The sequence below is a fragment of the Magnolia sinica genome, chromosome 14, assembly GCF_029962835.1.
Source record: "Magnolia sinica isolate HGM2019 chromosome 14, MsV1, whole genome shotgun sequence".
NCBI lineage: Eukaryota > Viridiplantae > Streptophyta > Magnoliopsida > Magnoliales > Magnoliaceae > Magnolia > Magnolia sinica.
The window spans coordinates 7014630-7065194 of NC_080586.1; the positions used below are offsets into that span (position 1 = coordinate 7014630).

General features: G+C 41.1%; 1 protein-coding gene across 1 annotated transcript; it reads left to right on the forward strand.

Moving 5' to 3' along the window:
* The first annotated feature begins 34554 nt into the window (after positions 1-34554).
* LOC131226009 (UPF0481 protein At3g47200-like) lies at positions 34555-41447 on the forward strand. The gene is made up of 2 exons (XM_058221646.1): positions 34555-34798; positions 40057-41447. The coding sequence occupies exons 1-2, from the start codon at positions 34555-34557 to the stop codon at positions 41445-41447; spliced, it is 1635 nt and encodes a 544-aa protein (XP_058077629.1).
* Positions 41448-50565: the final 9118 nt, after the last annotated feature.

Genomic DNA, 50565 nt, shown 5'->3' on the forward strand with positions numbered 1-50565 from the left:
TCTCCCTGTTGAGCGGTTCACCATGTTGTTGAATGCAAACTCGGCTTGAGACAAGGCCAAATCTCACTGCTTCGGTTTTTCTCCTGAAATACAGCGAAGGAGGTTTCCCAACGTGCGATTCACAACTCGGTCTGCCCATCAGTCTGTGAGTGGTAAGCACTGCTGAATTGAAGTCGTGTATCGAATCGATTCCATAAAGTCCGCCAAAAGTGGCTAATGAACTTCGTGTCACGATCGGAAGTAATGGTCTTGGAGACCCCGTGTAGCCGTACGACCTCCCTGAAAAATAAATTCGCCACGTGTGTTGCATCGAGGGTCTTCTTACATGGGATAAAGTGCGCCATCTTGGAGAAAGGATCTACCACCACGAACACTGAATCCATACTGCATTGTGTTCGTGGGAGACCAAGCACGAAGTCCATTGATAAATCCTCCGAAGGACTGTTAGGCACGGGTAACGGGGTGTAGAGACCCGTATTCTAAGATTGTCCCTTGGAGGTCTGACAAACATAGCAATGTTGTACGGCTTTTCCCACATCGCGTACTAATTGCGGCCAGTAATACTGCTCTTCCACAAGAGCTCGCGTCTTGTCTCGCCCTAGGTGTCCACCGAGGCCACCTCCATGTAGCTCCTGAATAATCTGCTCCCTCAGAGAACTTTGGGGGGTGCACAATCAATTCCCTTTGAAGAGAAAATCGTCCTGTATATGAAGGTCACTAGGGTGACCTTCTTGACACTTCATCCAAGAATCTTTGAAGTCCTCATCCTCCACGTACAGCTCCTTGAGACAATCGAAACCGACCATCTCGTTGCTCATCGTAACAAGTAGGGATGCACGACGGCTAAGTGCATCAGCCACCTTGTTCTGTTGCCCTGACTTGTGCTTAAGAATGAATGTGAAGTCCTGTAAAAATACAACCCATCTAGCATGCACACGATTCACGTTAGTCTGACTATTAATAAACTTTAATGCTTGATGGTCAATGTACAAAACAAACTCTCTTTGAATCAGATAATGCCGCCAATGTCGCAGCGCCTGAACAACTGCGTATAACTCAAGCTCATAAGTCGACCACTTCTTTCGGGCTTCGCTGAGCTTCTCGCTGTAGAAGGCTACCGGCCTGCCTTCCTGTGATAATACTCCTTCAATTCCGACGTACGAAGCGTCACACTCAACCTCAAACAATTTGTCGAAATTAGGAAGCACCAAAACCGGTGTTGTAGACAAACAATGCTTGATCTCATGAAAGCTCTTGTCAGCTTTATCGGTCCACTGGAACGGTCCTTTTTTCATGCAATCTGTTATAGGCGTGACTATGGTACTAAAATCTCGCACAAATCGACGATAGAAAGTCATCAACCCGTGAAAACTCCTCACCTCATGAATATTTGTCGGGATCGGCCATTCCCTAATAGCTCGCACCTTTTCATCGTCCACACGAATGCCTGTGGACGTTACAACAAATCCTAGAAACAATAGGCTGTCAGTTAAAAAACTACACTTCTTCAAGTTGAGGTATAACTTGTTAATTTGTAGGACCTGCAGCACCTGCCTGAGATGTTTCCTGTGCTCCGCCTCATCCTGGCTATATATCAATATGTCATCAAAATATACTACCACAAATCGGCCAGTGAACGATTTTAGAACTTGATTCATCAAAGGCATAAAAGTACTTGGTGCGTTCGATAGGCCAAAGGGCATGATCAGCCACTCATACAACCCTTCCTTGGTCTTGAATGCCGTCTTCCACTCATCACCAGGTCGAATACGAATTTGATGGTACCCGCTCCTTAGATCTAGTTTAGAGAACACCTTGGCCCCCTTCTAACATATCGAGCATGTCGTCCAACTGTGGTATTGTGAACCGATATTTGATGGTAATTTTGTTGATTGCTCGGCTGTCGACACACATGCGCCAACTTTCATCTTTTTTTTGTGTTAATAATGCTGATACGGCACATGGGCTCATGCTCTCTCTCAAAAGACCCTTACGGATCAATTCCTCCACTTGCCCCTGAAGTATCTCACACTCCTTCGGATTCATCCGATAATGAGGGCGGTTAGGCAGGCTAGCCCCAGAGACGAGGTCTATGTGATGTTGGATGTCCCTCATGGGGGGCAATCTATCAGGTAAATCCTCAGGCCAGACTTCTTTGAATTCGTTTAACAACAGTCTTAAACTTAGAGGGATGTTTGAGGGTTCCTCTTCCTCGCCCTTCACCACTACAGCGTATACCTCGTCGGTTTCTTTGAATTCCTCCATAAAATCCCGAATGGTCAAGAGGGAACTCCCCTCCACTTTAAAGGCTTCAGGGTGGTTCTCCGGTGCCATAGGGGCAAGGATTATTTTTCGAGTATCATTGACGAATACGTAAACATTATCTCGTCCCCTATGGGTCGCATCACGGTCCGACTGCCAGGGTGGACCGAGTAACACATGACAAGCTTCCATATCGACCACGTCACAAAGTATTTGATCTTTATATTTTTTGCCAATTGAAAACGAGATAGTGCATTGTTCAGTTACCTTGGTCTCATTCACTTTTTTTATCCAACCGATAGAGTACGGAGAAGAATGTTTCATCGTTGGTAGCCACAACTTGTCCACCATCACTCTCGAGACGATATTCTCGCTACTACCACTGTCTATGATCACATCACAGACCTTCCGTTGACGGTGCACCGAGTATAAAATATATTGTGTCGTTGTGGATGTAATTCCTTTCGTGGGGCATACAGTAATCGCCTCACAACTAAAAATTCGCCACGATCCTCGCCCGTCATTTCATCACCACCTGCTATTTCTTCAGTGATTTGTTCATGTTCATCAAAGCGATGGTCTTCTTCTACGGCATCATCTTCAGTGCCCCCTTCGTTTATAGTCAAGTGTGCTGCGAGACGTTGAGGACAAGTGTTTGATAAGTGGCCTGGTTGGCCACAGCGATAACAATTGTTCGACCTTGGCCGAGCATAAGGATTTGGAATCCTACTCGGACCCGCTATTGTGGGTGCTGCACGTTGAGGTCTGGATGAGCCGTTCCCCGTATCACGGTTTGCGGTTGTAGGAAGCTGAGGTGCTAGGTCTTTTCCTCGTGGCACCACTGGATCCTGCGTGGGACCCGTCGTGAGGGGTCGAGTTAAAGGATATGGACGAGCAGGAGCTCTTGCAAGTTGTGTTTCTGCCCTACCCGCCAATTGAACTGATTCATCCACAGTCCCGACTGGGTACATCTGAACTCGGTCCTGAATTGTCGGTCGCAACCCACCTATAAATCGTGTCACCTTCTGTGACTCAGATTCAGACAGATCGTTTCATGTAGCCACCCGTTGGAATTCTTCAGTGTAATCTGTGACTGTTCGATTTCCTTGTCTGCAATTTTGATATTGCTGGAATAATATCTGCTCATAATCACTGGGGAGAAATCGAGATCGAAGAAGACGTCTCATCCGTGGCCATGATGAGATGGGCGCCTTGTTCTAGCGGGCTCGTGAGAGTTGTAATTGTTCCCACCATGCAGAAGCACCAGATTTTAATTTAAACGCTACTAATTTTACCCTTTTATGATCTGGCACGTCCATGTAATCAAAATATCTCTCTACTTCGGCTAGCCAATCGAGAAAATCTTCTATACGTAATAAACCGTTAAAACCAGGAAGTTCAGCCTTACCTTGATAGTCTCTTCAGCATGATCTAGATGATCACCTCCATGGATTGGTCGTCGAGCAAAACCCTCATTAAGGTCCTCATCGCTAGAACTTGAATCATCTAGTGTAGCCCTACGGTTTGCCACTGGTAGTCCTCTACGAAAATCGGGGTTGTGTCATACAGCAACCATGGGTGGTGGAGCCAACATGGGTGGTAGAGCACCGCCTAGGGCTCGGGGCGGAAGTAGCGCATCCGCAAGACGGTCGAGAGTTGCCTGCAGCCCTTGCATGGTCAACTGACTCTCCGGTGGAAAACTTTCATTCTTTCCGAAAGATAACGAATCTCTGGATCACCGTCCACAGGATTTTGATTCATACCTTCGTTGTTTGCCATCGGCCCGAGGGGAATCCTCGCTTTGAAACCAATTGACGCAGGGATGAACGTGATGAGGATAACTATTCCGAATCCACGGAGCTTCTCTGGACTCCTCACAGAGACTTCTCGAATCCACGAGGAAAGAAAGCAGAAAATAGAAATAAATTCTAATAAATTCAAAATTGATTAATTGATAAATAAAAATGAGTTCACAACCCTTTAAATAAGGGTAACAAGCAATGGGAAAGAAATCAGAATCAAACTACAACTCAAACTCCTAGAATCCGCGACTTACTATAAATAGTAAACTTACTATTTATAGACGGTTGTGATGTCTACTAGTGCGCAAGGTTTTCGGCCAAAAATAGTAAGTGTCCTATTTGGCTTCACCAAACTGTTCTCCTGATTATTCTAAGCTTTTTTCACGTTGGGCGCAACTCCTAAAGCCCGACGGATGAAGAGTTATAATCAAACTAAAACTTACTATTTATAGTAAAAACGAAATTAAAACAGGAAAACGACCGTCGATCCAGGGGGTTTTCGCAATTCCGGGCTGCGCAACCTGGCATAGCTGGGTTGGTTGGCTTCAGTAGCTCGTTCTACCCCAAAATCATATATTTTACGGCAGATAACTCATTCCGGATTGCAAGATACGCCCGATTTAAGGTTCGATGGTCTGGATCACTTCTGTCGTCGACCAGGCCTTTTCTGATCCATCTTGGCCATGTAACTGTCCGCGACCCGCTCTACATCAAGGTAGATGCGTACACATCACAGTGATAAGTTCCTCTCAGATCACTTTAACTTTCTCATAATTTTGGACTGTAGTCAGCTTTCAATTTGCATTTTCATTTTCTAGAAGTTCCAAACAGTTCATATTATAGACCCATTGTTCATCCCAGCCATCCAATCAGTGGCCTTCACAATCCATGGCCAGGATTGTATGGTCCAATTAAGCTTTGTAAATGCTTCAATTTTGGGCTCATGCCCTCTATGAAAATTGAAATTGTGTCATATAGCAACCACAGGCGGTAGAGCATCGCTTAGGGCTCGGGACGGAAGTAATGCATCCGCAAGACGGTCAAGGGCTGCCTACAGCCTTACATGTTCAATTGAATCTCTATTGAGGGTCCAATTTTGCATATTAGACCCCATTGATTGCATGGATTTATGATTATGATATTGCTTAATGGCCTGAATTAATCGTGTTTGTAATGCAGGGTGTGTTTACGAGCTTGAATGAGAAATGAGGTTAAAAGCACGGATTTAACGTTCAAAATGCACCTAGGCAAGGGACGGACTCCAGGGGACTAAGATCAACAGAATTATAAGCCAGAGATCCGAGAAAATCAAGCCATTCACCCATTCACGTTAAAGAGGCCCGAAATTGATGAATAATGCAAGTTCACATGGTTCCCACCATATGATTGGCTCAAAACTTCATACATGGCTTGAAGACCACAAATGAACCATACACGTCGAATTTCAGCTCCTGGATCACTGTAAAAATGACCGAACTAACAGATCAGTCACTAAAACAGTGATATGGGGCCACCTGATCTCTGGATACGCTTCAGTTTTGGACTCAACGTCTTAAATTAAAAGGGGAAGAAGATGGACGAAGACGATTATACAGATACATAACGAGTGGACCCCATTGGCATCGCCAGTGCACAGTGCACAAGTGCACTCGATGTGCGCTGGAACGAGATAATCGGTCAGCACAGCTGACCCGATCGATCTCACACACGGAGACAGCGGACGGACGCTGTCCGTCCGTTTTTGTGTAGTGGGCCCCACTCATCACCCGTATCAGCGATCTGGACCATCCATTTGTCCCGTGGGGCGAAAACATTTCATTCCTAGGTGGTATAATTTCAAAATATGGCGTAGATCGATTTTTCATCTTTCAAACGCAGCTCGGAGGGTGGAATAAGAACTCTGGTGGGCCACATCAAATACAATCCAAAAGCATCCATCTCTGAACGTTTTTTCGTGGGGAATCGAATGGACGGACTGGATTTCGAAACCGAAATCGATCATGGACCCCACCACTCAATCAGTGCAAGGCAAAATACGCAGTCCCTATTTTCGCATCCAGGCGCAGGCCGACTTTTGCGGGCTGTTGTATGATTTCAGTGTTGATCAAAACGCTGATCCAAACCGTCCAGATGATGCCCAAGCCAGGATTGACCCTAACCATGAAGATATTTGCAAAATCTGGGATGGTCAGCGTCCTGATCATTCATCCAAACGCAAGTGGTTTGGAGCTTTCACTGCATAACGTGCGTACGCCTTACGCACGATTTCCTTCCGAGCTGTGTTGCGTAAAGAGGAGTGCGTAATTCCCTCTCCAGGGCGCTGGATGACTATAAGAAAGAGGGAGAGATTGAAGGGAAGGCTGTCATTTTTTTGGTACGACTGAAGGGAAGCTTGGCTAGAGGCGGCTGTGGAGCAGACAGAGAGACAGAGAGTAGTATTTAAATTTTGTATTTATTTATTTCTAGAACTTCTTTTGATTATTTCCTAGAGGATGTTTAGCCTAATTATGTCAGGCTAAAACCTCTTAGCTAGGGCTAAGAGGCGAAGCCTGTAGCGTGATGGGAAACTTTTGCCATGCCTTTTGTTTAGACTGAATTGATTTTTGAATTAATTTTATTATGGGAATATTTGTAGTTTTTAATGGCCTGTTGTGACTGACATTACAATGGGTTTGCAATGGCTTTGAGTATTTCTTTTACCTTACTTTGATTATGACGTCAGGAAGCCCTGTTGTTCGCCATCGTCTCCTTGGCATGGTTGGATGGCGGTATCCTTCCTAACCTTCATAAACATTTAATTGGTTGGTAACTAGTTTAATTCTGTTGTTGACTTTGTCTCCTGGGCATGGTTTGGTGATGGAATCCGTTATAATTCATATAACTTTCATCTCGTGAAGACTAGTTCAAGTAAGTTCAGTCTGATTTCCATGATTCTTGATGCATGCATAAGATCTCCCTGATCTCTACAAGTGGATCCTCTGAATCCCTAGTTTCTTATCTCTGATTTCTCTTAAGTTTTAGATTAATCTCTCACCATTATTTATCACTTTATATTGGATTTAGATTTCATCTTAGGCTAGTTCTATTTCTACCTAGTTTCAGGTAACGTACAAGTATCAGTCCCTTGGGATTCGACCTCGGTCTCACCGAGTTTATTACTACATCACAACCCTATACTTGGGGAGTGAACACTCTCCTGGTGGAAAGCTTTCATTCTTTTCAAAAGATCATGAATCCCTAGATCACCATCCATAGGATTTTGGTTCATACTTTCGTTGTTTACCATCGGTCCGAGGGGAATCCTCGCTCTGATACCAATTGACGTAAGGATGAACGTGATGAGGTCGATCACCGTCTTCCTTCAGAATAACTAATCTGAATCAACGGAGCTTCTCTGGACTCCTCACAGAGACTTCTCAAATCCACAAGGAAAAAAGAAGCAAAATAAAAATAAATTCTATAAAATTCGTAATTTGATAGATGAATGAAATAAAAGAGTTCACAACCCTTTAAATAGGGATACTAAGCAATGGGAGAGATTTCAAAATCAAACTACAACTAAAACTCCTAGAATTCGCACCTTACTATTTATAAACGGTCGTAATTTCCACTAGTGCGCAAGGTTTTCAGCCAAAAATAGTAAGTATCATATTTGGCTTCACCATGCTATTCTCCTAATTATTCTAAGCACTTTTCACATTGGGCGCAACTCCTAAAGCCCAACGGATGAAGAGTTATAATCAAACTAAAACTTGCTATTTATAGGAAAAAAGGAATTAAAATAGAGAAACGATTGTTGATCTGATGGTATTTCGCAAATCCAGCTTGCGCAACCTGGAATAGCAAGGTTGGGTGGCTAAAGTAGCTCGTTGTACTCCAAAATCATATATTTTACGTTTAATAAGTCATTCTGTATTGCAAGATATGCCCGATTTAAGGTCTGACAGTCTGGATCACTTCTGTCATCGACCGAGCTTTTTCTGATCCATCTTGGCCATGAAACTGTCCATGACCCACTCTACATCAATCTACATGCAAGCACGTGTGTGAGATCTGAGCTTTTCATAGGGTTTGAAATAATGCTTATATCTTTCATGAATAATCAGATAATTACATGCTTAAAGTGGGCCATTACATACCAGGTAGAGTGACCATTTAAGTTTTTTTTTTTTTTTTTACTAGTCATTTATTTATTTTGATACGCTGTCACACACCACCCAAGGTGTAAGATAACTTGATTTTTATGCTAGAGGATCTAAATAGCAAAGCTCACCTAACCCTAAACTGATCAGCTACAAGTGCCTGCACGCTATTTGTGGTGCAGGCCATTTTCAGCCACAGGATTCTAAAAAAGGGTAGATAAACACAATTATCTTTCTCCGTCTTCTGGCTGAAAACCCACTCTAGCTGGCTGTGATTTGTGATTAGTTCTCTTCACATATTACTTAACCAGCCATCTGCCGATCAGACCATTTGTCTGGACCATTTAAGACCAACCTTCAACAGAAACTAGCCAGGGTCCAACCCAGGTTTTAGTACATTAGTCTCTACATATCGCTCCAACGGTAGGATCGTTAATTGTCGCGGATATAGATTTGCTATATTTGGTGCATAGACAGACAACATATCAACCACATGGGCCTGTGAACTATAATTGATAGTTGAAGAAATGAGACAAAACCTAGGTTTGTAATATAATGTGAATATGCCATTTTGTTTAGTGAGTCTCAGAAAAATACAAATTCAGGCCTTATTTTATTGAACCTATGAAAATTAAATACTCTATTGCAGAATGAAGCAAGTCGATTTGCTTGCAAATATCAAATGGGTGGGCCCAAACGGATCGTAGCTATCGAAATTGGGTGACAGATTCTGTGTGTTTCTTTTTATTTTTTTCGCCCACCACTGATTTGGGTTGTTTGCTTTTGGATCCACCAAGTTTTGTTGTGTATGGATAGGATGATGCCATGTGGCAATGGTGGGACAGTAACGGCTAATGGCGCTTTCATGTGACGTGGCATTTTTTAATGTTATAAAAAAAATTAATTGTATTTTAGAAAATGAAGAGATGACTAATTTTATATTTGTATTGTTTTAAACTGGGTGCAAAGCGGGTCCTTACTCGGTCCTTACTCTTACTCCGGTGGTAGACTCTTAGGAGTTTCAACACCTGGTTGAGGGTTCCAGTACCCCACAGTTGGTGAAATCCCACCATGGCTGGGTGCAAAGCATGATAAAAAGTAGTCATGATGAAGATAAATCAGATTGGTTGAACAATCCTAACCTCTGATTTGTCAACGCTTGTTTGTTGAAACAGAACCATCGGATATTTCATTTTTGGCCGTCCAGTAATTATATATAAATCCGGTTATCAGTTAATCATATAAACGTATTTTTAGGTCCGTGAAACACCTCAACACAGGCCCATAAGTTGTTGAATTACAAGTACTCCAAACATGTGATCTTGTAAGTAATTTCGAAGTGCCTGCGTATCATCTTTCATGCTCTGCCAGAGTATCAAAATATAGTTAGGACTCCCGTTCTGAAAAGTGGGCCCATGGTTCAGTAATCTAGACCGTTGGTCTGTTTCATTCGACGGTCTATGCAGCCATGCTCCAAGAATCTTGTTGACAAGACAATCAAAACATTTGATTGGTGCCCTACAAATATCCGTAATTGTTCAAATAAAAAAAGATAACTACGATTGGTTTCTACTATCTTCTTTTCTAAGAGATTTTCTTAGGCATGATCCATCCACCACAGGAGGCAACGGACCAACGGTTCGGATTACCAAACAATAGGCCCCACTTTCAGGTGTATGCAAGGCCCCCCGTCGCCCCCGACTTTAGAGAGCTCCATGCCCGACCGTAGGGAGCGGATTGCCCGTGACATCGGGCACCCGGAACTGTGTGGATACAATACAGATGTTTTTGATGAATCTACTCCATTCATCTGTTTTGAAAGATCACAGTAGGACAGGATTCAAAAACTCATGCAGATCCAAAACTCGTATGGGCCATACCACACGAAACAGTGGGGATTGAAAACCTGCTGATGACAAAAGTTGTATCAGGATGATACTTGTTCTTACAGTTTATCTGAGTGGTAATAATTCTAGGAACCGTTTAGATGACAGATAAACATCATAGTCAGCTCTACTAATGTTCCACTGGCGGATGTTATTGTTCCCACTGTTTTGTTGCTGTGGGCCACCTAAGTTTTGGATATGACTACTTTGTAGTATCCAATCCTAATGTGGTCTTTCAAAACAGATGGACGGAGGGATTTTTAACGGACATTTCCGTGGACCCCACACAGCCTCTGTGCCCGGGTCACACCATCCGCTCCCCGTACGCTAAAACCGTCGTTACACGCCAAAACACGAAAGCATGAAAACGACAAGCGTCGAAACTGACTTCGCTAGCCGTTATAGCGTCTGTGCTGACGGTGTTAAGACGGACGTTGGTCTTTGGCGGAGACAAATCGACTGATAAAAACGAGACAATTTTCAACCTTGAGATTTGATAGGATATTATAAGGAATTTTCAGCACAGGTGATGTTATTTAGGGCGCATTTGGATTGGTGGAATAAAAAAATAGAAATATTTTTTGTATATGATTTTTTTTTCAATAATTAAGAGGTCCAATAAATAGTTTTATTTTCTATGGTTTCCCGTAAAAATTGGCACGTTTTCTTCCCTCCAAAGAATTTAATAGTCCAAACTTTTAATATTTTGAGAAATGAATTCCTTCTATCATCTTTGGGTTCGACGGAGATCAGTCGTTTTAGAATTCTTTTTCACCATTTTTTATTCATTTTTTCTTATATGAATTTTTAATTTATTTATTTTATCTTCTTCTTTTTACATTTAACCCATTCAATTGTACCTGAAGACTTTTAAAAGCTAGCGTGCTTATTAACTTGCACCTACCCAATTCGTGCAGATGACTTAAGAGCATTCACATGGGAAATTGAGGTTTTTGGTCAGATTCTGGGACAGGAGTTGGGCTCAAGTCAAACCAATTTTGTTAACGATGGAGTTCTGGCCTACCGTGTGGGGTCCACTCCATATCCTACCAGGATATATATATAAAATTTGAATGAAAATCTATGTCCAAAGATATTGCCAAGATAATCCCGGCTAGCATGATCTTCGGACATGGTTGTGTGCGATTGTTCCTCTCTTGGCATGGGATGGGATTCTCTCTGGAGATCCTGCTTCATATGATGACCTTGATCTTTGGACGAGGTGTTTTTTTTTGGTTGGATTATTCTTTGACTTGGGGACGTGGCTGGCTTCGACACGGTCTTCTTTTTATTTTCCTAGCTTGGTCGTCGATTTCTTCTTCTTGACCGTAAGTTTCTTTATTATTCTCACCGATGGAAAGAGCCGGTCGATGATAAACTCGATGGGATTGGTAACCAATCGCTTGTAATAACTCATCCACCATTCACAGAAAGTGCACATTCTGTGAGGATAGCTCAAAAAGATGAGAGCATTGAAAGTTACGCACATTACATCAAAATTGTTATCGAGTGTTCAAAAATGTTGGGGTTTGGGCCTGCAGAATCACATAGATATGGATATATGATAGCAATCCAATGGCGCCAAGCAATCACAAGAAACACAGATATTTAACGTGAAAAATCCTTCTGGAAAAAAACTACAGCACAAAGCGACACAAATCCACTATGAAAGGAAGAAATTACAAAGAGATAGGACGTACCGAATACGAACAACCTCGAATCTTACCCTTGCCACACCCCTTTTAAACCCTGGAGTCCTTTTAAAAACCCTAGAATGCCTTAGAATCTCTCTCCCATATCTCTTATTCATGTATCCACTCATATTTATAGTTTTAGAAACAAGTAGAACCGGAATAGGAAACACCTTTTACAAATCCTGCGGATTCGCAAAAGATCTGCGTAATTCTACGTAACTCGTTTGATGTCATCGAACTACCTTTGATGTCATTGAACAGAATCCAAAAGAGTCCAGTGACAAAACATGGATTTTAAGAAAATCCTCGATTACTCGACCCAGCTTTGATGTCATCGAACATGTCTTCGTTGTCATTGAAAGCCCTTCGATGTCATCGAAAAATGACACTAATCTATCCAGTGACCAACGGAAGAAATCCTGAATAAATTCGATAGATCAAACTTTGTTCGATGTCACAGACTCTATATCAAATTAGATTTAAGACATCAAATACAACAATATCTACCATGTCTTCAATCTTCAATCGTATAACTTCTTGTCCTCTTCACTTATCTTTGCCTTCCATCATAGCTCCCTCAATACTTCTCGTGCACACTCCGTCCTTCTTTTACGCCATCGTCAAGCACAGAGAAGTCACACAAAACTTGAACTTCTCTTAAGGAATGCCTTTAGTGAGCATGACTGTCGGATCTAAATCCATGTGCCCAACAACATTTGCTCCTGTCTTCTCAAAAGGTAAGACGTAGTCTTCTTTACCTCGAATGTATCGAAGTAACCATCTCACTACCACCTAATGTTGCTTGCTGAGGTATTTGCTCACAACACTGATTGCCCGTGAAATCACCTGTCTAACACAGACTATGGCATGCACTTCCAACTGCATTCGAATAAGGCTCATGAGACATAACCTTCTTTTCCTCATCTATTTTGAGATATGTCCTGAGGAAAGCCTTGAATTGAGCTGCGTAGAGAACACTTACCAGCTTTACCTGGTCCATCACATCCTTGATCAATACCTACATAAGGTATTCTACCTGTAATTACCAAAACCTATTCATCTTCCGGTCTCTATAAATATCACCGCCGAGAACCTTTTTTGCGGCCCCCCGATCCTTCATCTTCAATGTCTCACTTAACCGAGTCTTCAGTACATTGATCTCAGATATGTTATGATTGGCTTTACATGTCATCAATATACAATTCTTGACTCACCATGAAGGAATCAAATTTCATACCACTGCTTAGGCGACAGGTAGTGCAACGACCTCCTACAAACTTTTTTTTCAGCCCCTTTAAACTTCAAACCGATCTGGTTGCTTCATGTAGATCTGCTCTTCCAATTTTTCTTTCAGAAGTGCAAACTCCACATCCATCATATCCAGCTCAAGATCGCATTGGCCAACCAATGCCAATACGAATCTTATAGACACCTGCTATACCATCATCACGAATATATCTGAGAAGCTGATCCCTTCTCTCAGAGCATGATCCTTCGCTACTAACCTCGCTCTATATATATGTTGTATCCCTTGAAGATCCACCTATATCTAACCACTTTCCGACCTATTGGAAGCTCCACCGGCTCCCATGTGTCAATCTGGTATAACGAGTCCATTACATCGTCCATAGTCACCTTCCACTTCTCAGCATCAAGCTCACCTAGAGCTATCTAAATAGTAGACGGATCCTCCTCGCCTGTAACGAGAGCATATGTGATATTAAAGTCGTCCATGTACCTCGCCACTATCCTGCAATTATGTTGTATGATTCTTCGCATAGGTGGTTGCTCCATCTACTCTATATCTCTGTTCGCGCGTCTCAGCCTTCATGCCCTGCCCGCTCATGTGGCCATGCCCAGCATGCCACACACGTCAGAAGTGGAATCCACTACAGCCACTGCAGCTCTACCTATTAAAGTGCTCCCAATCAACCTGTACATGTTACCGAGTTGTTGCGATTTCATGATGACCCGTGCCCCCTTAGATACTTTAAGGACACCAATAGTCCGGTGAACTTACATCCTTTTGCCTCAAGTACATCGAGAGAAATCAAGCTCCTCTTCATGTGGGGAACGTGTCTCACCTCAGTCAGGGTACGCTCTGTCCCATCAAACATCTTGATATGCAGCATACCAATAGCCACAACATTACAAGCACTATCATTACCCATAAATACTTGTCCACCATCATACTCCCTGTAGCTAGTGAACCAAATCCGATGAGGAGTCATGTGAAAAGATATCCCTGTGTCTAGAATCCACTCGTCCTCACGATTATCGTAAAAGTATTTAATCGTAGACACAGACAAAACATTACCATCACATCCACTTGATCCATCTGACGTGACAGAGTTGGCCTCCATATATGAAGCCTCGGAGTATTCTCTCTTAGGTTTAGGATTTGTACAATCCTTCTTCACATGTCCTCCCATCCCACAATTCCAGTACTTTAACTTTCCTTTGTTCTTGCCCTTAAAATTAGATCTTGACCCTAAAGATCTTGTACCTTGCTCAGAATTCTTACCCCTCGTAATCAGTGCACCAGAAGATATCTCCATGTCGCCGTTAAGCTTTCTCATGGCCTTCCCTTGAAGAGCTGAGATAACGGCGTCGACACTTAGAGCTTTACTTACGGTGCACATCGTGACTCATACGATGACGGTAGAGAATTCAACAATATACATGCTTGTTCTTCATCCTTGATCACTTCCTTCATATCCAGCAGTTTGCAAACCAATATATTAAAGTTGCTGATGTGGGCCTCCATATCTCCACCCTGTGCCATATTAAAGGTATGCCACTGTAACTTCAAGTGTAGGCGATTTTCAGAGAATTTTTTTACATAGACATCCTCTAACTTCGCCCACAACTTAGCTGCAGTTTTGTCCCTCAAGACATTGTAGAAAACCTCATCAGTGAGACATAACAGATAGAGGCTAAAGCATTACTATCAATGGTCTCCCATTCTTCATCTTTCATAATTGGTTTTCGCTCTTCAAGAGCCTTAACTTCGCCTTGCTTGGTTAATAAACTAATCATCTTAATCCATAACTCAAAATTATTTTTGCCTGAGTACTTCTCAATATCAAACTTAGTGTTTTCCATTATTGTTAATCTTACAGATTCAGATCTGTGCCCCAACGATAACTTTGATACAACTTGTTGGGGTTTGGGCCTAATGAATCACACAGATATGGATCTAGGATAGCAATCCATTGGCGCTAAGCAATCACAAGAAACACAGAAATTTAACGTGGAAAATCCTTGCGGGAAAAAACCACGGCATAAAGCAACACAAATCTACTATGAAAAGAAGAAATTGCAAAGAGATAGTACTTACCCGATTTAAACAACCTCGAATCTCACCCTTGTTATACCCCTTTGAAACCCTAGAACCCTTTTAGAAACCCTAAAATGCCTTAGAATCCCTCTCTCATACCTTCTAGTTCCATATCCGCTCCTATTTACAGTTTTAGAAACAAGTAGAACTGGAATAGGAAACACCTTTCGCAAATCCCATGGATCCGCAAAAGATCTGCGTAACTCGTTCAATGTTATCAAACATAATCCAAAAGAGTCCGGCGACAAAACATGGATTTTACCAAAATCCTCGATTACTCGACTCAGCTTTGATGTCATCGAACATGTCTTCGATGTCATCGAAAAATGACACCAATATGTTTAGCAACTAAAAGAAGAAATCTCAAATAAATTCGATGGATCGAACTCTTTTCAATGTCATCAAAGATGACATCGAACAGTCAATCGATGGCATCGACAGAGTCTGTATCAGACTAGATTTAAGACATCTAATACAACAACAAAAATCCTGACCAAATCTACAAGTGTATGCTCTTAGGGAGGTCATATGAGTGAATGGATAAAGGAGGAATTGATCAAGGTCATATTGGCGAGCCAAGAGATTGGGGTAGTATTGATCAACCCCTGCTTTAGCATTAATACTTATATCTACGGTACTGCCATAAGAAAGATCTCTATAGATAAGGTAGCTCTCCCAAGCCTTGTCTCGAAGCTTGGCCATCACTACATTGTCTGTTTTATATTCTTTCGTGAATCAAGCTTGGTCATCCTCCAAGATCTCTATTGACCGAACTCTTTATTGTTGAAGGGATAGAAAGAATGGTTAGATTTATTTGGGTCGAGAGAGAGGAAGAATTTCATATAATCTATGAATGAATGGACAGTACTAAAATAGAAGATGTTCCAGTGGCCGAAAGAAGGAAAAAAATCTGGAGAGAGAATAAGATTTACAAGAGTAGAGCGAAAGTATTCATACGACCACATTTTGAGAACCCATAGAGGTCCTCCACTATAGTAAAAACCATGGGTTGTTGCATCAAACATGCCGCGATACAAGTGAGCAAGCACGAATGGAGTGAGAGCTAACTTTCGTCCTCTAGCTAGCACATTGACAAGATACACGAGCACCTTTGTGATATGTATAACATTTACACAAAGCAAGAAACAACAAATCCACATCAATAAGAATGACGTATGCCCTTAGTCATCAACAATGTCATGACATTTACACTTAAACATGAAAGTAGAATAAGCCCGCCCATTTTTGTTTGGAAGGTCGAAGTAGTGCTCCTCAACTTGGGCAAAGTTGGGATAAACTGAATCTTCGAAAGGAAGAAGATGGGTGAGACCGCAAATATCCATCATTGTAAGACTCTTAGGACTACATCCAAAATGAAAGGTGTTAGTTAATCAACCTCAAAAGGCTAGAGTAGCCACAAGGAGAGAAGTGTTTGCTGCTGTATACTTGTGTAAGGATGGACTGATACCTTCATAGATGCCAACATGTTGCCATGTATCACCATGCTGACTAGATGCACGATTGAACCATGTTGACCATCCTTTTATGGATCTCAGCCAGGATCACAAAGTCCTAAAAGCATTAACAAGGTTCGAAAGGGAATAAGACTAAAAAAGAAGCTTTTCACCACAATGGTCAGGAAAGAACGGGTCTATGGATTAAATCTATTCAGGAATGGTTTTAAGATGAAAAGGCAGATCGAGAGTAAGAAATGATCTGTCTAGTTCAATTGGAGTATTGAAAATGATGTCATTAAACACCCATGTCGAAAGGGAAAGCATCCAGTTCTCTAATGAAATCTTCCTGATGGTAAGCTGGAGCAAAGGATGAGGAAGCAGCCAAGGTAGCAATTCAAGGTTTTCAAAAGAGGAAGAAGAAGAGGAATAAGAACGAAGGATTGCAAAATATTAGGATCAATTTTAAAAGCATATATATATTTATATATATATATATATATATATATATATATATATACATACAAATATATATATATATATATATATATATATCAGGAACATGCACATTAATGTGAAGATAAGCATGACTCCTCGTACGAAATAATTGTGTAACATGTCGCAATAATGGCCGTAGAAAAGTTGTCAAACCATCATTCAATTTTAGTCTCAGTCGAGCAAAAGCAATGGGGAGTTGACACGTGGAAAACGAAGGTGGTTGTATTTAATGCATCTAACAATGAGCTAAACATCGCTCTCACTTTTTTGACCAAAGGCAAGGCGATGTAGGGGCCAATGTTGTACCATATTTCGGACCATTCTTGGAATAGCCAATTAGAAGAGTTCACATATTTTTTTAACACACACACACACGATACACACACCCATGCACCCCGTAGTGGGATTTCACCACCTATGGGTTTCGAACCCAAGACCTCGTGTTGAAACTCCTCAGAGTCTACCACTGAGGCAAGGACTGAAACCCTAGAAAAGTACACGTGTTATTGCACAGGAAATATATATAGTGAGTGTAAGATCTTTAAAGATATTTAGAGCGCTTTTTACGAAATCACAGCTAGCGTTAATTCCGAATTACATGTCTTCTGATGACGGGGTGTAGCCAAGAAACCCAGAGGCTAAGAGTGATTGAGCAGAAAGAACGGTTAAAGGAACATGTGTCAAGAAGAAAATGAATGATCTAAAATGCCAACAAGGCAATGCATCAACTGCCATAGTCGTCGAAATAAAGAAAGAAATGTTTAAAGAATAGTCGCAAGAGAGATCTATAAATAGTAAAAAGTTTTATAAAGCAAATTGTCTCACACCAACCTAATCAAACCAATTCAATTTATCTTTATATTTCCTAAGCACAATCAGTAGCTCTATCCTAAGAATAGCGATAATCCAATAGCGGCAATCCTTAACTGTAATTAATCCTATAGTAGTAAATCTTTAGTTGTAATATGAATCTACGCTTATACCCTGGATTAGTTCTTCTTTTAGAAAGGCACCTTACAGTTGCTCCCTATAACCAATTGTAAGTATTTCCTTTTTGTCTAAGTTAATATTGTATATGAAAGTTTTTTTTGTACAAAAGGTGAGGTGCAACCCATCTTCGGAGAAAACATTTCACCCTCTAATAATTGTTTGATCACTTAAAAATAATTTGCAGACCGATCTTCTCAGATCTCGGTGATATACTGTGAATTTTAATGTATTTTGCCTATCTTGATGCTTAGGATTGAGTTATTCGGTTGGAATCAAGCCACACGGTCAATTCTAGCACATTCACACGCACTGCACGTGACCAAAGCAAACCAAAATCCAACAAGATGACACCCATCCTGGCCCATGGCTAAAATTACAAACGCCTCCAAAATACACGGATAAAGTGCTGCTACGGTCTGGACCAAGCTGCTTCTGCTTTAGATTGCTGGAAAAATGAAAAGATGTCACAGGTAAAACGTATATATATCATGGTGGGGCCACAGAGCACCGTGCTACAGGAAGCTGGAAAAATGAAAAGATGCCACAGGTTTCATCATGGTGGGCCCCACAGAGCTCCAACCAGGAAACTGATTCCGTAGTGTAACACACACCGTCCATTTCCTTGGTGTGTTGAGGTCAGCAAGTTCTGTGGATCTATCATAAGGTATGTGTTATATCCAAACCGTCCATACTATTGGAGAGCTCGTCATAAGGCTTGAGCCGAAAAATAAGAAAGATCTAAAGACCAACTGGACCACACTGCAAAAATCAGTGGGAGAGTGAACGTCTAGCATTGAAACCCTTTTGGGACTCACATAAGTTTTGGATCAATAAGATATTTGTTTTATCTTATTCATCCAGGTATTTGTGACCTTATGAACAGATTTAATGGAAAATAAACGTTACGGTTGGCCCTATGAATGTTTTAACGGTGAAAATCATTATCCCGCTGCTATTCGTGGTGTGCTCCAGTTAAGCTTTAGATATGATTCATTTTTTGGCTCATGATCTAAAATGATCTCAAAAAAAGGATGAATCGGTGTGGATACAATAAATACATCATTTTGGCGCCGATGAACTTTGATCTCCTTTGTTCGTACAGCGCTCCTCCTCGCAGAACGCGTACCTCCGCTTGCTATATCGCTGGTGTGTGGTACATCAGCCAATCCGCTTTCCACGTGTAACGGTCCCTACTAACGCTTTACACCAACGCGTCGGTGCCCAATCCGCGTCCACGCGTTTTGCATCGGGTGTGGATCACTGAGTGTCAGCGAACTGGTCCGTGCCATGTGCAGGATCCTTATGGAAATGGATTGGCTACTCCCCCTTACACCACCCCGGGGCTGGTGGTTGGTTCTTTGTGGGCCCCACCATGATGTATATGTTTCATCCATTTTTAAAGATCATTTTAGGGCTTGATCATGAGAGGTATATAAATCTTAGGTGGATCACAGCACATGAAAACAATAGTGATTGGATATCTACCATTAAAATCCTCCTAAGACCCACTGTACTGTTTATTTGACATCCAATCTGTTGATTAGGTCATACAGGCCAAGATGAAGGGAAAAAACAAAAATCAGCTTGATCCAAAACTTTTATGGCCCCCAAAATGTTTTTAATGGTCGATGCTTATTCAACACTGTTTCCTATACTGTGATCCACTTGAGATTGGGATATACCTCATTTTTGGTTTCACATCATAAAATAATCTTTAAAAATAGATGGACAGCATGGATGAAACACATATATCATGGTGGGCCCCACAGAGCACTAATGGCTGGTGTCTGGGGGAGTAGCCAATCAGTTTCCGATCATTATTTCCTACGCCTGACTGCAGTGGATAAGGTGTTACCTGGGTAAGGTAACGCCTTGAAATCTGTTACCCTCGTTGTGGGCCAACCTTGATGATGTGCAGTATATCCACGCCGTCCATCCGTTTTCCAGCCCATTTTAGGACGTGAACACAAAAATTAAGTAAATCCAAATTTAAGTAGACGGTACCTGATGCAGGGCAGGCTCGTGAGGTCGAGCACCATCTAAGGATAGCAATTCTGAATTCACGGAACTTCTCTGGACTTGTTACAGAGAATTCTCAAATCTATAAGGAAAAATAATAAAAATAATTAAAAAAATTCTAATAAATTTAAAATTAATTAGTAAATGAAAAAAATGAGTTCACAGCCCTTTAAATAAACATACTAAGCAATAGAGAGAAATCAAAATTAAACTACAACTAAAACTCCTAAAATTCGTGACTTACTATTTAACTTAATATAGATAGACGTCATGATGTCTACTTATTTCCTTAAGTTTGGGTCCCTTGAGCTTTACAACTGCTCATTTTTGTGCTCATGCCCCCTAATGTTAAACTAAAATGGATGGGCGGTGTGGATATACCACATGTATACTATAATTGGGCCCTCCAATTTAAGTCGATTCATTCTTACCAATTTTCAAGGCAAAATTATACAATCACATTTTCAGAGTAATAATTACTTAGTTAACATGATGTGAAAAATTAAACAACCCCTAAATGCTTAGTTAACATGATGTGAAAATATGGCCCACGGGAGACCAAAAGCTGCCAAAGGTGGATTCCCATGTTTATCCGTTAATTTGATACTAAGGCCGAATGTGAGGCTTGATCCGCAGGCAGTCACTCAAGACACCTATTTATGACGGTTTGGATCACTACACCATGGCGCGCCCTCACATGGATTGGGTGCGTCATGACGTGTTAAAGGAAAGAAAATGAAGTGGTGGTTGTAGGCGTCAAGAAGGTATGCTACATGGGCCTCTTTGGCCTCAACAAGGTAGAAATAGAATCTGATTTAGCTTTTTTCCGACTCTCCCCTTTGCACTTGGGCGCTATTGTATTGGAGGGCCTGCTTCGATCACCTTAAGAATGGCAGAGAAGTCCGTCTATTCCACTCTCATAGGGAAACTAATTCAGCGGCAGATGGGTTAGCTAGATTGGGGAGCACCAACCAATCTCATCAAACATTCGATCTCCTCCGAGATCTTCCTCCCACAATCCGTGGTTCGCTCTTCTTAGACAAGGTAGGCTTAGGTTGCCTTAGCGAGTCTTGATTCCTTTCCACGTGATAGGTGGGTCAGCAGCTTTTTGTGTTCGCCCCGTCCGAATCCGGCCCTGTACAGTTCTGATGTGCTTTACATCTTATGAATATAAATCTCAATTTTGAAAAAAAAAAAAAGTATGCTACATGCTCATGATGGTGCAACACAGTGACACGGATTTAGAACCCTTCTTCTTGTGCAGGACGCTGTGATAGGTTTTCAGCAATGGAAGTCAGCAATGAGGATTTTCAGCTAAACCCTTTTCCCTTCTCCCTTTGCTTTCCTCATACCATCAGGGCTGAGCAGGCTCAGAGTTGTACCAGTAAGACTGATCCTTATATGTTAATTTCTTTCTATATTTCCCCTTTTCCCTTCTCCCATCACGATCTCTATATTTGCTTTGTTTTTCAACGATGACAATTAACCTATTTTTATAGCCTTTATTTGTATGCAATTTTAAGTTTTTGTCCGTTACAATCCAAAGAAAGCTTCTCCTATTCAAACGCGGTTCATCGCAGGATCGGGTCTCTCCTATTAAGAGGACTTTTAAAACTGTGCAAAAGGCGACACGTGTGACTGTTTGGTTCGGTGTATTAGGTTGTATTAGAGGGATTGAAATAAAAATACCAGTGAACTACTCCATGTTCCATTTATTTTCTTCATTGGCTATAAGCTTGACATGTTTTGGAAAATGAGTCCTAGTACCATCAAATTAGGAACGGTAAAAAGAAACCTTCCAAATCTGTCGGAGTCCATCCATGCCAGGTTTTTGCAAATCCAGCAAATGTGGGTATCTTGACGTTGGCAAGATCTATGGCTCCCACCATGATTTATGGTATATCCACACCATTCATCCATTTTTCAAAATCATTTTAAGCCATTGATCCAAAAATCAGGCAGATCCAAAGCTCAAATGGACCACACCACTAAAAGAAGTGGGGATTGAATGCCTACAATTGAAAACTTTACGGAGGCCACAAAAGTTTTGGATCATGTTGATATTTGTGTTTTCCCTTCATCCGGGTCTGTCTGACCGTTTGAATAGGTTTGATGGAAAATAGACATCAAGGTGGGCCTTAGGAAGGTTTCAACGGTGGGTGTCACTATACCCACTGATTTTTGTGGTGTGGTCCATGTAAGTTTTGGATTTGTCTCATTTTTGGGCTCATCACATAAAATGATGTTGCAAAATGGATGGACGGTGTAGATATAACACATACATCATAGTGGGGTCTGCATAACATGGTGACACCAACGTGCTTTAAAGGGCGATGGTGGTTTGTGGCATTTCCAAACATGCTACAAAGGATAGATGAATCTCCGCAACTTCCACAATTCAATCCAAACACATTTGGAGGTAAAATTAAAGATCTACATTTTCATGGCTTATCTTCCAAACATGAAGTAGAATGCTCTTTAAGCCATGGGATTCCACGACAAACCTGACACCACATAATCATTACATTGTGTCAATTCCATCCCACCTAAACCTATTTAATCCTATGCACCAAACACTCCCTTAGATTGATCTAATGCATGTCACCTATACAACCTTGAGAGTGTTTGTGTGTCAAACGACATATGTTATTGATGTCTTACATTTGTCAGTAACAAGGTTTGTCGATGGCTCAACAGATGCTCCATCCCATCGAAAAAATTCAAAAAATCCATATTGGTTGTTGGAACATTTTGGTGTTACTACTCGATGACATCGAAGTTCGATGTCATCGACAGATCCTCGATGGGGTGTCAATCCCATCGAAGGTCCTATCGAAGATGTGCGCAGAATTGCATAAGTGCATAAGTTTTTTCCTATTTTGATTGTAGCATTATGTATAATGGGTGCAATTGAGATTTGGGGGAGAGAGAGAGAGAGAGAGAGAGAGAGAGAGAGAGAGGTGTATTGGGGCTTTCTAAATTGCTCATAAGGGTTCAAGGGCATAGCTAGGGCTTGTGAAGTAAATTGAAGGCTTGTTCGAATCGGTAAGCTACTATCTCTTGTAATGTCTACTTTCATAGTGTATTGCTCGTCGCTTTGTGCAGTGGTTTTTACTGAAAGAATTTTTCCTCGTAAAAATTCGGATTGTTCTTGTTTAGGCTTGGTTGTGTGATTGCGTGTACTTCACTTGATTCATCTCTGAATGTTTCCATGGTTTTCAATAAGTGGTATTAGAGATAACGTAGGGAAGCGGATCGAATCTAAAAGCAACGTATCAATGGCATCTAACCCAAAGTTAAATGTAGAAAAATATTCTGGTAAAAATAATTTTGAATTATGAAAAGTTAAAATGAACGGTTTTCTAGTTCAGAAAGGATTCAACGAAGCTCTCCTTGAAAAGCGACTGAAATTTATGACAGAGGAATAATAGAACAAGATAGATAAGAAAGCTAGAACCCATATCCAATTGTGCTTAATGGATGAGGTCCTTTATAATGTTCTGAGAGAGAAAATTAAAGCAAGTAAATTGGTGAAATTAGAGAATATTTATGTGAGGAAATCTCTTGAGAATCCCTTGTAGTTAAAGTTACAATTGTTTAATCTGAAGATGGTGGAGGAGGCTGACATTAAGGCCCATATTAGTAACTTCAATATATTGATTTCCAAATTGTTGGATGTGGAAGAGATGATGAAAGATGAGGATCAGGCATGTATACTGTTAAATTCTTTCACAGTTTTGTTTGAGTCATTTAAGGACTCTTTGTGTACCGGTAAAACAATCATTAGTGTTGAGACTGTTATTCCAACTCTTCAGTCAAAGGTGATGAAAAAGAAAAATGGTAACGTGGGTGCTTCAACAAATGCACTGGTTATGAGGGGGATAAATTCTAAGCAGGGCAGTGGATCTTCGCGATCGAGGTCCAAATCCAAGGGCAAAGGCAAACACAAGTTGAAGTGTTGGAATTGTGGCATGTCATGGCACATGAAGAAGGATTGTCAAAAATTAAGTCAAAAAAGGAGAATTCAGATAGTTCTTCCAGGGAAACCAACATTGAGAAATCTAGTGAGAAAACGAATGGTAGTGACATACTGACTGCATCAAAATATGGGTACTTCGACGAATAATTGATTTTGGATACAAGATCTTTGTACCACATGCCCCCTCATCGAAGTTGGTTCACCAGTTACAGTGACTGTAATGGTGGCCAAGTATTTATGGGTAATGATAATGCCTATAAAGTAGTAGGTGTTGGATTGGTATGCATCAAGATGTTTAATGGCATGGAGCATTCTTGACCGAGGTGAGACACATTCATGATTTGAGAAAGAGTCTGATATCTCCAGGAGTACTCGAAGCACTAGGGTGAAAATTCATCAGTTTCGATCGTGTCCTTAAATTTTCAAAGGGGGCACTCATAGTCATGAAGACACAGAGGAATGGAAACCTTTACAAGTTGATCCAGAGTACGTCATTGGGTGGAACTGCAGCGTCTGTAGCGCATTCCATGTCTGCACATATGCGGCATGTATGCTTAAGCCACATGAGTAAGCGGGGCATCAAGGTACTTTCTAACCATTGTTTAATTCCAGTTTTTAAAAGCATTGATTTTAGTATATGCGAGCATTGTATATATGATAAACAGTCAAGGTTGTCTTTTAAGTTTAGGAAACATGTTTGTAAGGGGGTTCTAGATTATGTGCATTTTGATGTATGGGGGCCGGTGCCCGTGGTTTCTTGTGGAAGATCGCCATACTTTGTCATATTCATTGATAACTATTCCAAAAAAGTGTGGGTGTATTTTATAAATAATAAATTTAATATTTTCACCAACTTCAAACAGTGGAAGGCGGTGGTGGAAAAACAATAAGGAAGAAAGGTAAAAGTGTTAAGGACGGATAATGGTGGGGAATTCACTTATAGAGAATTCAATCGGTATTATAAAGATAAATGGATTGTCAAGCACAACATTGTGCACTACATACCAGAGCAAAATGGTATGGCTGAGCGAATGAATCAAACTCTCTTAGAGAGGACACGATGCATGATTAGTAATGCTATGTTGGGCAAGGAATTGTGAACTGAGGCCATTAACATAACTTGTTACTAGATGAATCGATTACCTTCTACGACCATTAAATATAAAATTCTAATGGAAATGTAAAGTGATCAACAAGTAGAATACTCGGGCTTGCGAGTATTTGGTTGTGATGCTTACTCTCACATATCATCAGTTGAGACAGATTCGCTAGACCAAAGGACTAAAAAGTGTATATTTGTCAGTTATGGAAATGCTATGAAGGGGTGTAAGCTATACAATCGGACCACATGAAAAATTATCCTTAATCGTGATGTCAAATTCGACTAAGGATCCTTGTTTCGTAAGGATGAGCACAATGAAGTCGAAAAGTTAGTTGTGGACGTTCAGTTAGACAAAGATGAGACACAGACTGATACTGAGATGCAGACACAGGTACAAGAGTAGGTGAAGCAACCACCTGTGAGAAGGAAAACACCGTAGGATCGCAGGTTACCGGAGAGATACAGGGATGACTCAAATGTCGCATTTGCCCTTATTATGGATGAGGATGATCCGTCTACTTTTCAGGAGGCTCTTGATGAGCTGGATGTCGAAAAGTGAAAAGCAGCAATGAATGATGAGATGGACTCCTTGTACAAGAATGAGATGTGGGAGCTGGTAGAGCTTTCCATCGGTCATAAAATAATTAGGTGCAAGTGGATCTTTAAGAAGAAGCAAGATAAGTACAAGGCAAGGTTGGTAGCGAATAAATATGCTTAGAGAGAAGTTGGGGACTTCACTGAGATATTTGTGCCGGTAGTAAAGCAAGTATCCATCAGATTCATATTGGCATTGGTTGCCAATACAATCTTGAGCTGGACTAGATAGATATGAAGACTGCCTTCTTGCATGGAAAATTGGAAGAGTAGATTTAAATGAAGCAACCAGAAGGTTTCAAATTATAAGGAACAGAGAACAAGGTTTACGGGTTGAAGAGATCGTTGTACAGCCTGAAATAATCGCCTAGGTAGTAGTATAAGAAATTTAATTCTTTTATAGTGAGTTAGAGGTTTACCAAGAGTGAGTATAATCATTGTGTTTATTACAAGACACTGAGTGATGGGAAGTTCATTATCATGGTTTTGTATGTCGATAACATACTTATCGCCAGTCATAACATATCTGATCTCGACATATTCAAGACTTGATTATCAGGGACATTTGAGATGAAAGATCTAGGAGCTGTAAAGAGGGTTCTTAACATTGACATACATAAAGACAGGAGGAGGAGCAGGCTATGGTTATCTCAGGAAGAATACCTTGAGAATGTATTGATGAAGTATAGGATGGATAAGGCAAAACTAGTCAGTGTTCCCCATGCAGCTCATTTTAAGTTATTTTCTAAACGGTATCATAAAACAAATAAAGAAAAACATCATATGTCTCATGTGCCTTATTCAAGTGCAATTGGCAGCTTGATGTATGTCATGGTCTGTACAAGAATGAATATTTCACATGTGGTGGGTGTTGTTAGTAGATACATGTCTAACCCTATTAAGCAACACTAGGAGATAGTGAAATGGCTACTTCAATATATTCGAGATATGCAGGACTGTTCTTATTATTTGAAAAATCTAGGGATAAGTTAGTAGGATATGTGGATTTTGTTATGCGACTAATGTGGACAATAGAAGGTTGACTTCCGGTTACTCATTTGTATTAATGGGTGAAGAGATTAATTGGATGTCGAAGCCAGTCTGTGATGGCTCTTTCCACGACTGAAGCTGAGTATATGGTAATAACAGAAGTGTTTAAGAAAGGTGTTTGGTTGAAAGGAATAATAGATCAGTTAGGGCTTCAACATGAGGTCATGCTAATTAATTGTGACAACGAAAGTGAGATCAATTTGGCTAAGAATTCTATTTATCACTCGTGTACTAAACATATTGATGTGCATTATCATTTTATCTGACAAATGCTTGAGGAATGAGGCATAACTCTAGAGAAGATTCATACAAGCGTGAATCCGATTGACATGCTTATGAAGGTGGTTTCCATTGAGAAGTTTAAGTTCTGTGCAACTTCGATGGGCTTGACGAAGGCGTAAATAGAAGACAGATTATGCACGAGAAGCAACAATGAAACTATGATGGAAGGCGAATTAGAGATGGTGATTAACAATGAGCTATGATGAATGAAGATTGAAGACATGGTGGAGATCGTTGTTGATGTCTTAAATCTGTCAATAACAGGGTCTGTCGATGCCATTGACAGACCACTCGATGCCATCGAATAGATGTCGATGTCATCAAGCAGATGTCGATGCAATTGACAGATGCTCAATCCCATCAAGAAAATTCAAAAAATCCATGTTGGTTGTTGGAACGTTTTGGTGTTGCTACTTGATGGCATCAAAGGAGTTCGATGCCATCGACAAATCCTTGGTAGGGTGTCAATGCCATCGAAGGTCCCATCGAAGATGTGAGTAGAATTGCGTAAGTTATTTCCTATTCTGGTTGTAGCACTATATACAATAGGTATAATCAAGATTTGAGGAAAGATATGTATATTAAGGCTTCCTAAATCGTTCATAAGGGTTCAAGGGCATATCTAAGGTTTGTGAAGTAGATTTGAGGCTTGTTCGAATCATTAAACCACTATCTCTTGTAATTTTTGCTTTCATAGTGCATTATTCATCTCTTTGTGCTGTGGTTTTTTTCCTGAAAGATTTTGTCCATGTAAAATTGTGGATTGTTCTTGTTTAGACTTGGTTGTGCAATTCCATGTACTTTGCTTGATTCGTCTCTGGGTATTTATGCGGTTTCCAACATTATAAGTTGCATGAACTATCTTATAAATAAGTTGAAAAACCCTCCCGAAGGAGAACATTGTAAATGTGGTTCAGCGTGATGGATGATATGCAGGCACTCTCAAATTACTTAGGAAATTAAATATATGGCATGCAATAAAGTCAGACTAAAATATTTAAATATTAATTCACATTTGAGATGAATCATGAACAAAAAGTTAAGCTTATTTTATCAATATCCGAACGGACTTTTGGGCATCTATTGAACAGTTAAAAATGAAATATCCAATACTCTTATTCCTACGAACAAGTGCTTACCAGTTGGAAGTTAGTGCTTTTCCATCAATCTTATTTTGTGATTGCAACTTAGTTGGTTCCACAGAATTCTCAATTTGATTTTAATATATGAATTCCACGTTTTCAAATTTTGAGTGCCTGAACAGGATACATGGTCTGCTGGAGTATAAGCTAACCCACCAGCCCTCTATCTCTTACGGACGTGACTACCCTCCTTGCCCTAGCGTACACTAAGGTCAACCATGATGTCTATGGCACATCCAGTAGCATCCATCACGTAGGCCAGCTCATGTTAGGACGTGATCCAAAAACTCATATAAATTTGATTTATGATTGTACATGATTTATGATAGTGGGATCCACTGCAGGTAGGTTATAAAATCAAGTTGATTAGATGATATTAGCCGTTGATCAATATAGATATGTTTGTTGAACTTTTGACTAATTTCGTTTAAATCATTTATTAGGTGTCTACCACTATGCTAATTAGGATATTATTTCAGTTTAATGATTTATTTATGACTCACCTTAAACTGATCAACCCTACAATTTGTAGGGTTTGTTTGAATCACGTAGTACAGTTCTTATGTACATTTTGTATGAACCATCACATAGTGCCAAGTGTATTAAAGTTTTTCCTTTATGAGGATATCCAACTCAAATGAATATGTCTCTTACAATTTAGTCTTGTTAGTACAATAGCAGGCTCATTGGGAATGAATTGTCTTTCGAAAACTCGACTCGACTGGATGTCCAAACTGGGTTAAGCAAACATGAAGATTTGACCAGAAACTACTAAATATTTAATAATTAATCGTAATTTTATAATATTAGTTATAGTGGTGTATAATTAATACAGATATACAGTTAGCATAAGTAATAGGAGATAAGAGTTTCCTATTCGTATGTGGGGCTATGATTGGTCTATTCGAGCCATTAATCATATATATGCCCTCCTCATCGATAGACTATTCCCATACTCTTGTCTTAATTAATCAACTCTAAACTTCCTGCAGGAAAAAAAAATCATATTTACATGAAAGATTGGATGATTAGGATCTTTCACTTTTGGGAGATATTGGGAATGGTCCATCCATGATGAGGGCTATTAGATCAATGCCCTTTGGAAAGGTCCCATATCTAAAAATAAATAAATAAGCTATAGACAATGAAGTACCCTGTTCGAAATTAATATGAAATTTAGCCTTCTATAGTATAAAATTGAAAAACTAATGTAAAAATTAAGGGTCGTTTGGATGTTCATAAAGTTTTAAGTTGTAAGAACTTTACATCCTGATGTAGAGCAGATCGCGGACACTTTCATATACAAGATGGACCAGAGAAGGCCCGATCGAAGGTGGAAGTCATCAAGATCGTCAGACCCTTCAAACAAGCGTATCTTGCAAATTGGAATAAGTTACTCGACATACCATATATGATAGGGTAGGACGAGCTACAAAAACAACAAGACTGGAAATGATTTTGCAGGTTTCAAGGGATGGACTAAGAGCCTTGCTAGGGTTTTGAGGGAAACCAGATTTTAGCTGTTTATGCGGGGACGCTCGAGGGGCCGAGCCCCCTCGAGGAGAAAGGGCCGGTTAGATGTTGGATGCCGAAAGACACTGTTTGTGGGGAATCTTCTATTTAGCTGTTCTACGAAAGACATCTTCAAAATCTTTCAAAAGTATAGGAGGATCTCAGAGGTCTATCTACCCCATTTCCCTGGTACCCCTAAATCTAGGGGTTATGATTTTGTCCGGTATATGTACGAAGATGATGCTGGGGCTACAAAGGGGGTTTTAGATGGGCAGAAGATTGATGGGAGGGAGGTTGCAGTGAAGAAGGCAAGGCCAAAACCCCAATCTCGCACAGCCACTGCAAATGTCCCTTTCCAGGGCCCTCTTCAGAAAGCTACAGAGGAAAATCGGGGGAGCCTCCCTAACAAGGGTGCTAAACCCTTCCATAGGGGTTGGGAACAACCTCCCACCATTTTTGATACAACCCATCAGAGTTCCGGGCATGTGACGGCAGACTCGAGCAATGTGGCTAGGAAACTCCGAGAGCTAGATCTAGGGCTGGTGGGCAATTCAGGTAAAAATCAGATTTCTATTCTTCAGCTGATAGATGGATTTAGGGGTTCTAGATTCAAGGCTTCTGCAATTGACGTTGCTAGGATTTCCAACTGTCGTTTCCTCATCATCTTTAAATATAAAGTGGAGCTCACGGACTTCGTCGCCGACACCCCCTTCTGGGGTGAGCTTGGTCTAATTGAGGTGTTCCCCTGGTCCCTCGAGATCTACTTCGACCAGGGAGAATCCTGGATTCGCCTATTTGGGATCCCAGCTCATATCTGGTTTAAATCGGTGATCAGGAACCTGAGCGTTGCCTACGGCGAAGTGGTTCAGGTCGACACTTGTTCCCGATTTGGGATATTCCAGAAATTCGCTAGAGTAAAGGTAAGACTGATGGCAGGATCCTCCTTCCTAGAGACCTATACGCTGAATGTTGGGGGGTTGGCTTTCCAGATCCGGGTCGCGCTAGAGGAGTGCTCAGGGGTTTCTCATCATAAGGGTCAAGCAGATGGGGCTGACCGGACCAGAGTCTAGGTGGAGGACGTTTCAGATGAAAGCTTATCTGGGAACAAGGAATGCAACTAGGATGTATGTGGAAATGTCTGCGTCAATGCTACATCAGACGACCCATCCTCACATGCTAATGGAGGAAGGGTCCTACCCCGGGAAGACCTGGAATGCAACTCAAACGTATGTGGGAATGGCATCGCCAATGCTACATCGCAATGGAGGAATGTTCTATTGCTGGAAGGAGCTCAAGTGCCACTTCTCCTAGAAGGAATTGTGGAAGCAGATTCGCAGATCCAGGAAACTAGCTCCAGCAGAATTGGAGAGACTCAGCTCCCCAGAATTCTCTGTTTCCATGCTCTGTTGACTCTGTTCATGAACACATCCCGTCCATCAGTAACGCTATAATGTGCTAGGTCCCTTCTGGGGCCAGTCCTTTCGAGGCGGGAGAGCCTACTCGTGGCATATCCAGATCGGCTGACCACTCCCCTGCATCTCCAGTGGTCAGCAGGGAGGATGAGGAGGGCATGGGTGCGGGGATCTCCCCTGCCCCTACCCCTTTTTCTCCCAAAAAGAAGCAAGGATCTTCCCCATCTCTCAAGGGGCTAACCGATGGATGCATCTCATTCTACAGGCAATTAGATCTATCGGTAGATTTATCCCCGTATCATCTACCTCGGAGTGATTCGGGGATCCACAAATAGAGGAGGCAGGATGTTTTCAGTGGAAAGCCTTCCCACAGGAGGGAGGGAGCCTCTCAGATTTTGGATTCTCTAGTGGCAGGGGAAAGCTCCTGCTCCCTGGACGAGAAGGATGTCCCTGATGAAGGTGTAGATGGGGACCCTCCTCTTCAGCAGCTATCGTGTCTAGCAAAAGGATTTTCAGTTAGTTGTGGTAGTCGCCAAGCCAATAGTTTTCAGAGAAAGGGAGGCGAGCATTACTCGGGATCAGATGTTTGGAAGGATAAACATAAAAGGGCACAGATGAAGGCTATTTTTTCAGGAAATATTTCTGATGGATAGTATCCTCATTTGGAATGCCCGAGGTATGGCCAATGTGGCTACGGTCCACTCAACTCGCAGAATCATCCGGGGTCATAACCCAGTTATAGTTGTCATCCTAGAGCCTATGGCTTCAAATAGGAAGAGGGTGGCTATTGGATTAAAGTTGGGATTTCACTCATCCATCTCTAATGCCGACTTTAGGGGTAAAATTTGGATCTTCCATAGAGATAGTTCCTCCATTTCAGTGATTGGATTGACTAACCAAATAATCACCATTCATGTTTCTCTGCCAATCTCCTCGACTCCATGTCAGTTTTCTTTTGTGTATGCAAAATGTTCCAAGTTCAGCAGAAGATTTCTATGAGAATCGCTCGATTCCCTCGCCTCCAGTTCGAATGGCCCATGGGCTGTTGGTGGTGATTTCAACGCAGTGCTTGAGTCCGCTGAGAGGTTGGGTAATAGAAGCCATGACCAGGCTAGTACTGCTAAGTTCTGAGATGCAATTGACAAGGTGGGGCTGATGGACATAGGGTTTAATGGGAGCAAATTCACCTGGTGTAACAACCACTCTGGGAGCATTAGAGTGTGGGCTAGGCTGGATAGGGTGCTATATAATGCAGATTAGGTCCATGTTTTCAGAGGTTTCCAAGTCAAGCATCTGCCTCAGCTGAATTCAAATCACTCTATAATTCTTATAGCTTTTCCCTGCCCAGCCGTTTCTATCCCAAGGCCTTTCCATTTCCAGCGGATGTGGCTCCTAGACAGCTCTTTCTCGCAGCTAGTCAAAGAAACTTAGAGCCCACAAATTTTCGATCAGCCCATTTTAAACCTCCTGCTAAAAATCAAGAAGTTCAAAGTTCAGCTAAAAGTTTGGAACAGAGATATCTTTGGTAATGTATTTTCGAATCTCAAAAATGTTGAACAAGATCTGGTCCTCCTAGAATCCAGGGCCCAATCGTCCCCAGTTGACATTAGCCCAGAAGATCTGTCGAAAGCCAGGTGGAAGCTTATAAACCTAGAGCTTGCCAAAGAGATTTGCTAGAAACAAAAAGCCCGAAACAACTAACTTTTGGAGAGAGATCAAAATACTAAGTTCTTCCATCTTGCAGCCTCAGAGAGAGTTAGAAGAACCTCCATTCAAGAGATTAAGCTAGAATCCGGAGAAAGCACGTCCATCCAAGCTGAGATTAAGACCGAAGTGGTGCGTTTTATGGAAAATTTGCTCTCCTCGGGGCCAAGCCCGGCCTCGTCAACGGCTTCCAGCAGGCTGTTGGATTGCATTCCAGCACTGGTGTATGAAGAGGAGAATGTCCAGCTGATGGCTCCTCCCTCCCTTAAGGAAGTTAGGGAGTCCGTGTTTGCTCTCTCCATAGATGGGGCCCAGGGGCCGAATGGGAACTCGGGAGCTTTTTATAAAGGGTGTTGGAACATCGTGGGGAGTGATATCTTCCAGGCAGTTAAAGATTTCTTCCATGGGTGTGGTCTTCCTAGAGCATTCACCGCCACTCTCATTTGCCTAGTCCCAAAAGCCCTGGGCCCAAAGTCCTTTACTGATTTCCCGCCAATCAGCTTATGTAATGTGGTCTACAAAATTTTCGTTAAAATCATTGTCTATAGGCTTCCATCCTCCCAAAGTTGGTTTCAGCTAAGCAAGGGGCCTTTGTTAAAGGCCGATCTATTACTACTCTGTGTCAAGAATTGTTTAGGGACCTCGACAGGAAGGTTAGGGGAGGGAATCTTGTGTTAAAGCTTGATATGGAGAAGGCCTATGATAGGGCGAATTGGAGCTTTCTAAAGCAAGTCCTGCTCAAGTTCGATTTTTGTCCAGCATGGGTCAACATGGTCGAATCTTACTAGAACAATAACTGGTTCTCGATTTTGGTTAATGGGGAAAGCTGTGGTTTTTTCCATTCTTCAAGAGGGGTAAGGCAAGGCGACCCGCTCTCCCCCAATCTTTTTATTCTGGCAGACGAAGTGCTCAGCAGAGGAATATCCAATTTGGTCGGTAATGGGATTTGCAAGCCTTTCAAGTTGAAACAGGGCTGCAATCAGGTCACCCACCTTCTTTATGCAGACGACACATTACTATTTCTAAACGGCTCTCGAAAATCACTCGATGGGGTTTGCACTTTCCTATCCAATTTTCAGGCGGTGTCCAGGCAGAAAATTAACCTGAGAAAGAGTGCTTTCTACTGCTTGCCAAAGATTCCAGTTTCGAGGATAAGAGGCTAGAGAAGTGCCTTAGTCTCAGCTCTTCCTCCTCTCTTTCGTATTTGGGGGTCCCAATTGCTAAGGGGAGGATCAAATGCAGCATGTTCAGCCCGCTGCTGGAAAAAGTGACTTCCGAGATTCAAGGCTGGAACACGAAAGTGTTTTTGCAGGCAGGGAGGTTAACGCTCATCTCGTCAATCCTTATGGGCATTCCTATTCACTCTTTGGCAGCAACGGTGGTCCCGAAATAAGTGTTTAACGGTTTGGAAGTATGTTTTGCTAATTTCTTTTGAGGTTGGCATGAGGGTAAAAAGAAGTTACATTGGAGGAATTGGGGCGCTGTCTTCCTCTCAAAGGATGAGGGGGGCCTGGGCATCAGAAAGCTAGAGGAGGTGATGCATGCGTTGCACATGAAGATGGCCTAGGCCATTAGGCATGAAAGAGAGAGCAACCTTTGGGCCAGTTTTATGAAGGCTAAGTACACGCACGGGGGGAGTGCTGACAACTCCAGCAGGTTGGCCGCTAGAGCCTCTCCAATCTAGAAACGGATGGTGGCTCTCTTCCCAGCATTGGACAGGACCGTCCAATGGGCTGTGGGGCGAGGGGAAATCAGCATGTGGGACTCGAACTGGTCGGGTCTGGGGCAGTTGGGGACGCTGCCTTCTCTTAGTATTCCTGTTGATCTGAGCTCTCTCCAGGTGTCTGACTTCATTGGGGGAGATGGGCTGCTCCCAAATGTTCCATTGGAACTCTCCGCTTGGGTTTCGGCGCACATAACTCAGGGGAGATTCTGTACTTCATCCTCTGATGACCGGCCAATCTGGCCGCTTGATTCGTCCAAAAAATTCTCTTTAAAGTCCACCTGGGAAGTAGAAAGGGCTCATGGGACGAAGAGAGAATGGGCCAAAAGAGTTTGACACCCCAAAATTCTCCCAAAAATTTATGTATTCATGTGGAAGCTGTTCACTCCCCAAGTATAGGGTTGTGATGTAGTAATAAACTTGGTAAGACCGAGGTCGAATCCACAGGGACTGATACCTGTACGTTATCTGAAACCAAGTAGAACTAGAACTAGACTAAGATGTAATCTAAACCAAATAGAATTTAAGAAATAATTGTGGAATAATTATCTAAAACTTTAAGGAATTCAGAGGAAGGGAAACTAGGGATTCAGAGGATCCACTTGTAGAGATCAGGGAGATCTTATGCCTGCATCAAGGATTATGGAAATCAAACTGAATTTACTTGATATGGGTTTCAAGAGATGAAGGGTATATAAATTAGAATGGATTCCATCATAACCATGCCCAGGAGACAAAGCAAACAACAGGATTAAACTAATTACCAACCAATCAACAATGTATGAAGATCAGGAAGGGTACTATCATCCAACCATGCCCATGAGACGATGGTGAACAACAGGGCCTCCTGACGTCATAAACATCAAAAGAGAAAAGAAATATTCAAAGCCATTGCAAACCCATTGTAATTTCAGTCACAACAGACCATTAAAGAGTAAGAAAAATATTCCTTTAATAATTAACTAAATCAAATTCAGTTTATGAATTTTAAAGGCTCAAAGTAGAATCTCCCATCTCGCTACAGGCTTCACCTCTTAGCCCTAGCTAAGAGGTTTAGCCGAGCATGATATGGGCTAAATTCCAATTAAAAAGAAGAAGAAGAAAAAGAAAAAGAAGAAGAAGAAACGGAAGAAGAAAAATCGGGCACACCTCAAAACTGAGCTCCCTGTCTCCTCTTTCTCTCTCCCTGATGTGCAGCAACCACAAACGAGCTCCCTGTCTCCACACACTGCTTGCAGCCACACCCCTGCTCCCTGCTCCCTGCTTTGCTTCTACCTAAAACCAAAACCGGTCTTCCCAAGCCTTCAAAAGAGTCTCCACAATCCTCTCTCTTTTTCAAAACTCCTCCGCTGCCTCCTTTATATAAGTAAAAGAAGGCATCTAGGTCGGCCACCAACCTAGCTTACGCAATCCCAATCCGAAAACAACACCATTCCCTGGTTTTACTCCACAAGAATTGTGGGCGTGTCCCGTGTTTGTCTCTGGTTGGCCAACCATCTTCTTGGGGCTAGTCAAATCTGCCTCAGCTTTCATCTAGATGGATCAGATCTTTCATCCGATCACAACTATTGGGCTGCACGATCATCTCACTTGTCGGCTGCGAAACAGAGCCAGTTCCGCGTTCGGCACTGGTGTTGATGGGGCCCATTTATAGTGGTTCTTTTGAAGATCAGAGACGTTTAATGGATTTGTAGGACCGATTTAGGCCATGAGGCAAAATATGGAATGAATCTAAATCTTAGGTGGGCCGCAATATCAATCAACGTGGCGTCATTTCCTCCCATCTTCCGATCTCGCTGTTGTGCATGGTTGCAAAAGAACACCATGGTTCTTGTTGAAATCATTCCTTGGACCCACTGAACAGCTCGGATCATCCATCTAGATGATCTTTGTGGGCCACAAGAATCCCACCCGAGCCCCTGTTTATGATTTTCCGTCTCTGCTTCGGATTCCACGGAAGTGCGATAATCAGTGGGGCCACTATGGAAATCTTCTAGAAAATCAGCTTCGTCCATTAGCTTCCTCATGAAAAACCGGTCAGTCCTGATCAGTTTTGGATCAATTTTGGTGCGGCCCAGAGAATCTTTATTGCTACCGTTCGTTCTGTGTTTGAACGGCTGGCACCCTATCATTACTGTTTCTTCGCATTTTGCCACCTAGGCCTTAGTGGCATGGGCCATACGAATCTCCTGGACGGTCCGAATCAGCTCATTGCCTCACGGTGGTGGGCCACAAAACTCACCCGCAGCCTCTGTTTCTTCCGCAGGAACGAAGTCGAGTTGGAGAGGGAGAGCTCGGTCAAGGGACGGTTTGACCGAGCTCTGCGTTGCCGTGCACGGCCAGTGCACATGTACACCATGCACACTCATCTCATATGAGGTCCACGTATGAAGTTTTCGAGAAATCTGCACCGTCCATCTGGTTCTTCCCATGATTTAAGGCGTTGAGACCGAAGATGAGGTGTATCCAGAGATCAGGTGGGCCCCAGATCAGTAATTTGTGGGCTGATCTGTCCGTTGGGCCACTTTCACAGTGATCCGGGAGCTAAAATTTTTCATGTACGGTTCATTCATGGTCCTCAGGCCACGTATGGAGTTTTGAACTAATCAGATGGTGGGAACCCTATGATCTTGCATTCTGGACACTTTTCAGGCCACTTGAGCTTCAATTTCTCGATTTTCTTGGATTCCTGGCGTGCAAATCTGTCGATCTTAGTCTCCTAGGGTCCGTCCCATGCTCTGGTGCTTTCAGACCATTAAATCCATGCCTTTAGTACCCTTTCCTAGTCCAGGCTCGTGAATATGCCCTACATCACAAACATGATTATATCAGGCCGTTAAACAGTACTGTGTTTGTAAATCCTGGCAACAACTGGGGTCTGATATGCAATATTTAACCCTCAACAGAAGCTGTTGCATGGGGCCCTGCCAATCGACAACAGCATCCAGAAGAAAGGGATCTCCATGGCATCGAAGTGCGTCTACTATGAATCGGGCATAAGCGTTTCCCCCTACGCTGAAAGCATGTTGCACCTTTTCCTATTAGGGATAATGGCGTCAAAGGTCTGGTCCCTCCTCGGTAGAATGTTTGGGTTCTCCCTTGCTAATCACCTCTCGGTCCAGGACCAGCTACATTGGTGGTGGTTTAGGCCTCTCCCTTTTAAAAGAATTATGACCCTTCTTCGGTTAATCCCAGCTTTTGCCCTCTAGGAAATTTGGGGAGCTCTGAACGGTGCTAGATTTGATGATAAATTGATAGCAGTTGCTGGAGTTTTTGAGAAAATTAAAGGTTGGATGGAAACTATTTTCCCCCAGGGCATGAGTGTCCTCCAGCTCCCTTTCTTCGGCTCAACAAGCCCTGCTTTCAAGAGGCTCATGTCCCATTCCCTCTCCTTCTCGTCAGTCCACATAGTCAAATGTGTTGGGCCCCCGGTCGGCTGCTTCAAACTCAACATAGATGGGTCTGTTCTATCCAACCCAGGGCCCACAGGTGGAGGGGGTATATGTAGAGACAATTAGGGGAATATGTTATTTGCATTCTCCAGTGGTTACAGGATCGGTTCCAATAATTTGGCCGAGCTTCGGGCTGTTTATGACGGAATGAAGTTGTGTGTTTCTTCCGGCCTTGGCAAAGTTTTTATTGAAACAGATTCTAGCTGGGTGATTGGGTGTTTATCCAGCAAATTTGCAATAGCATGGAAATGGGCATACTGGGTAGCGAGAATCAAGGGATTATGGGATAAGGGAAATTTCTATATATCCCTGATCCCTAGGGAAGCGAAAGGGCCAGCAGATGATTTGGCCAAAGAGGGGAGTAAGACGCAATCCGATAGTTTCTTCTCAAGGGCCCCGCTCTTCCCTCACTTGGTTAGGGGCAGTTTTCTTTTGGACAAAACTAGCCTTGGCTCTATTAGGAATATCAAAATATCTCCGATTATATAGGATATGATAGGTGGGGCGGCTAAATGTCGCTGGCCTGCCCGAAATTTAGCTTAAGATGTAATTTGATGAGCTACTTTAGCCAACCAACCTGGCAATGCCGGGTTGCCCATGCCAAATTTGCGAGATTCCATCGGATCAATGGTCGAATTTCTTGTTATTTCCGTTTTTACTATTTTTAGTAAGTTTTGGTTTGATTGTAACTCTTCATCCGTTGGACTTTAGGAGTTGTGTCCAACATGAAAAGTGCTTAGAAAAAATAGGAGAATAATGTGGTTAAGCCACATAGGACACTTACTATAAATAGTAAATTTACTATTTATGGTAAGTTACGAATTTTAGGAAGTTTGAGTTGGAGTTTGGTTCTGAAACTTCTTCTAAGTTTTGGTATTACTATTTAATAGGTTGTAAATTCATTTTTATTATTAATCAATCAATTTACAAATTCTCTATAATATTATTTTTATTTTTCTTGTTTTTTCCTCGTGGATTCGAGAAGTCTATGTGAGGAGTCCATAGAAGCTTCGTCGATTCGAAGTAGTTATCCTTTAGGAAGACAGTGGTCGACCTTATCACGTTCATCCCTGCTTCACATCCTTAAAGAATTTCAGGTATAAACTATTTACATACTATTTTGTTTAGCTTTCAAATAGTAATTTTGCAAACAAATTATATATTTGACTAACTTATAAAGTATTTATAATGTATAAGGTTGGTATTCGTATCACATAGAGCTTAGAGTGGTAAATTCCATCAAAATTGATTACTTACATAAAAGGACTTGATTTTTTAAGCCCTTATGAGATCATTAAAGCATGTGTGCACAAGATGGATTGATGTCATCGGTCATCACATTAAACGCTAAATGCAATTTGAAAGTTTTTAATAATGGGCATCCCATCCTTTCCTCTTATGTGGTCCATTTGATGATCAATCAAACTTTTTTTTGAGCCATAAGAGAGCATCACAGAAAGCACATAATGGACAGATTGGATAAACCATACACATTATGATGGGCACCATAGGAGAGCATCAAGGAAAGCACATAATTGATAAATTAGATAAACCATACAAATTATGATAGACCCATACATCAGGAGTGTATGTCAACCATTGTGTTCTATTATATATAATGTCTTTTTAACTGCAAATTAAACCTTATAGATAACCTGGAATATGGCTTTTGTCTTGGTTTTATATTACAGTGAAAAGCTGTAATGTGTTTACATCTTGTAAAGGCTTTATAAGCAAATGCATCCCGAGAAAGATTTCAACTGGGGGGTGCTCAGTGTCTGCCGTTTCTCATGATCTCAACCTAATATGATAGGTGTTTAGCCCAAGCAACAGAAGACTTGACTCATGTTTAGCCGGTGACGTCAATCTAAGGTCATAAAAACATTAAATAAAAATTAAAGCCTATAAAATTTGCAATTATTCGATGTTAACAAAAAAAAAAAAAAAATGGTATATGTTAATTATAATTTTAACCATCAATTTCTGGGGTGATTTCCTCCCGTTGATCATTCCGAAGACACTGAGATAGAAGAGCACCCAACGGAGGACATCAGTCAAAATAATGAGGAGATTTCCTCCACTGCACCAACGAATTGGGTAATCTCTATCCAACAAGAACTAGATAGACTTCCTCGACTGAAAAAGGAAGTATGGTGCAGCTATTCCATCTTTCGGGCCCCAGAAACCCTTAAAGAAATGGACCAAACGGCCTACAGGCCCAAGATTATCTCCATTGGCCCAATCCACAGAAGCCGCTGGCCGTTGGCATCCATGGAAGCACATAAGTGGCGTTTCCTGGGTCGCTGCCTCGACCGTAGTGGGCACGATATGGAGTTCTTCATCAATGCCATCTGGCCACTCGTGGACCGAGCACGAAGATGCTATGCGGAACCCACCGACCGGATAAACGATCAAGATTTCATCAAGATGCTGCTGCTCGACTCTTGCTTCATCCTTGAATTACTCTATGCCGTTGCCCAAGGCTTCAAACGAAAGGATGACCCGCTCTTCTCCGTCCGTGCGGCTGTCCTACAGATCCGAAGCGACATGTTATTGCTCGAGAACCAAATCCCATTGTTCGTCCTGGAACGCATCTTCGAGATCACTGCAGGGCAAGAGTACAGAGGCAACTCAGTGAGTCAACTCGCTCTCTGCTTCTTCAGCTGGATTGTCCCTGGAATCATCAAGATTCAAGAGACTCCCAACACAGGAAATAAGGATGAGGAAGGCTTGCATCTTCTCAATGTTCTCCGGAAAAGCCTCATTACATTACAATCGACGCGGCCCACATCAGCATCATCATCATCACGGCCCCTTGATAAACTCCCAGATAGTTATCCTCGCCCCGATCTGATGATGCGATGCGTCTCATCTCTAAGGGACTCCGGGGTGAAGTTCGAGAAGAGAACATCGAGCAAATTGACGGATATCAAATTCGAAAGAGGCGTTCTCAAAATCCCACCGTTGTTAGTGGACGACACCACAAAGTCCATCTTCCTCAACCTCATGGCCTTCGAGCAGTGCCACCCGCAATGTAGTGACCAAATCAGTGCCTACATTGTTTTCATGGACGGGCTGATTAACACCAAACGAGACGTGGCCTATCTACAACAGAAAGGGATTATCAACCACCAGCTAGGAAGCGAGGAGGCTGTGGCACAGCTCTTCAATGATCTTAGTCGAGGTATAAGCATCGACCACAGGGACGGCTGTCATATCTACGCCCTGTCTTCTGAGTTGAATGAGTATGTCTCGCTTAAGTGGCCCACTTGGAGGGCCAGCTTGAAACGAGAGTATTTCCGCCATCCATGGTCTACCTTATCCATCGTGGCCGCTGTTCTCATCATCGGCCTCACGCTGACTGAGACCTTGTATTCCATCCTAGCCTACCATATTAATCGCTCTTAGACGGACGGTTCATCTCTTTGCTCTTCTTTAATCTTCACCGTTGTTTTACTTCACTCATGGTTAATATTATTTAAAATATAATAATAATAATAATAATAATAATAATAATAATAATAATAAAAGAGTCGGTTACTAGGATCGAAGTCGACCCGGATGAGTTGGGTCAGACTCAGACCCGTCGTACTGACTCACCTCTATCTCTTAAATTAGGTAATGAAATGCATATTCTGTTTGCTAGTTTGAATGACTTATTATCTCCTATAATTATGTCATAATAATAATCCTCGCCTTTGATTTTTATAATTGATTATTAGTCATTAAGAATTTTCTTTTCATTTTCTAAATTCGTCTACCGATAGTGATGTTAACAATCATATATGCTCAGCTCTGATGGCCCGCATAACACGGATTCTCCAACATGGACGGTTCCGATAATTGCGACATTCATCATGTGGACCGCTCAGGCCTGTGAAATAAACGATTTGGATCCTTGAAGTCGTCACTCGTTGAAATACATTTAAAGGTTCTATGCTGTCCATCCCAAGGGAGTTTCCCATGAGGTTGAGCTCTGTGGGCCCCACTGTGATGCGTGTCAGAAATCAACACCATCAAGTAAATGTACCCTTCCATGGTAGGCCAGGGACCACACCATAGACAACAGTTGAATTGTATGCCTGATATCTACTGGTCTCTACTCATGGCTCAGTGATAGACAAAGCATGTTTCATCAGTGATAGACACAGCATGTTTCAGCACTTAGGTCATGAGTTCAAGAGCCCATGTGGGTGTGTGTGAAAAAAAAGAATTGTATGCCCCACATTGGAACTTTACTCATGGTTACAGGGTTCAATGGGATGTGATCTGGTCATCCATCCTATCCATTGTGTGTGTTTCATATGGATGAGTGATCACACCAAATTTCAAGCCATTCCAATCTCAGGTGTGCCTCACAAAATAATTTCAGATGCTTTAAGTATGATTTCAGATTGCATGGCGAATTTGAGTTCCCAATGTGGCTGATATTTTGGGACATCCCAGGACTTAAAGAGGGGAACCGACCAAATGCACAAGGTGGATGTCTAGCACACATCACAGTGATAAGTTCCTCTCAGACCACTTTAACTTTCTCATGCTTTCGACTATGTAGTCAGCTTTCAATTTGCATTTTCATTTTCTAGAAGTTCCAAACAGTTGATATTATAGACCCACTGTTCATCCCAGCCATTCAATCAGTGGCCTTCACAATCCATGGCCAGGATTGTATTGTCCAATTAAGCTTGTTAAATGCTTCAATTTTGGTCTCATGCCCTAAAATAAGCTGGAAAAACGAATAGACAATTAATGTAACTTTAAAAAAATTAAAAATTTTAAAAAACGAAAAAAAAAAAAAAAAAAACAAAAAAAACAAAAGAAAACATACACCATGGTAAAGAGCAGTGATGACCTCATTATAGAATCCTTGTTCAGGTAAAGACTTCTGCTGTCTAAATTTTAGGTAGCGGATGATATAGTTGGAGTGGATCCCATCATATAAATTCACCCATATTTATTTATTGCTTGCAATCGGAATTTTTTGGCCTGTCTCTACTAGTTTTATATGGGCTGAACAGGTCATGGACCAGTTCATTTAGAAGGCCACTGTGGAAAAGAAATTGTTTAGACTGCTCCGTGAGCCCAAATCAAGCATTGGATTGACCCGTTCAAACTCAGTTCTAAAACTTAGTGATTTGACTCAAAACTAGGCCGAGTCAACTTGACTCAATCAGAAATTGACTTGAGTCAGTTGGAAACTCGGCCAGGAGTCTGACCCAGTTCAAACTCAGCTTGACTTGTTGAGTTGACTCACCTACTCGGTCGACTCGACACAACGTGGCATGACTCGACGGAATCACACGCTTGAGTCAACTGACTTCTAATTGAGAAAAAGAAAATCAGGTAGTGTGGTAAGAACTAAGGATCTTAACTAAACCAATAGTTAGCACCTATAACCTAAGGATTGTTGTGTTTTAAGTTGCATATTTTTATATTCATGTATATTAATAGTTTATTATTAGCCTAATTAAATTCCTAATTCAATTATTAAATATTGAATCTAATCGAATGGAGTCTTCAGGTCAACCATAAACACCTGACTACCTACAAGTCAAGTTTTAAACTATGGCTCAACTGGTCAACTACTATCTTTCCGGACTTCCGGAATTTTTGTCAAAAGAAGTAAAAAGAAAATCCTCATAAATCTCCTATTTTCCAACGAATGCCTGCCTAACTTTAAATCCCAAAACAGTCATCTGGCCATCCAAGCCTGTGGGTAAATGATCAGACCATTTTTTGTTATTTCTCTGCCTTCCAGTGCAATTGAAGGATCATTTTACAAATTAAATTTATTCAAGGTCTTTGGGGGAATAAAAAGAATTGAGTATTTTTCCTAAAGGAGTGTTTAGATCTTAAGTTACTTAAAGATATGCTCATTATGCAACAAGTAGCTTATTATGGTTTCTACTTATTAAGCTAAAGTGATTAAGGGGCCTTTTGGATACCACCAAATAAGTTACTTTTCTACGTACTGCAATAGAAAAGTGACTTATTTAAGATAAGTTTGGTTTATGATTAGTTATAAATAATTTTTTTACTTTAAAAGTACAAATCACTTCAATTAATTATTTTTTTTAGCTTTTTAACTTTTTATAAGTTGTTGAAGAGAGGCATCAGGAGATACGACAGGGGGGAGAAGTTGATAAGTATACATGTTGTTTGCCAAACATACTCATCTTCTTAATAAGTAGAAACTAAGATAAGTTGCTTGTGCAATAAGTAGCTTATCTTAAGCAAATTAAGATCCAAACGGGCCCTAAGTAACTTTTAAGTAAAAAAGTTGCTTATAATTGATCTTAAACCAAACTTATCTAAAATAAGTTGCTTATCTATTGTTGTAAGTAGAAAAAGCAACTTATTTGGTGGTATCCAAATGGGCCCTAAGTAACTTTAAGTAAAAAAGTTACTTATAATTGTTCTTAAACCAAACTTATCTAAATTAAGTTATTTATTACTGTAAGTAAAAAAAAAAAAAAAAAACGACTTATTTGGTGGTTTCCAAATGGACCCTAGAAGTCTCTAAACCTACACATATAGATCAGTCTATATCTGCATGCAAGCACGTGTTAGATCTGAGCTTTTCATAGGGTTTGAAATAATGCTTATATCTTTCATGAATAATCAGATAATTTCATGCTTAAAGCGGGCCACTACTTACCAGGTAGAGTGACCATTTAAGTTTTTTTTTTTTTTTTTTTTGCTAGCCATTTATTTATTTTGATACGCTGTCACACACCACCCAAGGTATAAGATAACTTGATTTTTATGCTAGAGGATCTAAAAAGCAAAGCTCACCTAACCCTGAACTGATCAGCTACAAGTGCCCAGTGTTTGAGTTATCGGCGAGAAATCGATAATATCGCCGATATTATCAGTGTTGCCAAACCGGCGATACCGAAACCCCAATATTTCATTTCTCTTCTGTATGTCGCCGATATTTTCGATATTATCAGAGAGATTTTCGGATCACTGGCCAAATCAGCCAACTCCCCTGTAGATTTTGATAAAATAGGCAAAACAAATGCCGTGTTTTTGGTGATATTAGGCGATGACCCTCTAATTCAGAAAAAATATAGAAAAAAAAAAAAAAGAAGAAGAAGAAGAAGAAGAAGATCTCTTACTATTTTACTCAAGATCTACCTAAGGAGTGGCCTTCGGCTGGATTTGGTTGTCCATTCGCGGTCAACAGCATCGGATCTTTCACAAGAACGAAAAACTTAAAATTCCCTTTTTCCTTCGAATGGAATAGTTTTGAAAGGAAACTGGATTCTACCTAGGCTTACGGGGATTTGAAAAAAAAAATTCGAAATTTGGGGAGAGATTTTTGAGAGTTTTAACAGAAAACCCATCGAAATCGCCATAGTCGGTGTCGGTTTATCAAAAATAGGGAAGTGGAATGGGTGGTGTACCACACAGTAGCTATATAGCTGCTGTAGGTACGTGGTGTGCGCAGACGAGCACTGACGCTCCTCGAGCTCCGAGTTGTACGAACGGTTCAAAGGAGATTAAAGTTACGTGGGCCCCACAGTGATGTATTTATTATATCTACACTGTTCATCTATTTTTAGAGATTATTTTAGGGCATTATCTAGAAAATGAATCATATCCAAAGATCATGTGGACCACACCACAAATAACAGCGGAGATAATGATTTTCACTGTTAAACAATTCGTTGGGCCACCATAACGTTCTATAGGCCCCACCATGATGTATGTGTTGTATCCTTATCGTCCATCTATTTTTTGAGACAATTTTAGAGTATGAGATCAAAAATGAGGTATATCCCAATCTCAAGTGGACCACATTATAGGAAAAAGTGTTGAATGAACATAGACCATTAAAAACTTTTTGGGACCTATAAAAGTATTGGATCAAGCTAATATTTAATTTTTCCCCTCATCTAGGTCTGTATGACCTAATCATACAGATTGGATATCAAATCAATAGTACAGTCGGCCTTAGGAGGATTTTAACGGTGGATATCCAATCATTATTGTTTTCATGTGGTGTGGTTCATTAGAGATTTGGATCTGACTCATTCTTTATCTTGTACACTAAAATGATATCTTCAAATGGTTGGACGGTGTAGATACAAAACATAAACCATGGTGGGGACAGATAACAGCTACACATCACTTCGGTGGCAAGTCTCGCTGCTCAACCCATCATAGTTAAGCCGCGTCCCTACCGACTCGAGTACATATGTGTTTACGTACTGAGTAAATTATATGGGGTCCACCATGATTTACATATTTTATCCACTCCGTTCATCCATTTTAACAAATAATTTGAAGGCTTTAGCCCAAAAACCAATTATATCCAAATCTCAAGTGGACCTCGCCACGGAAACAGTGTGAATTAAAATTATAACGTCTAAAATTCTATGAGGCCTAAGAAAATCTGAATCAATCTATTATTTGTGTTTTTCCTTCATCCATGTCTTTGTGATCTTATGAACAGGTTAGATGACAAATAAACATCATTGTAGGCCCTACCAAGGTTCCAACTGTGAAAATCATTATTACCAATGTTTCATGTGGTGTGGTCCACTTGAGCTTTGGACATGCTTCAAATTTTGAAACAACTATTAAAATGAGCTGAAAAAATGGATGGACGGCGTGAATAACCCACGCACATTCATAGTGGGCCACAGTACTACTCTCAATGGCCACGAGATCCAAACAATGATTACGAGCCACCTCGTCATTTTATGTGGGGATGAAATGTGGGCAGAAATGTGTATTTTTTTTAAATTCATTTACTTTTGCATGTCTTAATTATTATAAGCTTGCATTTGTACTACATGAACTCATTTTGGTTATTATTTGAGTGATTTCTTACAACAACGCAGGTCTTTTGGCTCCCCTTAAATGGAAACTTCTTATTAAATGTATTCTTTTTGTAATTTTTTCATTCCTAAATATATAAATATATATATTTAGTCATGTCATGAAGTTTCACTGAAAAATTTCACCATTTTCTCGACATGTTTTTCTCTTTTTCCCTACATTTCCAATTATCGGCGATAACAATATTATATCTTTATCTCCAGCCAGCGAAACTTGTAGCGATACCGACAACTCGAACACTGCAAGTGCCTGCACTGCTATTTGTGATACAAGCCATTTTCAGCCACAAGATTCTAAAAAGGGGGAGATAAACACAGTTATCTTTCTCCATCTTGTGGCTGAAAACCCACTGTGGCTGGCTCTGATTTGTGATTAGTTCTCTTCACATATTACTTAACCAGCCATCTGCCGATCAGACCATTTGTCTGGACCATTTAAGACCAACCTTCAACAGAAACGAGCCAGGGTCCAACCCAGATTTTAGTACAGTAGTCTCTACATATCGCTCCAACGGTTGGATTGTTAATTGTCGCAGATATAGATTTTCTATATTTGGTGCATAGACAAACAACATATCAACCACATGGGCCTGTGAATTATAATTGATAGTTGAAGAAATGAGACAAAACCTAGGTTTGTAATATAATGTGAATATTCCATTTTGTTTAGTGAGTCTCAAAAAATTACAAATTCAGGCCTTACTTTATCGAATCCATGGAAATTAAATACTCCATTGCAGAATGAAGCAAGTGGATTTATTTGCAAATATCAAATGGATGGGCCCAAACGGATCTAGATATCAAAATTGGGTGACAGATTCTGAGTGTTTCGTCGTCAATTTCGCTTATTGCGCGGTGTCTTTGCCATGTGTATTGGACTGATGTGGATGGCCTTATCATGTTTTTTTTTTCTGTCCGCCCGCTGATTTGGGTTGTTTGCTCTTGGATCCACCAAGTTTTGTTGTGTATGGATAGGATGAAGCCATGTGGCAATGGTGGGACAGTAACGGCTAATGGCGCTTCCATGTGACGTGGCATTTTTTAATTTTATAAAAAAATTAATTGTATTTAAGAAAATGAAGAGATGTCTAATTTTATATTTATATTGTTTTAAGCTGAGTGCAAAGCACGAGGAAAAGTAGTCATGTTTGATTAAGGGGAGTTATTTAACACTCTGGTAGAGAATGACGCCTCATACACAGGCGCACAGAAATCTACACATGGCATAATTAAACCAATTAAATTGCAGAGCTCGTTGATGCTAAGCCACAATAAAAAATTCTTGTTGGAACAGTACCATCGGATCTTTCATTTTTGGCCGTCCAGTAAATATATATAAATCCTGTTGACAGATAATCAAATAACCGTATTTTTGGGTCCGTGAAACACCTCAACACAGGCCCATAAGTTTTACGGTATAAGTTGAATTACATGTACGCCAAACATGTAATCTTGTAAGTAATTTCGAAGTGCCTGTGTATCATCTTTCATGCTCTGCCAGAGTATCAAAGTATAGTTAGGACTCCGGTTCTGAAAAGTGGGCTCATGGTTCAGTAATCTAGATCGTTGGTCTGTTTCATTCGACGGTCTATGCAGCCATGCTCCAAAAATCTTGTTGACAGGACAATCAAAACAGTTGATGGTACCCTACAAATATCCTTAATTGTTCGAATAAAAAAAATAACTAAGATTGGTTTCTACCATCTTCTTTTCTAAGAGATTTCTTAGGCATGATCCATCCACCACAGGAGGCAACAGACCAACGGTTAGGATTACCAAACAATAGGCCCCACTTTTAGGTGGATGCAAGGCCCCCGACTTTAGAAGAGAGCTCCATGCCTCGACCGCTAGGGAGCGGATTGCCCGTGACCTCGGGCACCCGGAACTGTGTGGATCCCATATAGATGTTTTTGATGAATCTACTCCGTCCGTCCATCTGTTTTGAAAGATTATAGTAGGACAGGATTCTAAAACTCAGGAAGATCCAAAACTCGTGTGGGCCATACCACACGAAACAGTGGGGATTGAAAGCCTGCTGATGACAAAAGTTTTGTATCAGGATGATATTTGTTCTTACAGTTTATCTGAGTGGTAATAATTCTACCAACCGTTTAGACGACAGATAAACATCATGGTCAGCTCTACTAATGTTCCAATGGCGGGTGTTATTCTTCCCACTGTTTTGTTGCTGTGGCCCACTTAAGTCTCGGATATGACCGCTTTGTAGTATCCAATCCTATTGTGGTCTTTCAAAATAGATGGACGGAGTGGATTTTTAACGGACATTTCCGTGAACCCACACAGCCTCTGTGCCCGGGTCACGCAATCCGCTCCCCGAACGCTAACACCGTCATTACACGCCAAAACACGAAAGCATGAAAATGAAAAGCGTCGAAACTGACTTTTTGCTGCGCTGGCCGTTATAACGTCTGTGCTGACTGGTGTTATGACGGACGTTGGTCTTTGGCGGAGACAAATCGACTGATGAAGTTGAGAATCGAGATAAATTTCAACCTTGAGATTTGATAGGATATTATAAGGAATTTTCAGCACAGGTGATGTTATTTAGGGCGCAATTGGATTGGTGGAATAAAAAAATAGAAATATTTTTTGCATATGATTTTTTTTTCAAAGAGGTCCAATAAATAGTTTTATTCTCTATGGTTTCCCTTAAAATTTGGCATATTTTCTTCCCTCTAAAGAATTTAATGGTCCGGACTTTTAATATTTTGATGAATTCCTTCTATCATCTTTGGGTTTGACGGAGTTCAATCATTTTAGAAATTTTTTCACCATTTTTTATTCATTTTTTCTTATATGAATTTTTAATTTATTTATTTTCTCTTCTTTTTACATTTAACCCATTCAATTGTACTTAGAGACTTTTAAAAGCAAGCATGCTTATTAACGTGCACCTACCCATTCGTACAGATGACTTAAGAGCATTCACATGTGAAATTGGGGTTTTTGGTCAGATTTTGGGATGGGAGTTGGGCTCAAGTCAAACCAATTTTGTTAACGATCGAGTTCTGGCCTACCATGTAGGGCCCACACTCCATAGCATGCTAAGAAGCTCGTATTTGTGTGTGCGTGTGTGTGTGTATGTTAAGAAGCCCGTATTTGAATAAGAATCTATATCCAAAGATATTGCCAAGATAATCTCGGCTAGCATGATCTTCGGACATGGTCGTGTGAGACCGCTCCTCTCTTGGCATGGGATGGGATTCTCTCTGGAGATCCCGCTTCATATGATGACCTTGATCTTCGAACATGGTTTTTTAATTGCATTATTCTTTGACTTGGGGACGTGGTTTGCTTCGACGCGATCTTCTTTTTATTTTCCTAGCTTGGTCGTTGATTTCTTATTCTTCACTGTAGGTTTCTTTATTATTGTCATCGAAGGAAAGATTCAAGCGATGATAAACTCAATGGGGTTGGTAACCGATTGTTTGTAACTCATCCACGATTCAAAGAAAGTGCACATTCTATGAGGATAGCTCAAAAAGATGGGACGATCAAAAGTTACGCACATTGCATCAAAATTGTTATCGAGTGTTCAAAAATGTTAGGGTATGGGCCTGCGGAATCACATAGATATGGATCTAAGATAGCAATCCAATGGCACCAAGAAATCACAAGAAAAACAAAGATTTAGCGTGAAAAACCCTTCCGGGAAA

Coding starts and splice junctions, on each gene's coding strand:
- LOC131226009 (XM_058221646.1), top strand. CDS start 34,555: ATGGTGGCTCTCTTCCCAGCATTGGACAGGACCGTCCAATGGGCTGTG. Junction 34,799..40,056: donor CATAACTCAGGGGAGATTCT/GTACTTCATCCT, acceptor ATCATTCCGAAG/ACACTGAGATAGAAGAGCAC.